Here is a 72089-nt window from a genome sequence, read left to right on the forward strand (position 1 = left end):
TTTAAACAAGCCAGCACAACTCGAGATAATGATTAGCACCTGTGATGCAACTGCCGAGAGCATTTTTGTTTTCCGTTTTAGGGTCCAGCTGCCTTTGCCTGCATGTCAGGGTGGCCAGGGAGCACTGGTCAGGTAAGGTGGCTCCAAGTCCTCTGCTGGGTGCTGCGGATCCAAGTTCGTCCCAGCGAGGTGAACTCGGCCTCTCAACCTCCCAGTCCCCCAAGGGCCTCAGGCAGGACTGGCCATGAAACAAGAGAGCAGGAAGGTGGCTGTTCCCAAGGATTTTGGGAAAGGTAGAAGCCAAGAGAGCCAAGGAGGCACTCACCATTCCCATGACCCAGTACAACCTTGTTCTCCACTGCCCACAAGTTTGGATCTATCTACCTGTGGGCACCGCTTCAATGAAGTGTTTGTTTCTGCCTTGTAGGGGAAAATAAATAAAATTCAGAGTAAGTTGGTTCTGTGTGGTTTGTCACATCAGGTGGTAGAGGGGCCATCCTCCTGGGTTACTGTAGCTGGGAGAGCCAGCCTCTAGCTCCTCACATACTGGTGTTGGGGTATTAGTCTCTCTGGCCACTGCCTAGTTGGGGACTGTCCCCTGCCTACACAGGCCCTAGTGACCCTGAACTCCCATATGCCTGAGAATGGCCCTTATTCCAAAGTCTCTAGATTCCAGCTTGTACACACAGGCTGCCTTCATCTGGAAAGGACTCATTTGTTACCATTGTGTTACCATTTTTTCTCCCTTCCTTTGGGAGGACACACAGAGGTGTGCTTTTCCTCAGCTTTGTGCTGTTTGCTTTGTTCTCCACCTTGGCAGCAGCAACTACCGTGAGTTTTCCAAATTGAGGAACATCTGTACCAAGGCAATGTAACTTCTGATTTTTGATCAATTTGTTGTACACTCTTTTGTCAGTAATAATATGATAAACATACAAAAAAAAAGAGCTACTTACAACAATGACAATGTTTAGGTGACAGTGACAAAGTAGAACAACCAAAGTTCTTATACATTGCTAGTGGGTGTACAAAAATATGAAATCATTTTGGAAAAAGATCTGACCATTTCTTATAAAATTAAATAATACATTTTCTCTATGATCCAGCACTCCTAAATATGTAGCTAAGAGAAATAGACATCGGGGCAAAAAAATGACTTGTATAAAGAAATTCATAGCAACTTTGTCCTAGAGCTCAAAACCGGAATGTGTTCAGTTATCCAGCAACATAATAGATTAAAAATAAAATGAAATATTCATACAATAAAATATTACTCAGTATAAAAGGGGATAAACTACTGTTGTGGGTTGAATTGTAGCCCCCCCCAGAAAAATATATATTGAAGTCCTAACCCCCCAGTACCTCAGAATGTGACCTTATTGTAAGTGGTTTTTTTTTTTTTTTTTTTTTTAGAAGTAATTAAAAATGAGGTCTTTGAGGCAGGTCTTAATCCAATATGACTGGTGTCCTTATGAGAAGGAGAACTTTGGATACAGAGACAGATACACAGAGGGAAGATGACCTAAAGATACACAGGGAGAGGACAGTCATGTGACTGTAGTGAATTCTTTACAAGTGAAGGAATGCCAAAGGTGGCTAGCAAAGAGCAAAAGCCTGAAGAAGCAAGGTAGGATTCTCCCCTGGAGTCATCAGAGAGAACATGGCTCTGATAATTCCTTGATTTCATATTTCCAGTCTCCAAAACTATGGGACAATGCATTTCTTATGCTTTAAGACACTCAATTTTGGGGAGTTTTTTATGGCCATCCTAGGAAATTACTACAACTACCAATGTAGTTAATAACATGGATGAATCTCAAAAGCCTTAAATCATATAAAAAAGCCTTACACGAAAGATACATACTGTATGATTAACTTTTTATTAAGTTCTAATCTATGGTGGAAAAAATAAGAACAATGTTTGTTTATGGGTGTGGAAGTTGGGAGTGACAGGGAAAAGGCATAAGGAAACTGGGTTGATGATAATGTTCTATATCTTCATAGGGGGTTTGATTATAGAATTATTTGCATTTGTCAAAACTCAGCAAATGAATATGATTTGTACATTTCATTGTATATAAATTTTACCTCAAACAAAATAAAAACTATATACAAATACTGAACTTTAGCTAATGGTATATATGCTGAATTATTTAGAAGAAAGTGTGCTGTCTGCATTTTGATTTGAAAACTATTAAACAGTAAGATAGATTGATGAGTGGACGAAGAGATGGATAGGTAGATATGTGATGATGCAAATATAATGTAATATTAAAGATAGAATCTAGTTGGTGGTATATGGGTATTCAATGTAAAATCCTTTCAACTCTTTTGTATGTTTGAATATTTTCATAATAAAATAATATAGAGATTTACTAGCAAATTAAACATAGCTGAAGCATAGAATTTTAAAAAGAGTTGAAAATATAGAAAGGGGCATAAGTGACACTAGACAGTGATAAAGACTAACATAGGTATAATTGGAGTTCTAGAAGCAGAGGAGAAAGAGGATAGGCTAAAAGTAATGTTTTCTTAAATGATAAGTTTGAGACTTTTAAAGCAGATGAAAGACTTCAAGCCACATATTCAGTTAATGCAATGAATGCAAGAATTTCCTTTGAATACAAAAGAAAACACAAGTAGGTACATGTAGTTAAACTGTTGAAAAACAAAAGCCCCTTAAAGTATGCAAAGGAGCAACAATAATACTGAGAACTGACTTCTCAAGAGAATGACATCTTTAAAATGAGTATGTGGATAGCGCTAACATTTATTAGACTCCTATTATGTGTCAGGCTCTAGGCTAAACTCTTTACACACATTATTCCCTTTAATCCTTACACTCTCCCAATGAGGTAGAATTAATATCCCATATTAATAAAAAGAAATGGAGGCATTGAAAAGTTAATTATTTGCATAAAGTCAGATAGCTGACCAATGATAAAGATTTCAATTTATTTGTGACAGACTCCAAGTATATTCATCTTACATATTATGCTTTCTCTTGTATTATAAATGTTCCTTTTTTTTTCCCCTCTCTCCAATCCCTTATATCTGCCTAGGCTCTAGGTCTCAGCATTCCCTCATTTGGCAAATCCCCCTGCCAAGTCTTATAGTAATTTTGACAGTATGCTTGTGGTTAATATTTAACAAGTGGGGGTGAGGGGTGAGAGAGAGACTAAAAGTGGTGGAACACTAGTATCTAATATTGGATAACAATGATATAGATCACATTATAGTATGGTACTGGAGCACTAACTATAGAGAGAGTACATTTAATAGGCATCTCTTCTTTGAATGCAGTATTTCTAGCCTCCATTCTGACACTATAGAGGATGACTGAAATGCTGCCTTGTGTCTTGTTAGCATTACCTTGTAAAGTGTATATTATTATAGAAAATTGACAAGGTGATGAGCTGCCACTTTAGCTAAGAGAATGTCCTATTTTTAATGAATATTATTTCATAGGGAAATGTGCTGATGACAGCTTATTTCAGTGAAAATCATTGATGCATAACCTTTTTGCTAGGCAACATTTTATCAGTAGTGACTATACCTAAAAAGACTATACTAGAAATGTTTGCAAGAAAATAATTTGAGAAATGAAAATATGAGAGTAAGCAAAAATATTTTTAATATATTGTGTTAGCATATTTATTAGGAGAGATTTTATGGGGGTATATTTTTATGATAAGATAGTAATTTATACCCCAATAATATTTTGTTTTTATATATATTTTTAAGTCTATGCTAAGATATAAGAATATGTCTTTAGAATAAATGTACATATGTGAATAAATGAACAAATGTATATAGGTATATTCTTATATTTATATAGATAAAAATTCTGAAGTCAAAGCATATATATATATATATATATATATATGCACACACACACACACACACATCCAATATTCTACTGGTGACTGGAATTAGGAGAGCTAAGTTCAAGTCCTGATTCTATCACTTTTATTTTGTAATCTTGGGAAAGTCCTTAAACTCTTATTTAAGATGATTTTACTTCTCAGTTAAAATGAAGAAAATAATAATGCCCTACATACTTCACAGAGTGGTCAGGAGACCATTCAAAGAAATAATGTGCTCTGGCCAGGTTGATCAGTTGGTTGGAGCATCTTCCCATAAACCAAAAGGTCATGGGTTTGATTCCCAGTCAGGGTATATAGCCAGGTTGCGGGTTTGATTACTGGTTGGAGCATGTACGGGAGGCAACCAATCAATGTTTTTCTCTCACATTGATGTTTCTCTATCTCTCTCCCTTACCCTCTTTGTAAAATCAATAAACATATTCTCAGGTGAGGATTAAAAAAAGAAAAAAAGAAATAATGTGGATGAAAGAAGTTTGATATTGCAAAAAATAATACAACTAGTTATATAATTGTATGCTATATTATAAATATATTATGTAAATTAAATATAAACACACACACACATATGGTCTGTCTAGACGATATCCAGCCATGTAATATGAAAAACAGAGACATTTATTGAAGAAGATACAAGATACAAGAAACATTGTACACAGGACAATGATGCCTCAGTCCCCTTCAAAGCAGGCACCTTGGAACATTACACAGTGCTCCCAGTCACCATCAGCTGCACCATTGCATTTTCCTGAATCACATCAATGGTCTGAAATTGCTTCCCTTTCACAGCTGATTTTAAGTTTTGAGGGAAGCCAGAAGTAGCAGGACACCAAATCTGGCTGTAGGGGGGCTGAGTCACCTGGGTGATTTGATGTTTTACCAAAAAACTCTGTCTGAGACATGATGCATGAGCCAGTGCATTGTCACACACACACACACACACACACACACACACACACACACACACACACACGTACTATTATGACATGGCCTGAACTTTTCTAGAAATCACTAAGCTGTGGGTTAAAATAAGGTCATGTTGCTAATAAACATATTTCACCATTCCATTGCCCACATGCTAATGAAATCACCTCAAAATCTGGCCCAGCTTGTTTTAGGATGATAAGGGGGAGTGGAATTTGGGGAGTTCATGGAGGAACTTCTCATGCTTTTACTCTAATACTTCCATGAAGTTAGTCATGGAACTCATACCACCACTTCACAGCCCACCTGCTCAAGGCAGGAATGACTTATGTATTCGGGTGCTATCCTCCAACACCCACAGAGTGGTCAAAGTCCAGGGAGCCAGAGTGCTGTTCTGATCCTGTTCTACACTCAAAGTGAGGGAATGCCTAACTGGCACAATTTCCAAGTTACTCATTGTAACACTGGCAACAGGCTGTACTTCTAAGTGCCCTCTGTTTCCTCCTGTAACCCTCTCTGACCTCAGGACCCTGTCAGAAGTCCAAGTTTATAGCCCAACATCTGGGGCAGACAGTGCTCTTTATTTATGTATTTTTATGATTTTTCCAGCCTCTCCCTTTGCTTTCTTCCTATATTGCAAACCCCTTGTCTCATTTTCCTTTAACCAGAATGTATTTTTAAATGGTATTATGTTATGTGTATTTCACAGTCTCCCAAACTTGACTAAACATGTCTGAAATCTGGTTAGGAACACTTAGTGTTCCAGTCACTCATTGCTGTGTAACCTACTCCTCCAAAATTTAGTGACCTAAAACAAGAATAATGTTTTGCTTTTCACAGTTCTGGCTGGGTGGTTCTTTAACTGGTCTTTCTGAGCTTATTCACATAGCTGAATTCAGCTGACTTGGCTTGGGGCTGGGCTCAGTTAGGACACTGGCATGGCTGGGTCTCTCTTTCCACACAGTCTCATCATTCAGTAGACTAGGCTAGGACCCCTATAAAAGCAGCAAGAATATACCAGAAACAAAACAAAACAAAACAAAAACAAAAACAACAACAACAACAAAGACAGAAGCTGTCAGGCCTCTTAAAGCCCAGGTTCTCAAATACACAGCATCATTTCCATAGCATTCTGTTGATCAAAGTAAATAAAAGGGTCATCCCAGAGTCAATGAGAAATGGACTGTATTTCTGGATGGAGGAAGCATGTAAATAAAGAGATGATAGGAATTGTTGGAGGGTCATCTTTGAAGATAAGCAACTATAGTTCAGCCCCTGGTCATACCAATGCATATCGCTTCCACATACAAAATACACGATCCTCCACCTGAGATCCCATTTAATTACAATAAAGTCTATATACACATCATTAAATTATTCCACATGTGGAAAAGTCCCCACAGGTTCAGTTACTCAGATATAGCTCCTCAGGCACAGCTCTTCCTGGGTTGTGAACTAAAATGACAAGTCATCTCATCTCCCTACCTCCTCCCTACACATGCATCCAAAATCCAATAGGATAATTATAATAGACTCTCCTGTTCAAGAAAGGGAGAAATGGAAGGTGCATAGAGCCACTGATCTGTAGCAATTCTGAAATCTTTTTAGGTACATATTTCAGGGCTCCCTAATTTAGAATCAAGTATTGTTACCTGATTAGGAAGCAGCTCCTCCCACTGAGAATAATATTCTGATTCATTATTCTCTTGGCTCCCAGCTCTTTGCTCTGCTCTCTGAGCTATTACTTGCTCTCATCATTCATCACAAATAAAGAAATAGCCACAATTAGCATACCATTTTTTGTTTCGAACAATGCACTCTGCATGTCAACAATTGACCAGGACTTATTAAAAGTTAAAAATGAAGTGTGTAACGTTAATGGAGGAGGCATACAAATAGAGATGATAGGAATTGTTGGATATATTTTGGTAAATATACCCAACGGTGTATGTGGAAATGCTTAAGTCATTTTTATAAACTCATCAATGTAATTATATAATGAATATATAAATAATCTATATTATTTATATACTAAATTAAACTGTCTTCTAATGCAATTAAGCTATAAAGAAATATTTCCTATGGCCTAAAAATGAATTGTTATTTTAATCACTCTTAATTCTGTTCTTTTACTTAGTTCTAGGAAGGGAAGTAGGATATGGCTTTATCAAGAGGCCCAAGAGGAGCTGGGTGGTGTCACTGATTTCCAGCAGTGTATCAAAAAAAAAAAAAGAAGAAGAAAAAAAAAAGAAAGAAAGAAAGAAAGTATTTGTCAGAACTCTATTATCTCTTTTGGTATATGCAGTAGAGAGGAGTGAAAACGAATTGGACATGACCTAGTCCCCTCTGAGAATAATGCTAAACTACTTCAGTTCTCCAGCTCTCTACTACTTCTTGGGAGCTTTCGCATGAAAGTTCTCTCTGAAGAACCAGAATCTGAGGCACACTGGTGCATATCTAAAATGTTGCTATGTACCTTTGTAGTGGACCTGCAGTGACTATCAAGTGCTGAATAGGGTTCCAATTTCCCTCTCTCCGGTTATTTATTTATTATTTAGACATTTGTTTTATGTAAATTGGGGTCATTATCAGAGACAATGTTTTAATAAAAGCATGATAAAGGTTGAGTTCTTCCTTTACTACAGGGTTTCTTCTATTATATTTTTTAAAATTTCCCCCAGTTTCCTAAGATTTCCAGTTGTGCATTTGTTGGCTTTTCTTTATCTGTCTTTTGTGCATTAATTTTCTAATTATTAATCTTTTTCTTTGCCATTTTATTTTGCTATACTTTTCAATCACTTTCTATATGTCTGAAATTGTGTCTGTAATATATCCATTTCACATTTCATTGTTTCTACTTAGTTTTTACCCTGTGGTAGTGTTATGTCTCTTTCACTTTTTTCTACCCCATTCCATCTCTTTCTTTTGAATACAATATAATGTGTCTATTTTTAATTGTTGTTTATAAAGGTTTATATTTTAACATATTATAATAAAAAATGCTTGATTCATGTGTTCAGCTTTTTACCATAAATTTTCTTCTGATGTGTAGTTTCATTTGTCATTTTCTGTTGCATTTCTTACCTCCTTTTTTTCTGTTATTATTACTCATTTTTAACAGGATCTTTTTCTTCCAGGTGAGCTACCACTTATGGAACAGAATAGCAAGGTGTTGGGGAAATGACCTGGGCTATGTAGAATGCCAGTTGAGATACCTTGCCCAATATTTCTGGTCAGCAAGTCTTTTGTATACTCTATCATGAGAGTGCATTTCACAAGGACTCTGGTCATGCTATGTCCCCTTTTTGTCTGCTCGGCAAAGCCTCAGTTCTGACACACACAAGTGTTTTATATAATCATTTGGCATTTATTTCTTTCTCTTCAGCCATCATGATCAGCTGCTGCAAAGCTGATGCACACACATTACTCCACGCTTGCTAAAAAAAAAGGGCCTTCCTTCCATTTGTCCTCCCTTCCCTCCCATCTCCCTCTCTGTCTTCCTTCCTTCTTTTCTTTCTTCGAAATTACATGATCTGATTTGCTTTAATGTATCACATCAACTTCTTAAATATTACTCAAACCTCTGCTCAAGTTTTCTACCTGTCTGCTTTGATTACCCTCTTTCTAGAGAACTTCGTTTCTCTACTGTGATCTGCCAAATTCTCCATATCTTTCAAAACCACTTCAAGTTCCACTGTTTAGTGAAACTTTTTAAAATCATACTGGCTTCTCATATGAAAAAAAAATTTTTAAACTTTCTTACAACTCCTTTGGCAATTAGATTGTCTTGCCATCTTAACTCTACGTGGTTATTTATTTCTACATGGTTAACTTTCCCTACACCTAGATTTTAAGATCCTTGAGGTCAGAGGCTGTGAATAATTTTCAGTTTCCTACAACTTCTGGTCCAGTGATTTTTACACAGAAGCTTAATAAATTTTGGGTGATTGTGTGTAATAGGAACCAAAATGAGATGTGCAGAAGGTGAAAAGCTTTTCAAGCTGTTTTATATAAAGAATATAAAAGAAATTATTATTTAGTTATATTAAACATGACAAATGTAGAAATAAAAGAAAACCTTTAAATATATGTCAGCTCTGACACATGCTTTTATTACTGTAGACATAAAATTTCTAGGGCAAACAGTTGTTCATTATGAAGTTATTGAACAAAAGGGTAAAACTAGAAAAATTTCCAAAACATGTAAAGAAAAAACTTTTATTTTTCCTGAGAAAACCAGTTTCACTACTTAAAATTTCTTTACCCAATTTCTCCAAATCAGGAATAATTTAACTTTATTTTCTTCATAATTCAAACTGAAGTAAATGTAATTTAAGTTCCTAAATTAAAGCATCAGCAATACAATGACATTATTAGTTTTTTTGCAATCTTGACCAAGACCAAGAGATGAAAACCAACTGAAAAAAAAGTTACCTCAGAAAGAGTAGTGTAGGAGGGTGGCAAGGGGAAGTGAGCATATACAACACATGGAAATGTATCAAAGTTAAAACAATAGTTCAATACTTGTACCCTCTGAGACAACAAATGTTTAAATGAAGATACATTTCCATCAGAGAGAGAGAGAGAGAGAGAGGGAATCTGAAAATAATCTAAGTGATAGATGTGATTATACTTATAATATTATGTATTCATTATGTAAGTATCTTTTTTATCTATATTTTAAAGTGTGTTTTATTGAGAATTTTTAAAAACTTCCAAGGTTATAAGTGTATATAAAATTCATGCACTTATTTTTTAATTTAATCTTTATTGTATTTTTCCCATTACTATTCAGTCCCCTTATGCCCCTGTCCCCCCAGCAATCACCATGCTTTTGTCCATGTCCATGAGTCCTTTTTCTTTTTTGCTCAATCCCTGAACCCCCTAACCCCCGCTAGCTGTCATCTGCATGTGGAATCTAATGAACTAACTGAACGAACAAGCAAAACAGAAGCAGACTCAGAGATGGAGAAGAGATGTAATTTTCTAAACATGGAAAGATATTCATCATATATTGTTAATATTTTAAAAAGCAGCTAAAATAATGCTTACTTTATAATTTTACTACATAGATAGTATAATGTGAGTCTGTTTAATTCAGAAAGGAGAGTGTAGGGAATGCTGTAGGTGTCCCTTCTATAGCAAACACCTTCGCTGAGCCAGTGCATCCACTTCGGGGCTGCTGTGAGCATAGAGTACTGACATCTCACCGCCAACAACTTCCTCTGAAGAACTGCCCTTCACCAAGCAGGAAGAGCTTTACCCAGAGTTACAACTCTTTCCTCTGACGGCATCCTGCCACCACTGACTGAATTATACACAGTACAACTACCTGTCCCCATTGTCTCAATTCGTGATCAAAACGGGTGTAGTCCATGCTCTGAGTTCCCCTCTGAGACTTGAACTGGTTCCACAAACTTGCCCTGCCTTATCCTATTACTTCTCTGGCCCTGAGAGCACGCTCTCAATCACGTGCACTTGATTCTATTGCGGGCATAGTTTCTGAGGACCCAGACCTCAGAAACATAAAACACACTGTTAGAAATAGTTCACAGGTAATGGGATTAAATATCATTTAGTTTATTGTCATGCTTTTTTTTCTAATTCAAATATATTGTGTTGTAAAAAATTAATTATAAAAAGCTTCAAAATGCTAATATTTCTAAACTGTGTTTTATAGGCTTTTGTTTGGTAGCACCTGAAAGTTAAATTTAAAAACATACAAAAGAGAAAGTAAAAGAAAAAAAACATTTAATATATTTTGTTTTAATAAAATAATATATATTTATTTAAAGAACACTAAAATTATTATTTGGTATGCTTCAAGTGACATAATTTTGAATATGGCTCCTTGTGACTTTCCAAATTATTTATAATAAATTATTTCCTAACATTAGTTCAGGCGTTTTATTATAACTAATTTTATCTTTTTATATTAGATGAAATATATATATTAATTGGAATATTATTGATCCTTTTCACCAATGTTCCTATAATTGCTTAAACATATTCACTTCTAGATAGACTTGAAAGGGCATACAATAATATAACATAAGGATTTCATTTTCTTTGTTATTTTTTTCTATTTCGTCATATCTAAAACACACAAGTCTACACAAAGAAAGGTTTGAAAATTTGTGGAAATTTGTAGTATTATATATGCAACACTTAAAAATTAGTTGTTACACTAACTTTTCACTTAATCCTCACAGCACTCCTTCAACATTATTTTTCTCCATAATTGAGGTCAGAGATACTAGGTACCTGTGTAAGATCTTATACCCAAGGGTACTGATCTCTGGCCCATGGTACAGCTAGCACCTGGACCACCCCTTCCTTACCTGACAGAGTTTAGTAGTCAGTTTGCCTACTTTCTCCTACCATATACTGTTTATCTTTCTTTGCTATGTCTAATAACAAAAAATGATTGCAAAACTGATTGTTTTCCCTAAATAAAATGGCAAGTTCTTATCTGAAGTAACCAAGATTCAAAGAACTTGTCAGGGATAACAATGAAGGATAACTTATTATTTTAAGGGCATCCCTCAGAGGTATAATGATAAATGAAATTATATTACATTTCTCAATAAAGAGAGAACTGTGCTACCCAAAGTGCATAAAATTAGTCCTGGAATTAAAAATTCAGAAGTTAGACTTAAATGAATGCCATCAATTAATTTTTATAAAAGAACTAAAACCATTTTGGGAAAGTTCAGTTGTCTTCTAAATGAAAATTAGATAAATAAGTTCATTTTATTGAGAAAAATTATGACCTGACAGATAGAAGTAGCTGGATTTTTAGCCTTCAGTTAAAAACATCAGTCCTCCAGTGTAGTTCCCCAAATCATTCAGCCACAAATGAGAACTCAAAGAGGATTTCACCTAGAGAGCAAAAAGGAGCAGCAATTGCCAGAGACACTTCTTTTTATTTGTGATGCCATTATTTTCAATGATAATAAGATTTTTTTAATGCCCTATCATGATCAAATAAATTCTTACATTCTTAAAAGCTCCAGGTACTGTCTTGTAAGCTGTACCCTACAATCTAATAGAACATTCAAACAATACACTTATTTTTTGGTGTATTTTAGGCTCTTTTTAGATCTCAGTGCAATTTTATAGGTGCTTGAAAAGTTTATGTTTGTCTAATTCTTCAAAAAGTGAATAGAAAATGGAAAGAATTTATCTCTTTGTTTCTAGCAAGAGATCTATAAAGATACTGTGTGGGTTCTTAGTCACTCAGTAAGAATCTAACCAGTAATTTGGAAAGACCCAGAATTTCAGTCTTTTTATAGTGTTCCACATTTTCATTGTCACTATTTTTCTTTGAAGTACATTTTTAAAATAAAACAATATTTCTGTGTCTCTGGTCATTCTGTTTGTTGACCCTGTTTTTTCACTACCAAAAAAGTATCTGTCAGTGGGTTGAACTAACATGAGGAACTAGAAACATCTATGAATTCTATAAAATTTTATGGTAGATTTAAAAGTGACCGACCTATTTGTTACCATCTGCTCAATGGTACAAAAGTCCTAAATGCTAAATATAATCTAACTGAAACAAAATAGACCATTTTCCGTGCAGTATAACTCTTTTTCCCCCCTCCCTTCCTCCGTTTCTTCCTTCCTTCCTTCCTTCCTTCCTTTTTTTCTTTTTCTTCCTTTCTTTGTCTTTTCTTTCTTTCTTTCTTTTTTTAGGCATGGAAGCATTTGCTGAAATGTGAAATCTGTAATAACAAGCTAAAGGGGAGGGAGAAAGAAAAGCAAAACCTCCTTGCACAGTGATGATATACTCTTACATTTAGCCTACCCACACAAATTGGTCCCAGCAGTTTTCTCTTTAATTCAGGATTTATGGCAACATCTGAGATTATAAAATTAACCAAACAAAAAAAGATGCTATAATTGTGAGGGGTCCAATTCTTGGATGTATACCAGAGCTAAACATTAGTATATGGAGTGGAAACATTTTAACTTAAGTTCTTATATATGAGTTTACAGGCTGATGTGGCTATTCCACATGAAAATAACCATCTTAGACAGCTTGGAGAAATGAAATTATGTTCACATAAGTGGCTCATTTTTCTCCTTTTCAAAAGGAAGACAAGGATTATTAAAATGATAATTTCCTCAAATTTCTTAATTAATAATATAAAATCTCCCACCTATATTTACAATTCCTAGGGAGGAATGGGGGATAGCCATGTCTTAGATATTGCTTCCACATTGCACTTTCACATTACTCTGGGGTGATACATAATAACTCCATTGTCATCTAGTTTGCATATTTATTGTGCAAGACCAATTTTGAGCACTACTTCGCATTTGGTCAGAGGTAGCTTCAACCAAAAGGGAGAAGAACATTACTTTGTATTTGAGGTAAGAGTAACTATTTAAAGGTAGTAGAAAATACTCTTCTAGACTAGGCTACACTTAGACCTTGTAAAAGACATGTAAATTATCATTTGGAAAAAGAGACATAAAAAATTGAACTTTGCCAGTCATATTTCCATTTAAGGACTGAATGTGGTTGTGAAGCAACTGACTCTTTGTGGCTCTGTCTTTGCCCAGACTGTTTTTAAGGTAAAAATACAAAGGAAATTAGAGACTTAAAGTCAGTCAAAAATGTCTCTTTTTAGGAATGAAGGGCGTTTAAGTGATCTAAGATTTTGTTTTTTGTTTTTTTTTTTTTTTGGTAAAGTAGTGGGTTTCAAGAACACATGGCAAAGGCTAGGGTTGGAAGCCTGGGTAAAAGGGTTTTGTTTACACACTTAGAGAAATGTCAGGAAAATACCTCCAAGGGACCTTGGCCAAGACTTGTTTATTGGACTTACACAATTGAACCAATCATGATTAAATTGCCTCAGGGCAATAGTTCAAAGGCATAACAATCAGAATGCATAAAAAGTAGAGCAACAACTGGCATATATTAAAATAAATAAGATGTCAATGTAAAGAGACAAAAAGACATGTATTTTAGTTCCTTACGATTCTGCTAACAGACGGTCATTAGACAAGGGTTGAACCAAACTATGGTGAACAAAGAATCCCACAACCAAAGACCTGAAATCTAATTTCTTCTTGAGTTCTTTACAGATGGAATGTGGTAACTGTTAGCTGGAGCGCTCCAACTGATTTATAGTTCTATGAGGTTGAATAGGCAGTTTTCCCACAGTTATTCCAGGGAACACAAAACTCATGGAATGTTAATAAGTGTTAGCCAAATGCTCTACTTTCTCACCAAAGTGAATCATCTAGGAAGTATGGATGGAAATGTGATGTACCAAATTGTCCATTTTCCTATAATCCAAATTTCCCCAACATGTTTAACTTCAGAGTTCCTTTTCCTGAGGGAAATCTTGTAGGAACAGTGTTCCCTTGGAATACACTTTGGAAAACCCAAATTCAAGTTAACTAATGTACAAGCTCTACACATAGGCCTATGCTCAAAGATGAAGAAATCTTCTTGGTTGGTCTATGCTGGCTCCTAAGTCCCAGTCATTCTCATTTTTCTTACATAATAGGCAGCCTTCCTTCCCACTTAAGGACTTAGTCCCTTCCTATTCTTCTCTATCAAATATTCATTGGACTCTGCTTAAAATAAGGTAAAAATGGTTGATACTAGCTAGAATATTTTCCTCCATATATACATTTGCATGCAACAGATAGAACTTTGGTGTGAAAGAATATAATTTTCACCCAGACATTTTAGGCAAGTGAGAGCAATGTTCGGAGAACTAATGAAGGTATTTACAAGGTTCTTGAGTTTATATGACAATAGATAAATAGTCATACCTGAAAGTGACCCAGCCCAACCTATTGAGGGTTTGGAAACCTGCAATTAGCATTTTTAACTGGACCAAGGTATGTCTGAAGAATAGCCTTACCATTTACATATTTAATCATTCTAAGTATCCAACCCAGGAGAGAGCACCATGCCTGATCATGAATAATCCTCCTTTACACAGAGTAAACCTTAACAATCACTTGATAGTAATTTCTCCAGAATAGTTTTCTGATAAGGTCCCGGTATTTCTGACTTATCAGCTGTAGTTCAAAAGTTATTCTGCCCACAGAATAATTACAAAAAGGAGAGATCATCTCTCATTTTATCTTTTCCTCTCCAAGCACGTATCTCAATTCTTTGTATAACAAAGCATCAGGCCCCTCACAATTCTGTATATCCTATTTCAGATGTTACCTTGATTGTCAGTATAACTCAAGTTTGGCACCCAAAAGAATAAATGTGATACTCAGCATAGAATAGAGGAGCTGTGCTTTATTGAGTTGACTATTCTGTAGATTCTTTACTCACTTTTAAAAATATTTTTAATCAGGTTTTCACATGTCTCCTTTTTATTTTCTGGCAACTCTTCAATTCTGCATGGCTCAAAAAAAGTTGTTTGGTTCTGAGTTTACATCAACATGATTCTTCCATATCCTTGACTCAGGTTCATCTGATCCAGAATGATTTAATTCAATTAGTAATTATCTCAGCTAACCTGAACTGAATTCCTTTCTTAAAATGTTTTTTATATCCTTTCACTAAAGAACAAACTTTTACAGAGCACTGCCCATGTCCCAGATGTTGTGGTAGGCATCGGATAATGAGGTCACATGTACCACTGAAGAGCTACAGTCCATAGGAGAGAGAAGCATGTACATAACTAATTATAACACCATGATGTGAGCTTCATAATAAAGTTATGAGGAGAGGAAGAAAAGAGTAATTAAGGGGCAGGTCACTTTGTATCTCAGTTTCTTTATCAGTAAAATGGTAGTAGCGTACTTGCTCTGGGAATAAAATACCTTACAGTACTTATAACAATGTCTGTCATATAATAAGGACTTAATAAATATCAGCTCCCATTATAAAAGACTCTTGATATTAAAAAGCATCAAAAAACATTAATAAATTAGGAATTCTATTCTTGCTCATCAAAAAGGCAAAACTAGGAATTCATGTATGGATGGACAGATTAGGGGTCCATTTTAGGAGATCTTCCTAAAACTTAGTATTCTTCTAAATGCTATGAGTAAAAGTGATGTGCTCCTTATATAAATATTACTCAAGTAGGTACTGAATAATTGTATCACTTTCTGCCTTCAGTTTGAGGTTGGATTAGCTCTGGAATGACAACATTCCTCTTCAGATCAGTTGGTATTGGTTAACTGAAGTACTGTGAATGTGAAGCTATGTGCTTGGTTCAATGGGAACAAGTACTGAACAATTAGCCATGTCATTCTTGAGAACAGGAAGGGAAGTGATGGCATCAATGTCATTTAAGTGTTTACTCTGAACTAGATGTTCCTACTAGAAAGGCACCTGGCACAAGAGCCACCAGTTGGCTGAGGCTCAGCTGACAGTGGATACTTTGAGGTTTGTCTTGGCATCCAAGGGTACTGCACTCTCCAGGCAGTGTTCACACAAGCTGTTAGCACCACAAGTCCATGAAGTTACAGTTCCCCAAGGTATCCAGAAAGTCAATACCCAAAAGCCCAAGCAGAAAGCCAGTGAATATCCTAACTATTTTCCCATTACAGGATTTATTCATTCTCTAAAGTTACTGAGCCATGTTGTTGTAGGTACTGGAAATTGTATAAAGAACAAGACAAATAAAGCCCAAACATTCACGGTAGTTATGCTTTAGTTAAGAAAAGACAGTCAAGAAACAAATAAACAAGGGATGATCAAGCAATGCTTAAGTAAAACAAATAAAATATAACCAATTGACATCGAATCTAGTGGTGGGGCTATAGTGTCAATGTTCAATGAGAGGACTCTAGTATCTACAGATAAAAGTGATAGATACAAGACAAGAACTTAGAAGGAAGATAAGACATCTGGTGAGAGAGTGGGACAGAGGTAGGAATATAGGTAGGATCTTAGATATATGACCACAAGTGACCAAAAGTGGGTGAGGGATTCAGAAAGTTAGGCACTTAAGAGAATGGGGATGAGAAAGGGCACAATATGGCTGCTCCTCTGCGATCATCACTGAGCATGTGATGAATGCAATTGCAAATGAAAATTTTACAGGTCAATATAGGGCAGCAAATACCATTGAAAGAGCATGCAAAGTAAATCCCTATGCCAAGTAAAATCCCTACGCCAAAGGGTTGCTATTTGATTTTCTGCCCCATTTAAGAGATCTGGGATCAGGGGTAAAGAAATTGCTACGGCTTGGGAAGATAAGTGAAGAGCAGTAGACAGAAGCTGGCATTTTATTATCAGATCAAGTGATTATTCAGCTATGAAAGCCATATCTCATTTGCTTATGGTGATGGCAGCCAGAACTCAGCTGGGTTTTCTAATGCAAATCAAATCCTGGCTTCACATACTTGATTTATTTCCTGGGCTGGTGTGGTGGTTAATTTTATATGTCAACTCGACTGGGCTAAGGGATTTCCAGATAGCTGGTAAAGCGTTATTTCTGGGTATGTCTGTGAGAATATTTCTGAAAGAGATGAGCATTTGAATTGGTAGACTGAATAAAGATGATCCAGCCTCACCAAAATGGATGGGCATCGTCCAATCCTTTCAGGACCCAGATATAACAAAAACGCTGAATGAGAGAGGGAAATTTTGCTCTCTGCTCATCTCCTACTCTCTGACATTGGCCATCAGCACTGCTGGATCCCAGACCTTTGGACTCAGACTGGCACTTACACCATTGGCTCCCCTGGTTCTTAGGCCTTTGGGTTTAAACTAGAATCACACCACCAGTTTTTCTGGTTCTCCAGTTTGCAGACAGCAGATTGTCTCAGCTTCCATAATCATGTGAGCCAATGTCTCATAATTAATTTTACACACACACACACACACACACACACACACATTTTATATATATATTCTAATGGTTCTTTTTTCTCTAGAAAATCCTGATTAATACAGCTGGTATAAGAAATGGCAATTCCTTGGCTTCAGTGAGAATACCACATATGACAAGTTGGCTAAGCAGGTTATTTGACAGAACATGCATTTTGATGCAAAAACACTTATCATATAATCTCATTAAGTTAGCAGTTATTTATATATAGGCTTGAGACTTTGTATCTCCTGTGAAAAATAGATACTAAAAAATAAATATTCTACATATAAAGGTTCTGAGAAATTTTTAATTTTCAAATGGGTAAAAGATAATATTTCTAGACTTTCGGCCAAGATGGAGGCGTACGCAGACACGCTGCATCTCCCTCCACAACTAAGAAGGAATACAACTACTTCAAAACTAGAGACAACTAGAAGTTCCAGAAAATTGAACTGCTTGGAAGTCCAACAAACAAAGATGTAAAGAAGAAATGCTCATCCAGACAGGTAGGACAAGCGGAGCCAGGGCAGAGAGGATTCAGTGTGGTGGCAGCACCAGATGCAGTAGCAGCGACAATGCCAGTGGCAGGCTAGCAGAAAACACAGTCACACATTTTAAAAAGTCAGGAGGGACACGTGGGGAAAATTCCCAGCACCAGACCAGGCCACGCAGCTCATGGCCCCAGTGCTGGGGAAAATAGAGCCTCGTTGCTTCTGACTGTGCAAACCAGTGGGGGTTGGGATGGAGGAAGAAACTGCAGGTCTCTCAAGAGAGTCCACCTGTTTAAAGAGCCCCCATGGTCCTAGAATGTCTGCAGACCCACCCACTCTGGGAATGACAGCCAGGGCAATGGTTAGAGAGGCGCCAGTCCCACACAAAGTGGGAGAAGTGCCTGGAAAAGGGGCAAGTGCTGATCGAGCAGCATTGTTCCCTCTCTGACCCCTCCCCAATATACAGCACCATAACGTGGTGATGAATACCTAAGGGTCTGCCTCTTACAATGTAACAGGAGTGACAGCTCTACCTAAGACACAGAGGCAAACAAACACAGGAGCCTGTCCAAATGAGGAGACAGAGAAGTATATGGCCCAAAAGAGGGAACAGATTAAGGTTCCAGTGGGAGAACTAAGCAACAAGGAGATAGGCAACCTAACAGATGAGGAGATAGCCAACTTAAGAGATGCAGAGTTCAAAACACTGGTGATAAAGATGCTCACAGGCTTGACAGTATGTTTAAGTATGACAAATGCATAAGGGAAGAAGTGAAGGCTATGCTAAATGAAACAAAGGAAAATCCACACAAAACCAATGGTGAAGGGAAGGAACCCGGGGTTCAAATTAATGATTTGGAATATAAGGAAGAAAAAAACAGTCAACCAGTATAGAATGAGGAAACATAATTTAAAAAAATGAGGAGAGGGTTAGGAACCTCTGGGACAACTTTAAACATGCCAACATCTGAACCATAGGGATGCCAGAAGGAGAAGAGGAAGAGCAAAAAATTGAAAACTTATGTGAATAAATAATGAAGGAAAATTCTCCAAATCTGCTGAAGGAAATAGACATACAAGTCCAGGAAGCATAGAGTGTCCCAAACAAGCTAGACCCGAAAAGGACCACACCAAGACACGTCATAATTAAAAAGCCAAAAGTTCAAGATAAAGAGAGAATCTTAAAAGCAGCAAAAGAAAAACAGAGAGTTTCCTACAAAGCGGTGCCTATAAGACTATCAGCTGATTTCTCAAAAGAAACTTTGCAGGCAAGAAGGAATTGGCAAGAAGTATTCAAGGTGATGAAAAGCAAGGACTTACAACCAAGATTACTCTAACCAGTATAGCTATCAACTAGAACGGAAGGGCAGATAAAGTGCTTCCCAGACAAGGTAAAGCTAAAGGAGTTCATCATCACCAAACTATTATTATATAAAATGTCAAAATGACTTACTTAAGAAAAAGAAGATCAAAACTATGAACATTAAAATGACAACAAACTCACAACTATCAACAATTGAATCTAAAAAGTAAAAACAAAATCCAACTAAGCAAACCAGAATAGGAACAGAATCATAGGTATGGGGATCATTTGGAGGGTTATCAGCTGGGAGGGGGAAGGGGAGAAATGGGGAAATCATGCAGGGATTAAGAAGCATAATTATTTGGTACAAAATAGACAGAGGGATGTTAAGAATAATATAGGAAAGGGTGAAGCCAAAGAACTTATATGCGTGACCCATGGACATGATCTAAGCGGGATGGGATTGTTAAGGGAAGGGGAATACTGGGCAGAGCAGAGAGAAGGGAATAAAAAATTGGGATTACTGTAACAATGTAATCAATAAAGTACACTTTTTTAAAAAGATAATATTTCTAGAGATTATATTTATGAATATTTAAATGGAAGTATATAATATTAAGTACTGACTTGGGGATATTATTTGAACCCAAAAACTCAGCCTAGAGATTGAGGCAGGAAGATAAATGAACTTCTGAGGGATTTTCTATTACGATCCCTTGGGCTCATCTATAAATAGCCCAAGAAAACAATAGCAAAGTTAAATGAAACAACTGATTAAACCTGATTTAAAATCTCCACTCATCTTTACTTTGGAGTGACTAAAAATGGAAAAAATTTTTTTACCATCTATTTCTTTCTCTGTCCATGTAATAAAATGTGGATCTGAAAACTTCAGAAGTCCTGCCTAGCAATTATCTTAAGGGTCGTCTTTTATCAGACTTATGTCCTAAAATGAGAGAGAAGAGAGAGGGAAACAGAGGGAGAGAGAAGGAGGACAAAAAATGGAGGAAGGGCAGGAAGAAACATGGAAGGGCGGAAAAGAAAGAGAGGACAGAGACTGAGAGGGAGAGAGAGAAAGAGACAGTTATTTGGAGTTAAAGTGTAGAATAAAATAGGAAACAGATATAAAATTCACTTGACCAAAAACTTGTTTGAGCTTAATGCTTTATACCAAATGTTAAAGTTTAGAACATTAGTGTTTTCAACATTTGCTCAAAGTTTACTTTCTATTTTCAGCAAGTACTTACTACATGAAAGGCATTAATTCTGTGAAAAACAAAAAAGATAAAACTCATCCCAGTTCTGAACAGATCCTTCATATATGTTTTATAGGGTATAAACCCAATAGTATAAAAAACATGCTTGATGCTACCAAAGGGGGCCTTGGGACAGCTTAACCTCTACATAATTTCCACCAATTCCAAAACCTGGCCTGAAAACTCACAATGTAAGTAAAAGTAGTGCACTTTCTCTGCACATACAATTTTTTTTTTTTTTGGTTGGCACCAGTGTTTATTTCAGTGAGAAGGGGTTGAAGGCCTACATCTATGCTGTGGGGTCCTGGGGCCTCCAGCATCTTACTTAGCCTTTGGGTTACGGAACTTGCGTCCAGCAAAGATGGCCTTGTCCCCAAGAGCCTCCTCAATCCTCATGAGCTGGTTGTATTTGGCCAGACGCTCTGAGCGGCAGGGGGCACCAGTCTTGATCTGTCCAGTGCAGAGCCCCACCACGAGGTCAGCAATGAATGTGTCCTCAGTCTCCCCAGTGCAGTGGCTTACCATCACTCCCCAGCCATTAGACTGAGCCAGTTTGCAGGCCTGGATGAACTCGGTCACTGAGCCAATCTGGTTGACCTTTAGAAGCAAGCAGTTGTAGGCCTTCTTCTCAATGGCCTGGGCAATTCTCTTAGGGTTGGTGACTGAGGTCATCTCCCACGATCTGGATGTCCACCCCCGAGAGGAACGAGGTCCAAGTGGCCCAATCATCCTGGTCAAAGGGGTCTTCAATGGAGACCACAGGATAGTTCTTAATGAAGCTCTTGTACAGCTCCCCCAGCTTTTCCCCAGTGATGTACCGTGAGGGGTCCTCAAGTGACTTGAAGTCAAGATCATACTTCCCATTGCGGTAGAACTCAGACGCTGCCACATCCATACCAATCACCACCTTGTCTGGGTAGCCAGCTGCCTGGGTGGCCATCTTCAGCAGCTCCAGGGCCTCATTGTTCTCCAGGATGTTGGGTGCAAAGCTGCCCTCATCACCCGCATTGGTGGCATCCTTCCGATACTTGGCCTTGATGACCCCCTTGAGGTGGTGGTAGACCTCGGCACCGCTGCGCATGGCTTCCTTGAAGGAGCTGGCTCCCAGAGGCAGAATCATAAACTCTTGCATGGCTAGCTTGTTTCCAGCATGGGAGCCCCCATTGATCACATTGAAGGCAGGAACTGGGAGGACCAGGTCTGGGTTCCCAGCAAGATCTGCAATGTGTTGGTAGAGCGGGACCCCCTTCTCAGCTGCTCCAGCCTTGCACACATCCAGGGACACTGCCAGGATAGCACTGGCCCCAAACTTGGATTTATTCTCAGTCCCATCCAGCTCAATCATAAATTTGTCAACTTTTTTTTGATGTACAACGCTTAGTTTCTTTTCCAGCAGAGAGGGACCCAGAGTCTTGTTAATGTGTTCCACAGCCTTCAGGACACCTTTGCCCAGGTATCGAGATTTGTCCCCATCTCTTAGTTCCAGAGCTTCATAGATACCTGTAGAAACTCCACTGGGAACAGCTGCTCGGAATCAGCCCTTGGCTCTGTACAGGTCCACCTCCACCGTGGTGTTGCTCCTGGAGTCCAGGATTTCCCGGGCAATGATTTTCTGCAAGGCCATGGCTGGATATCTTGGCTGGGGGCTTTGGGTGAGCTCGGAGTCTAGGTGGCAGCTGGGACAGTGTCAATGCACATACAATTTTAATACACTGCCTTGCTCTCTCTACCAGTTTGCTACCTTTAAGCTCCTCCCTGTAGAAATCCTAGACCCTCCAATGAATCCTTTGTTGTACAGCAGAGGAAGGAAATCAGTCCAATTTTGGAAGAAAGGGCATAAATAGAATGTGAGAGATCTTCAGAGAGGAGATATGACCTGAGTGTTAGTCTATGGCTCTGTTAAGAGTTCCACAAGCAGGGAAGAGTATGTTACGTAATATGGAATGAGGGGGGACTGTGAGGAAGACCAGCCAAGACATACACAGAGTTAATTTTTTCTCAATAATGTTAATAACAACCTCAACTAGAACATTTGTGGTGAGAGCAGAAAACAATGAAAAAATATCATGGCTGCACAGAGTAGAATCAATGAGATGCTGCAACTAAATGAATATGGAAGAGAATATGATCTGAGGTTTTTCTTAACCTTGGAGACCATTAGCCAATACAGAACATACATAAAGGAGACTTGTTTTGGTAAAATCATTGGATGCCGATGAGAGAGTGGAGATTATTTATTAGGTTTTGGATTTGTTAAGGTTTAAGTAACAGGTGGTGTGCAAGTAAATTTAACACTCAGGGAAAAGCAGATGAGATTAGCAAAGCAAGAAAGATTTGAATCCAATCTCTTATCTCTTAATGACTTCTAGCAATTCCCAGGCAGGTAAATACATTGCATAAATGAGCTGATGTTAGTCTTGGAAAGAACTCCACTGAGGTTTGTCTTGGAAGCTGTACTTGTTGGGCTACTCCTAGATGTAAACCTCATTTCCAGAATTCATAGCCATGTCTTCAGCACTAGGGGCTGCTTCTCAAAGCTGAGTGGTCCAGAAGAATCCATCCCACACACTCATTGTGTCAGAGTTAAACTGAATGCAAACCAACCTGGCATCAAATCTCAACATGGCATAAGCAGAATGGTTCCTGAATCAAGCTTGCAGGGCCCTCCTGATGGTCACCCAAGCCACTACGAGTCTCAGAGTAAATAAGCAGCAATGTTAGCAAAACAGAGTATGTAAGGAACCCAAACTGAGGAGGAAGAAAAGATGCATGGATGTCTTATGGTGCTTATGAACTTCTCGAGGGGAAATGTGATTAATACAGAACAATTTAATACTTGACTAACCACTGAATTTCCACCATAAAAAAAAAGAAAAAGAAAAAAAGAGTGATTGCATAGACAGTCACTGACTTTGACATTGGGTTTCTAATTCTTGCTTTAGGGTAACTCACTTTCTACTGTGTCTCAAATTCCTCAAATGTGGATAATAATATTGATTGCTCCGCGTGGGTTTACATTTGAGAAAAATAAAATAACAGCTCTTTCCAAATAGAAAGTACTCTGGAAAGACTAAATAATGATAATGTCCACTCCAGCTTATATGTATTGGTGAATGCTTTTTGACTTTGCTATTCTTCTTGGGGGGCTATTCACAGAGACTTGTATATATGTGCCGCTTCCTATTGCTTCATTTGTCTTTCTCTTTCTGCTGTAACAGGCCTGTCTCCAGTTCTCACTTCCACGGATATCAGAAAAATGTCTCCCCATTGCTGGGTCTGCAGCTTCCTTTCTGCAGATCTCTCCATCTCTGTTAGTCCATCTTATTTAATTTCATGCTCTCTGCAGACCTTCCCTTACTCTGTCATAGATCTTACTTTGAAAAATCTATTGTGCTTTTCAGGTTCTCTCCTTGGCTCTGACTTGTCCACCTCTCTGACATCTCATTTTCTTTCACTGCTCTCCATGTACCTCGCTATGCCTTTGTTTAATACTCCCGAAAGGGTATAAAGTGGAAAAGGTTGAGCTTATAAATTAAAGAAAGAACCAATCTCTCTACTACTAAAACACTGTTCTACTGATCTAATTTGTCAATATATTGTTTAGTACCTCACAAAATCAGACATGCACAATTGGTAGTAAAAATTGACCAAATTGGAAGACATAAATTCCCTGATCTCAGGACCAAGAAATGTAAATCCATATGCTAGAGTAGAGGAATATTGATGAAGGCACATTTATTAAGGGTTTAAAATCATATTACTGGCATTTCATGGAAGTATGGGGTTCCAATTCCCTAGGTGCATTTTGGGTGACCTAGCAGTGTGACTGTAATAAATGAAACCTTTAACTACTCCTCCATATATGCTTATCCTCATGAGTGTCTACTGTGTATATGTGAGTGTAAAAGAGACACACATACACACTCACAAAGACAATATAAACCAAGTGTATCACAACTTAACAAGACATAGAACTTCCTACTGAAAATAAGTGTTTACCAAAAAGACATAGGTGTTTACTACAGGAGTTGCTATGTGTGTGCTGATACCCCTTATTTATGCACCTTCTTAAAATGCAGATATAGGGTGGGGTTAAAGTAGGTTTACAGTTGTGCATATGGAAAATAATATAATAAATAATACAAGAATAAACTCTGTGTTTTGTGTACCCACAATGGTAAACCTACTTTTGCCCCATCCTTATGGTCCTTTTTCATAAATTATATTTTAGCTAGCTTTTTGAGACAGTGAATGTCTTTGACATTAAAACAAGAAGATATCAATGAGGACTTCTAAAATGTTATGATCAGGAAAATTCCTACCACTGTAACTTTAAAATAGTTGAATATTCTTTTTTTTTTAGACTGTGATTACCCACACAAACTGATTTCACCATTTAAAAAGACTTTGTATGCTATAGATTATTTAAAATGTACACAATGACAACAAAAAATAAACAATTTTGCATAGCTTACAAGTCCAGATGTAACCTGGATTTTTTTTTCCAGTCTTTACTTTTCTCATTATTGCTTCCTGATTACGTCCTTTCCTCTTCCCACTATTTTATTTTCAGTGCTTTGTAAACTTTATCTACATTGACTCATGTTATTTGTGATCCAAATTTATAATTCTTAAATCTTTCCTGAAAGATATTTCAGGGAATTGTATAAAACAATGGCTTGTTTCTATAAAACACATTAACAGTATCTTTAAACTCTATGCTTATACAGCTTTCCTCTCAGCCATTACAACTAATCAATGACTTATCAGATTAAGCATGCATGTAACGTAAGCTTTCCTCTTTCCACCGCATACTAAAATGTGTCCTTTAAAATTATATCATTTTGTCTGTCCTGAGGCAATCAAATTGCTGAGAATCATGGAAGTTCTTACTTTAAAAAAATGTAGATAAGGAAAAAGGAAGAGAGGCAAAAATATCATTTAATAAATTATTCTTCCAAGTGCTTACTTTCTTTTGTGTAACTTCCCTGAGCTTCTTGGGTATTGAAGACTGAAAATACAAGAAAAAACGGGACTACAGTAGAAAAAAGATTAAGTGAGGGCACTGTACATTCATGACTCCTATATATAATAAAAGCATTTTCTGGGCAAGATTAGGACTGTTCTCAGATAGAGATGCACATGTACATATATATATCTCATAAGGTAATTTTTATACACCCTGACTTTTCTACTGCTTGATTAAAAGACTAGACATTTCCCCTTGAGATTTGTTCTTCTGCCTAATGTACAATAATTGCAACAAAGTGCTTGGTACAGCAGCAATGAGTACTGTTCTGTAATAAATCTGGATCACTGCAGAGTTCATCATGCAGTCCTTGGCAACAGGAGATAAAGCGAGGGTTAGTTCATCTTTAGCTTTTGGCTGCAGAGTCACTGGTTCTTCTGCCTAATGAAATTAATAGAGCTAAATGTATGCAAATTGTCCATGTCCTAGGTCTTGCCCATCCCACTGTCTACACAACATTCCCTCTCTAGAAAACATTTTCTTATAACAGTAATGCAAATCAGAAGTGTGGAAGTGTGAGTTGCCAAGAGAAAGACAATCCCCCTTTTTTCCAGCTCATTCTCTTTATTACCCTATATTTCTTCAAATCAATATTTTAAGAATCTTTCAGCTATTATACATTCTCTCATCTATTTTTCTGGTGGAAAAACAAATAGAGCTCAGCATAGGATTTCCTAAAGTGCTGACGGCAATAGCAAAGTGGTGGAATAAGCTTAGTGAGTGCTTTTCTATGGAGAAATGTTTTTTCACTTGCTTCATTACCCCTACATTTCAGAGTTTCTTATTTACAGATGGCTATTCACAGGAATTAGTTTTTGCCACCTTTAAATGATTTTACAGGGCTACTGGCAAGACTTAACCCTATGCTTTAAAGTCTGCACAACTTTCCACTCATCTCTTTCCAGATCCTTCTAAGACCACACCTGCATCACACTCTCTTCCCCCTACCCCACACCACACACTGAAAATCAACACCCTTTAATTCCCAAAATTTTCTCTGTAAATTTTTAGAAATCATTGCTTTAATAGTACTGAGGGTGGGAATTCAATAAAAAGGATGAAAGCAATGGAGCAGAAATCAGAACTAGAAAAATTAAGAGATCAAATGGCTTCCTTTCAGCCCCAGCACACATATTTCAATCAGTGAACTGTGTGCAGTAGGCTTCAGACCCATGGCTGAGACATGCACTTTGCTTTTGAAGATCTTTGCCTTAAAACACTTTTGAAGCATTTAATAAGTGAGTTAGGACTGTGTAAATCTTGTTAAAGCAAGTGAACATGAAGTGCACAGCCAAAAAGACAAGCTGGTTCACGCTTGGAGGAAAACAAGTGTCCTTATTCAGCTCTTACATCAACATCATGGGTAAAGCAAGAATGCCCACTTACCTTGCTCCATGAGGGTGAAAATTCTCCACCTTTTAAAGAGAAAAGATGCTACCATCAATGAACATCCCTGTCTGCCATTTATTTATTTATTTTTATTAGAATCTTTTTTCTTTCCACAGGGCATTGCAAGATTTCTTTAATCCTGTATAAATGTGGAGTATAACCTCTCCTGGCTGTGACCAGTTACAGGAAAATCCTCATGAGTCACACTTGTCATTTTGAGTAAATCCCTCAAAATGAAGGGAGAGGCTCAAAAGAGTGAAGGACCACCCCCAAGTGCTCTGTCATCTAGGGTAAGCACAGGAAAATGTCCCAAGGATGTGAGTGCCCAAATCAATCAAGGACCAAATGCTTGAGACATATGGAAGTTTATCAAGGTACCAGAGAACCAAGTTCCCAAAGTCATATGGATCACCACACAAAAATATTCACTTGCTCCTAATTCTGGTTGGTACTGAATATTCTGAAATGAGAACAAATCAGTAATAATTTTCTATAAGCATACAGCCATGATTACTGATGACTAACCATAGGTTTTGAAAACAAAAAACTTACTTACAGTTGACCTTGGACAGGTATCCACTTAACACATTTCAACTCCCTACTGTCCCCATTCTGAAATGCAAAAACTGTCTTCTTATATAGAGAAAATACATTTTAATAATATTGGCAATGGACTTGAAATGTTATCAAAACATAGTCCACTTTCAACCCACTGTAGACTCTTAGACTGTTTATTGCAGTGTCTTCTTTCTTTTTTTCACCAAAGGGATGCTGGAGTCATTTATTTCCTTGCGGGAGGACTGTGGATGTCTTTGTAAGTCTGATAGCATTATCTGACAAATAATCAATGTTTGGCTGTAACCCGAAGGCCTCCAAAGCTTGAGGACATTACTCAGCATAGTATCATGAGGAAGGAGACAAAGTCAGTATCAATTGTTTTCTACACAGAAATTATCATGTGATTTTTGCCCAGGACTCTCCATCATAACACTTCCTATAGGATTACATTTAAAGCTCAGAGTTATTTTGATTATTCATCATGTCATCCTTTGTATCTCGACAGCTTTTCTTTCACAAGCCTACTGCAGCGCAAGTAAGGCTGAACGTTTTCTGATGGGTATCGGCAAAGTGACATAAAAGCCATATGTCTTTATGCTCTTCATTTTGCAGAGAGGTTAAAGTGACCTTTTAACAGACCCACAATAAAATTGGAATCTGAAAAAGAGTGTAGGGCCCAGGTATAAAACACTCTCCAACCTAGCTGACATAAATACTAATAGGATAGGATAATTTGAGTGGACACAGGAAAATAAATCAAATTCACTCACACTTAAATATATAAAACTATTGTAGAGACACAGACCATGACTAAAGATGTGATTTATGTCTTCCAAAGCCTAATACAATTAAAATACCATATTCCAAGCCACCTTCAGAAAAGCACATCTGTTTACAAATTTTTTCCTTGCTTCTAAAATGTTTTTCCTCTATTATCTGTTAATGGGGAAGCATAAAACATATGGACTGATAAGAAAAATTCGCTGGTATGTCCTTTTGAGTCAGTATATGATTTACATATAACATAAGGTCTTGTGTTATAAATACATGATCCTCTTTGTCTTAACTACCTGACTTTATATAATGTACTGTAAATAGAGAGCTGGAGTTAGGCAGAAGAGTCTTTAACCTTGACTATGAATTGGCATAAGTAAATGCTGCCTAATGAGCTCTTTTATAACTTGTATATATAAGCAGATAATTATAAAAATCTAGGGTATCTCAGTGACTGCAGCTATTTTTGTGATTATTTTGAGGGATCTGCAAAATTGGAGCCATTGCTGAAATGAGAATTGAAAAATACAGTAAGACACCCCTGCTGAATGCAATAGTTAGGGAACAGCAGAAGAGTGGGAAAAGGAAACTTCAGGGCAATACTGAGATCATAAGAGACCCCCCAGAGATCGGTCATTATTAAAAATAACCACACCAGGAATGATGGGTTGCACTTACAAGTGTATCCTAGACAACAGACCTAAGAATTTAAGACCCTGACCTAGGGCATAGAGGTCTGTAAAGTGAGCTACACTTGAAATATTAACTTGATAAATTAGGTTCTGAATTCCTACTCTCTCATTGCTGCAAACCGTACAAGAAAGAATGAAGTGCTAAGAATCTCAAAAGCAGACTCCAATCTATGAACTTTCATTTGCAATTCAAAACAAAGACTGTTCTCAGAGCAGCCCACTTTCAGCAAATAATCTTGGCATTTTAAGAAGTGTTTAAAATGTTTTGTTCCATTAAAACCCTTACTGTTTGAACCTAAAAGAGCATTCTGAAGAATATAGTAGGAATGAACCCAGGCTGTGTAGCAAAGTCTAGGTAACATAAGAGGCTCTTGGAAAGTCTTAAATTCAAAAATCCGGGGTTCTCTGCTCCTCCAGCTCAACGGACTGCTGCGTTTTCCTGTGCAGTGCCAGCCTCAACCTTGAGACACGATGGTGAAGGTCGGAGTGAACGGATTTGGCCGTATTGGGCGCCTGGTCACCAGGGCCGCTTTTCACTCTGGCAAAGTGGATATTGTCGCCATCAATGACCCCTTCATTGACCTCAACTACATGGTCTACATGTTCCAGTATGATTCTACTCATGGCAAGTTCAAAGGCACAGTCAAGGCTGAAAACGGGAAGCTTGTTGTCAATGGAAAGTCCATCACCATCTTCCAGGAGCGAGATCCCACCAACATCAAATGGGGTGATGCTGGTGCTGAATATGATGTGGAGTCCACTGGGGTCTTCACTACCATGGAGAAGGCTGGGGCTCACTTGAAGGGTGGAGCCAAGAGGGTCATCATCTCTGCCCCTTCTGCTGATGACCCCATGTTTGTGATGGGTGTGAACCAAGACAAGTATGACAACTCCATGAAGATTGTCAGCAATGCCTCCTGCACCACCAACTGCTTGGTCCCCCTGGCCAAGGTCATCCATGACAACTTTGGTATCGTGGAGGAGCTCATGACCACAGTCCATGCCATCACTGCCACCCAGAAGACCGTGGATGGCCCCTCTGGGAAGCTGTGGCATGATGGCCGAGGGGCTGCCCAGAACATCATCCCTGCTTCTACTGGTGCTGCCAAGGCTGTGAACAAGGTCATCCCTGAGCTGAATGGGAAGCTCACTGGTATGGCTTTCCGTGTCCCCACCTCCAATGTGTCGGTTGTGGATCTGACCTGTCGCCTGGAGAAAGCTGCCAAATATGATGACATCAAGAAGGTAGTGAAGCAGGCATCAGAGGGCCCCCTCAAGGGTATCCTGGGCTATACTGAGGACCAGGTTGTCTCCTGCGACTTTAACAGTGACACCCACTCCTCCACCTTTGATGCTGGGGCTGGCATTGCCCTCAATGACCACTTTGTCAAGCTCATTTCCTGGTATGACAATGAATTTGGCTACAGCAACAGGGTGGTGGACCTTATGGTCCACATGGCCACCAAGGAGTAAGAGCTCCCAGGACCACCAGCCCCAGCGACAGGAAGAGAGGCCCTCAGCTGCTGGGGAATCCTTGCCCCAAACTGATCCCCCAACATACTGAGAATCTCCTGACCTCTAGTTGCCATCCTAGACCCCCTAAAGAGGGGAGGGGCTTAGGGAGCCCTACCTTGTCATGCACCATCAATAAAGTCACTGTACCAAAAAAAAAAAAAAAAAAAAATTCAAAAATCCAGCATGGAGTGCCCAGTAGAAACTACAGAAAATGAAAAACTTAAAATTTTTGTTTACATTTTGAAAACAACAAAATTTATAGAAGAAAATACATAATCTCTCTTAACTCTGGGAGCAAATTAAAAAAAGATAATTATTCAACAAAGAAGATGTAGTTGTAGATGACTTATCTCAAAAAGCCATCTACCCTGACTCATTCAAGCAAAAAGCATTTATAAAGTGGCCACTATAAATGTTTATTGAGCATCTAACATTATACATGAAGCAAAACTATGTAACATTGCTCTTGTTAGAAACAGCTCATGCCAAACGAATGACTGCATTCAAGAGTTTCTCCCTTCTGGCTCTTGATTTAAGGCTCATTATTTAAACTCATATTTGGTCTCTGTCCACAGCATCTTAACACGTATTTCATGTGCTCCCTAAGGCAGCCACACAGGTGCACTTCAGTTCAGCCACTCTGAAAATGTGCCAATCTAGTTGAGATTCTCCCAGAGACTCCTGAAATAAATTGTGTGCATACCACAGAGCCTATACTTTAATCGACCATCCTGAATATACCCTTCAAATTTGGTAAAAATTCTCATGTCATAGTCCCAAGTGTGATATTGTATGAGACTAAGAGACAGAAGATAATATTTTATTATACAGATATCTCCCATAAGAGTGATAATTTTTGACATCTATTCACTGCTATGACATTCTTCCAAATGCAGAACCAAGGAAGGTCAGGACATCTATAAAAGTGATTACTGCATCAGTTGACCAGTTGGGAGAGTGTGGAGGTTACTGACTTAAATATTAGCATTTCTTGGACAACTTTGTAAAAAGCACAAATACCCAGTTGCCTTCTCTGAAAATCTGAACCTAATAGGTTTAGAAGTGAGGCCAGGATATTTTATGTTTTTTGCTACTCTTGTAATATTGGTGTTCAGCCAGTGTTGAGAAACATTAAGCTAAGAGAATTCGTAAGTTCCTCTGAAACTCATCATGCATAGTTTCATGCTATGTGTATCAGATATCAGAACCACCTGGGCAGAGAAGCTTTTATGGAGGGCAGAGAAGAAGGGAAGTGAAAGACACAAAAGATGGAGTTCAACCTCAGAGCAGTTGGGGGTCCTTATGGAACTCTACAGGAGGGTTCCCTGGGTTTCCAGAGGGGTAAAAGGAAGTCTTCAGCTGCCCTGGATGAGGCTAAAAGCACACCAAAATAAACTGGTCTAGAGGTAGGACAGTCATCTGCAGATTAATTCTAAACACTCTATTATTTTGGTTAGTGCCTGTTTTGCCCATCTAACACTAAAACGATAGCAGAGGAGTGTTAAAGTGTATGATATAGTTGTCACCAACTGAATCAGCTCTAAGCAAATATGATTCTCATTTGAACTTCTGGAAATTTTCAGGTTCTTACAGAGAAGACTGAGAACTCTGGAAACGTCTCTGTAATTACCATGCTCTTTGTTAGTTGGAACAAGGGCCACCTCAGTTCTGTAGAGTTTAACATATACACTCAAAGAATATGCCCCATCTTTCAGTGACAAAGTTAATGTCCAGGGGTGATTATTTTCTATCAGCACACATGGACTTGGTGGCAGTGGCTGAAATGGGTTGCTGACGTCCAATCTCCGCCCACTGTGACCCAGAGCCAACTTCTCCATTAGGCACAGTAGGGCAGAGTTCAGGGCCCACAATAGTTTTAGGGCCCATGAAAACAATTAATTTTTTTTAATATGGAAAAAAAATAAGTCAAAGAAGGTTTCTAATGCTTTTAGGAAGGAAGGGACCCATGAAGGCAAAAGTGTACAGAACCTGTGAAGGTCACAGGCAGAACTGGCTATCCTTGATCATGACCAGCTACCTAATTTGAGGGCTCTCTGCAAAATGAAAAGACTTGGAGTCCCTTGTTCAAAATATTATCAATTTCAAGGGGTTGACATCAGAGCATTAAATCCTCAGAACATGGGCCCTGTGTCTCTGCCCTGGTTAGCTGGGTGAGGGCACCGTTGTATTGCTAGGAACTGGTACTTCACAAGCTAAGACCAGGGTCTTCTTTATTTTTTTACCCTGTCTTTCTATATTTCCAATTCCTTTTCTTCTCCATGCAACTCCTTCAGCCAGAGCTAGCCATGAAGATAAGAATCCTGAAGAAGAATATGCCTGTTCTAGGCACTGGGTTGAAAAATTTCACTCCCTTCATGATTACCATTATTTTGTTGATATTTTAAATTCCAACCTGTCATTGGGCAGAGGATATTTTTTCTTCTTCTTCACCCACACATATAATCTTTAGTGACCTTGAAATACAAGCATGAAAGCCACCATACCTTGTCTTAGCACACATCACTGCCATTAGGCAAGCCACCTCACCCTTACTATTGCTTTGAAACATACTATGGTTGGTAAAAGAACCTCCACTGTTAAACCTACCTCGACACAAAGTTGGCGTTATTTATTTATGATGTTACATGAATCATCTGCACTTTCCCTGATAAGCCCTGGGCGGTGTGTCTTTCATTTCAGCTGACATTTTGCTGCCATTTTCCAGGCTAAGTAACTACTGTGCAATCACTCTGAGCTGATGCATGGTCATTGTTTTGCACAAAATGGATTTTTAAGTCAGCTGAAAGGCTTTCTGAAGAATATAATTTGACAAAGTAAATTTTTGTCCGTATAACAGAAATCAGCCAGGGCTGCACCAAATGTATTTTTTAAGATAGCTAAAAGGATTTCTGCAGAGAGTTTGACAAAGTATTTTACTTTTGTGCACAAAACAAAAATTGATTAGTTTTGAGCAAAAAGGATTTCTCAGGGTGCTGAAAGGCTTTTCTCTAGAATTAAATATATTCCTCGGCTTGTGGGATAAGATATTTGAAAGCAGTGTCTCTGAGAAGACAAATAGTTGTCAGTGACTTTTTTTCCAGGAACAAGTGAAAAGAATCTACTTAAATGACATTTTCAACCACCTAAACCTGGTTTTGCTGCAGATGTCTTACTGCTCACAGAAAGATGACCCATTTTCCCATGTATAAGGCTTATTTGTGTGATTCATTCGTTTGTTTGATCTTGCTCCTAAAGTGATGGAATCACTGACTAGACATTTCACTGAACACTTTCTCCCCTCAGTTTAACTATAGAAGACAAGAAATCAGAACAAATTGGAAGGCACAGACTTTTAACTTAAATTGTTTAGATTCAGGGAAATTTTGCTGACAATTTTCCTGGTACCCACAGTGTTTCTATCTGAGGGAAGGAAAGGATTTGAAAACATGCAACTTATTCAAAAACTGAATCAGTTTTTTCAAAAGCACCAGTCTGCTGCCATGGAAAAGTTTTTAAGTTGGAAGATGAAAACTGTGACCTACTTATCCAAAGTGCTATAAGAGTTCGATACACATGTTGAGGATGTGAGGGGAAGTACAAGCAAGCGTGAGTGTGGCTATGACACCAAGGAATTTTTGAGTAGTGATCTATTCTTAAATAAAAATAATTTTTGGAGTACACATAAAAGTAATAATTTACAACAACTGTATTTTTTGGTATATATCTTGAATCTATTTTTTGAGCTTTTATAATTCACTGGTATAAATTTGGATTTTTTTTTTCGAGCTTGGTTTGTCTCTGCATAAGATCATGACAGGGCAGAGTAAAATTATCCCTGTCCTTCATTCTGTCATTATGCCATTAAATTCAATATAAAGCCCATTTATAAATGTTATTTTTTAAGAATATATTGCTGAAGCTTAGGAATTAGGTATATTATTACCTATTTAATATCTAGAAATTAAGGGCAGCTTGTTTCTTAATAGTGTCATTATTTAACAAGACTGTATTCATATTTATGAAACAAGTCTGTGATTTGTGTACATTAATTGACACAGAAAATTGCAATTCATTATCTTATTTTTGTCCTCTTTTTTGGGAGGAGGTGCTGAAATCAAGGTAATTTAAAGTAAATACAATCCTCTTATCTACAAGATGTTCCTTATCATGTTTTTTTTTTAAACAAAGATATTTAAATAAAGGAAATGGAAATCAGTGAGTCAACTCCTTTTCATTTCATCATTCACCAACAGGAAGATCACACACCTACCCATATGTTCTCATACATATCATTATTACAACACTACCTCCCTGAAGCTTGGCAATGAACAGCAAAAACAATTTCTTGGTTGATCAAGTTCTCTAGCTTACTATCAAATTTTTAAAAAAAGAAGTATTACAAACCTGCGGGACTTTGATCACTAACCTATTTTTATAAGGAGGCTAACACCCCACACTATTGCATCTAGTGTCTTGACTAATTTCACACAATGTCTTAGCCACGCTGTAGCACAAGCAAGCTGAGAGGAGGAGTGCTTGCTGTCTCTGGCTAATTCAGGTAAGGCCATTCCCAGAGGACCACAGGTGAGTAAATCACTCTGGAGCGTAACCCTTGGCATGGGGTTTTCCTGGTGTGTGTGGTACTTCACCCTGGACACAAACACAGAATGATAATGATACACAACAGGCACCACCAGTCCCCTGAACTATCTGAGAAGTATTGGGATGGAGTCTTGCAAAGCAACACCGGGCTGTTAGGTTTAAATGAATATACGATGCTGTGCTAATTGTGAGTCTGAGTCGTAAAGACCAACCCTTCACAGTGAAAAGGTAGAAAAGGAGGCCTATATCTTTAAATGTGTTAGAAACTGAACAACTTAACAGCAACATGAAAGCAAGATGAGTGTACAAGAGCCAGAAAGGAGCTGAACACTGACAGAAACATACGAAAATGTAACTGTCCTTGAGGGACTACTTCATGATGACAAATCATAGCATTTTCTCGGGAAATGGGAGAATATAAAATGTGTGAGCTGCTGAAGAATAAATAGGCATGGAAATGCTAGATCATAACCATTGCTCCCTCAGAAGCTGTGACTAATGTCAGGACTTTCTCCACTCTGATTCACAATTGTAAATGTATTTAAAAGCAGTAGCTACTTTTAGAAGTACTAGTAGTAACTTAGTTTTTTAAAAAATAATTTGAATGGCGTCTTTTCAGTGATGGTTCATTGCCACTTTTCAAAAAAAAGTGACATTAACTCACATTCACTCAAATATTCTCTTGATATCTCTACAAGTCTGAGACAAAGCAGAAGACAATCTCAGTAATGATTGATAGTGAACTTTCTGCAGTCTTAAAAATATGAACTAGAATCAGATTTAGACTGATATTGGAAAAAATAACTAATTGGATATTTCTGCACCTGAGCATGGTTTTTGCAAATTCATACTCATTATACTTACATCATTGTGTGCAAGTACCTCCTAGGCCCCATGGTGAAAAAACTAAGACTCAGAGAAGTTAAGTATTATAATTTGGCAAAGCCAGGTATCAGACCCAGTTCTGTCTGAAGCCAAAGCCTCTGCTTCTCATTTAGACACTGTCACACAACAATCTCACTACTGGCACACATTGGCTGTGTGCCTTTAGAGGAGTTATTCATTTCTTCTCCATTACATATCCACCTTAGTTTACTCATTTAGATAGTGGTAATAGCAATCCTTGCCCATGGGATCATTATTCCGAGGATTAAATAAGGAAATGCATATAACATACTTAGCATGATACCTAGCACATTGGAATGATGGCCAGCTCCCATTTGCTCAATTATTGTTTTGGGTCAGGCCAGGGGTTCCTGACCCAGCTGTTCATGGATGAGCTCCAGGATGACAAAACAAATAAACAAAACAAAACATACACACACACACAACCCTGTGTTTAAAAGGTTAAGCTGTGTAGATGCACACACTTGCATATTTATAGTACACAACTGAATAGCTAGGACATGGGGGACAAGGAGCTGAATGAGATAATAAGGACCCCACCCTCTAGAAAAGTATGTACCAAGATTTCACTAAGGGGAGAAAGCATTTACCTTTCAGGGAGGCCATAACAGTTCAGAGACACTTAGGTTGCTTGTGTGTCTTTCTTTCTTTCTTTCTTTCTTTCTTTCTTTCTTTCTTTCTTTCTTTCTTTCTTCCTTCCTTCCTTCCTTCCTTCCTTCCTTCCTTCCTTCCTTCCTTCCTTCCTTCCTTCCTTCCTTCCTTCTCTTTCTTTCTTTCTTTCTTTCTTTCTTTCTTTCTTTCTTTCTTTTTAGAGAGAGGGGAAAGGAGAAAGAGAGGGAGAGAAACATCACTGTGTGGTTGCCTCTCACTCGCACCCCCAACAGGGGACCTGAGGTGCAACCTAGTAATATGCCCTGACTGGGAATCGAAGCAGTGACACTTGGTTTGCAGGATGATGCTCAGTCCACTGAGCCACAGCAGCCAGGGATGACACTAAGATTACTTTAAAACTCTTTTTACACCAAGGAAAACCTTAGAGCAACCATTAGTCAATTTCAATTACTGAGAATCAGACTTTTCAAAAATTATAGAAAAATGACCTTCAGAAATAATTTGTCAAATTTCCTAGATTTGATATTGAGGCGCAATTTATAAGAATGTATTGCCCATTAAACTTCATTTTCTAGCTTCTTTCCAAATGGCTATTCTAAAAACCCCAATTTTGAAAGGGGAATGAATGTTACAGGAGAAGTTCCAAGTCAGGTTTGAAAAATCTCCCATGCTTTTTCAAAGTTCTAAGAATACTAAATAAGACTGAGGTAAGTTATTGGCAGTTTAGCACACTGATTTTTATTTGGAAGTAGCAAAATAGTCATCTACTCTACTTTCCATCTATATTGTGTATTTATTTATTTATTTTAATCCTCATATGTTTATCAATTTAGAAAGAGAAGAAAAGAGAGACAGGGAAACATCAATGTGAGAGAGAAACATCTATTGGTTGCCTACCATAAATGCCATGACCAGGGGTCAAACTCACAACCTAGGTATGTGCCCTGATGGGAATCAAACCCACAAACTTCTGGTGTCCAGGATGACACTCCAACCAATTGAACTATCCAACCAGGATGACGTTGTACTTTTAAAATTTGAAAATAGCACAGAAAAATTCAAATTTTTGTTTTCCCTTGAAACACTTAAACGTCTGCTAACATGCCACCACTAGCCCCACATTTTCAAGTGGCAACAACTGGCTGGAGCTGAGGGGCAGTGGCGGCTGCCCCTATTAGTGCATTCACTCTCCAATTTGCCACAGTCCCCACCATTCCCTTATGTATAACATCATCTCACTTTACACATTTATGCTACCTGCATTTGAGTTTGTGACCCAGGTAGAGAAACTAAGAAGAATATTTAAAAATAGCTGTGGCTTTTCAAAACATGGTGGTTTGGTTCATATATCTACCTAATACTGCTTTATGAAGTGGACTGTCATAAACCTCAGTTTAGGTGATATTCTTGCTTGACTGACAGTCAGGAAATAAGTATAGGCAAATGAATTGGTTTTTCCTAGCATTCTACACATTTGCCTGACACTATTGTGAATGATTATTAGCTAAAATGATTTCATTATTGACAGTAGAAGATAAATCTTGGACTAAGGTTTTATGTGCTTCTTTCAATAAAACTGGATTCTGGTAGCACTGAACACTGAATATACATTTTCTTCCCAGGTCATTCATTTATTGAGTAAATTACCTAAATTACCCTTGGTAATAGATACTGGGGACAGAGCAGCAAGAGGAAGGATAACTAAGACATGGTTTCTGTTCTCATGGAACTTTCAAACTAGTGGAGAAGACTGACATGAAAACAATTTAATCGACTCCAGGGCAAGTGGACGTAATATGACTGATGCGAAAGAAAGATCAACGGGGTAGGGAAGACAGACTGCATACCAGAGGTGGAATACAGTAGAATACTTCAGAGTAGAAATTGAGAAGCTAAATTAGACCAGAACAAGGCAGTAGGAATGGAAGGAAGTTTCAAAATATTTTAAAATAGTCACTCAGAAGCTCATATTTCAGAAGAAAGGCCAGTATATCCAATTTTCCACAGGGGAGTGCTGGTCAAATTTGAATACAAGGTTGAAAGTGTGGTCTTTTTGGCCTTTAGACTTAAATCATGCCCCCAGTTACTGCCCTTGATCTTCAGGTAACCCCAGTCCTCACCATTCCCTAATGTTCAATGCTAGTTTATTGCACTCACTTAAACCTTGTTTAAAATAACTATATTTAAAATTAAACATGCTTTTTTTAAAGTACTTTATCAAGGCCCAGAATGAATCATTCTATTTTGGCCTGAAATGTAATTTTCTATGAGGCTTCCTAGGCATCTACATCCCATCACCCCAATTTTCCTCTCCTCCTCTGGGTTCCAACATTTCACCAGCGATTTTGCCATGCCTGTTTTCTAGCATTTACATGCTATAGTATGTTATAATTACTTCAACATCTTTTATACCAGCTTATGTTTAAAGTATCTGTAAAATTCAACTGTGGAGGGTTGAATGATGTTCAACAGTAATCCACTCCACCCCTAAAAAATACTATGTCCACCCAGAACTTGATGTGAATGTGATCTTATTTGGAAAGGGGGTCTTTGTAGATATAATTAAGGACATCTGCATGAAATCATCCTGGATTATCAAGTGAGCCCTAAATCCAATGATGTGTTCTATGAGAGACAGAAGACGAGAAGACAAACAGAGGAGAGGGCCAGGTGAAGACAGAGGCAGAGATTGGAGGGCTGAGAGTCACCAGAAGCTGGAAGTGGCAAGAAAAGATTCTCCCTAGAGCCTTCAGAGGGAATGAAGCTCTGCCAGCATCTTGATTTCTTAAGTCTGGCCTTCAGAGCTGTGAGTGAAGAAATTTCTATCATTGTAAACTACCCAGTTTGTGATAATTTGTTATGGCGGCCCTAGGACACACAAGGTAGTACTCAATATAGTCATTTGATTGATTAAGTGATCAAGGCTCAAACTCCTCCTCAGGCCAGGGATTGTAAACTAAGAGAAGAAATTGTCTGCTACTCAAAAAAATAAGGATGGTAAAATCCAATGTCATAATCAGGTAAATATGGGCCCTCTCTGTAGTAATTAAACTCTGAAATTTTTCTACCTTCCTCTAAGACTTTACAGACATATGGAAGTGAAAAACTGAGCACCGTCAAAGAGAAATTCCTGAGCTGGCTTTTACAGCTCCTACAATAATAGTGCAATAGTTGGTGGCCCAGTGCTGGTGTCCAAACTGGCAGCTACCTCCTGTTCCTACAGGGGCCAGGGAAGTTTCTCTCCCCTAGCAGATGCCCAAGTAAAGCCACTCCCACAGAAACAATAGTTATGGGTTTTGTAGCATCTTTTTGTTCCCTGGGAAGAATTCTTATTCTACTACACCCACTCTGATATGAATCTACATTTGGCTTTCAAACACATTTTTCAGAAACATGTCACGTAGAAAAGTCTGGAACTACTTGCACATTGTTAAGCGAAGGGTGAAAAGTAAGTTTAAAATAGGGTGTTCAGTTCAGTACACACACAAAAAAATTTTAATAGAAATTAGATAGACAGTTGTGAGAATTAGAGAATAAAGAAACCAAAATAGTAATGGTGAGATTTCTGGTTATATACATTTTGAACTGTTTTACATATTTTTAAATTGACCATATTTTCTCTATTAGATAAAAACTACAATCATTTTAAAATACATAAAAATATAATGGGTATAATATATGAGTATTCAGAAGCTGAGATGAGCATTGATCTGGGAGGTTCATCATGTTTGCATGCAGGTTACCTAGATTATGAATATGCATAGATTTACTACATTGTGTAATGCAGCATCAAGCCCCTGAGGGAGTGAAAAGAAAATGCAAGGCTCTGGTTAGAAGTTCAAGTTGTGGAGTCAAAGAAACCAGATTTGGAATCTCAGTCCTTTAATAACCTAAGCTTGGGCAAATATTTTAACCATTCAGATTAAATAACATAGTCTACAAAAAGCACCTGGTATAATACCTAATACATGAATGAGCTTCAAATAACTCTCAGTAATCTATTAATTATTAATAGTAGGTTATCCATAGTTTAGGTTGTTATAAAAATAATTTCCTGTTAATATTCCCTCATAGAATATGAATTAATTTCATATTAAGATAAGCAGAACAAAATTGGTAAGGTAAATAAACTAAAGCTAAATATTACCCTAGTATTTAAGAGTAACTCATACTTTGACTAACTTCTATTTTTACTCTGGTCCATGAGAGTAGATATTTTCTAGATAAACTATGTAATTACATATTATAATCAAATAATGAAACTTCAAGAAAGTCTCTGGTTAGGCCTTTCATTTTTTTTTAAATTTTTTATTGTTTATTCTATTACAGTTGTCCCAATTTTTTTCCTTTTTAGCCCCCTTCAGCCACAGTCAATCCCCTCTCTATTGCCCATGTCCATGAGTCATTCATACATGTTCTTTGACTAACCCGTTCCTCTTCCTTCAACCATTTCCCTCCTTCCCTCCTATAGCTATCAGCCTGTTCCATGTTTCCATGTCTCTGGTTCTATTTTGCTCATTGGTTTATTGGTTCATTTTGTTCATTAGATTCTTGTTATAAGTGAGGTCATAGGGTATTTGCCTTTCACCAACTAGCTTATTTCACCTATTTCACTTAGCATAATAGTCTCCATTTCCATCCATGCTGTAGCAAAAGGTAAGAGTTCTTTTTTTTTTCTACTGTGTAAATAAATATACCACAGTATTTTTATCCACTCATTTACTAATGGGCACTTGGTCTGTTTCCAAAATTTAGCTATTGTAAATAGCACTGCTATGAACATAGGGGTACATATATTCTTTTGAACTGATGTTCCAGGATCCTTAGGGTAGATTCCTAGCAGTAGAAATTCTGGGTCATAAAGCAGTTTCATTTTTAACTTTTTTAGAAAATTCCATATTGTTTTCCATAGTGGCTACACCAGTCTGCATTCCCACCAACAGTGCACTAAGGTTCCCTTTTTCCCGCATTCTCATTAGCGCTTGTTGTTTGTTGATTTATTAATGATGGCCATTCTGGCCTGTGTGAGGTGGTATCTCTTTGTGGTTTTTATTTGCATCTCTCTGATGGCTAGTGACGTTGAGCACTATGGGCCTTTTGTATGTCCTCCTTGGAGAAGTATCTATTCAGGTCCTTTGCCCACTTTTTAATTGGATTGTTTGTCTTCCTGGTGTTGATTCATATGAGTTCTTTATATATTTGGATATCAAACTCTTGTCTGAGGTATCACTGGCAAAGATGTTTTCTTATATTGTTGGTTCCCTTTTAATTTTGCTGATGTTTTCTTTAGTTGTGCAGAAGTTTTTTAATTTGAGGTAGTACCATTTGTTTATTTTTTCCTTTATTGCCCAAGGAGATATATCAGCAAAAATATCACTACTCAGATATCTGAAATTTTCCTGCCTATGTTTTCCTCTAGGACTTCTGTGGTGTCACTGCTTACATTTAAGTCTTTGATCCATCTTGAGTTTATTCTGGTGTATGGTGTAAGATGATGTTCTAGTTTCATTTTTTTGTATGTACCAGTCCAGTTCTCCCAACACCATTTATTAAAGAGGCTATTTTTACTCCATTTTGTGCTCCTGCCCCCTTTGTCAAGTATTAGTTGACCACAGAGACATGGTTCTATTTTTTGGCTCTCTATTCTGTTCCATTGACCTATATGTCTGTTCTTATAGCCAGTACTAGACTGTTTTGATTACAGTGGCCTTGTAGTATAGTTTGATATCAGATATTGTGATTCCTCCTACTTTGTTCTTCTTTCTCAAGATTGCTAAGGTTATCTGGGGTCATTTGGTTCCATATAAAGTTTTGGAATATTTTTTCTAGACCTGTGAAATATGCCATCGGTATTCTAGTTTTTATTAAGTATTCAGAAAGAAAATTATATAAAGAGCCTAAAGTGTTTATAGAAATAAAAACCTGCACCTTAAAGTTGATTCCTCACCTCTTCCATTGTCATTTATGAGTAGTCTATGTAGCACAGAGACTCCCTGCCCTTAAGCCACTTCTGTGATGGGTCAAGGACATTCTTTTCAATGTTATTTCTTGTCTAATGTCCCCTCCATGTCTCTCCACATTTCATTGTAATAATAATTATGTATAGGAAACCCCACCCCCATCCTTCAAATGAATAGGCATGTGAAATAATCTAGCATGAAGTAGATACTACTTATGCCTAGTATGCCTAGTGACTAAATCTGACTAGATTACTCAAATACTCCCTCTCAGGATGTTAAAACACAAGATATGAGAGAGGGTCACTGACAAGAGAGAGATGGAAAAGACAAGAGCCACTTAAATCAGGAAGCAGAAACCATGAGGAGGCTGTAGAAGCCATAAATCAAAAAGAAACCATGATGTAAAATAGTGAGTAAAAAGAGATGGAAAGGATAGAAGGAAGGGAAAACATAATACTGTTATATTAGAATAAGAAAGAGGGACTTAGTAATTAGTAAAACAGATTAGCTAAAGTAGAAATAGATGTTCCCTGAGAAGTCAAGAGTTTATTTCTCTGCATAGTATGAGTGAAGTTATGCTTTTCTGGGGTCTGCCTTTCCAGCTGTAAGAATATGATCTTGTGTTTTTCAGATATCCTTTACAATAACTACTATTGAGATACCCCAAGATGTTTCCTCATTTTGTAACCTGAAAGATCTTCACTAAAACAATTTCTTGGTATCATTGAAAACAGTGCCATTCTAATTTAATAATATATTTTCTGAATATGAGATGAGCCTGTTGAGCATTTCTATTCCATAGCCCTACTTTCTCTCCCACTGAATGTGCCAAATAATTGATGACTTCTTTACTCCAGGACTGTTAACATCCCTTGCAATCATCAGTATAAATGCTTTATTAATAATTTGTATTTATACAACATCTGCCTCCCAAAGAGCTCAAAGCTGTTTATAAACATTGTCTCATTAATCCTGATAGCAAATCTTTTTTTATAAGGTAGAAATGTGTACCAACAAATGAGTACTGTCATCTCCACATGACTCATGGGAAACTGAAATCCAGAAAAGAGTTTTTTCAAGGTCAAACAATAATCTGAGGAATAGCACAAAAATATAATCCAAAACTTCTACATTCTTGTACTATATGTTTTCCCTAGAAAAACTCTCATTTCAGGCCATGCACATATTCATTGGAAGCCACCAGTATAAATTTTTTAATGCAGCTTCTTTTATAAAGAGTAAAAAAATCCCATCAACTCATGTACGAAAACTTAGTATACTTCCATTTAACTTTTCAAGACGTTATCATGACAGTCAGAGCCATGAAGAATGATTAAATGCTGGAGCTAGACAGCATTTTTTCCTGTCATTTTTAAGCCAGTAAAGAGGTGTCTGCGTGGCATGTGAATGTGTTCCTCTCCATATTGGGAACAGAAGAAACAACTTTAAGATCACAAAAGTGAGAGCAATAAACATATTTAAGATTACATATTGAAAAATCATTATATACTAGACATACAAACGCATTACGTCATTGCAACCCTATAAAGCTGACATGTTATCTTTATTTTGTTGGTGAGAAAATCGAGACCCAATGCAGTTAAATAAATGGGGGAAACTGACTCCTTAGCCCCTGTCTCTGCTTTTCTTATCTGTGCTCTTAACTAACACTACACAACTACTACAAATACTAGTAATAATTGCTACTGCTGCTATTGTTGTTTTGAATAGCGTAACCCTAGGATCTGAGGGAGAGCTGACTATAACATGGTGCAGCTACCATAATTTATGCTTTATGTCAGTGACAGAAAAATCTAAGGAAGGCCATTAAACAATAGCCTTTGCTGTTAAAAATTCTTTAACACTATTTGCAATCCTAGACCCTGAAGTGTAATTTAGCTGCCCACCATCAAGACAAATCTACACCAAGGTGGTATGATTAGTAAAATTTTTAAGAAAATGGGAACTTCACAAACTGATTATTTACCACTAATAAAGTAAGTCAGGGTCCCAAGTTTACTGTGAGCACTCAAATCCATGTGAAAATTTCACAAGACACCTAGAATATATTAAGAGAGTGCATTTGTAAATATTTATAGTTCTTTTCAACTCCATAAGCTATACACATAGTGAAAAGCATCAGGAGAGTCTTCAAAAAATTTTTAAAGCAGGAAACTTCTATTTTAACCATAGTTTGCTATGGGCAGAGTAAATCTAAAGACTAAAATAATAATGGCTAACATTTACCAAGTACTTACAATTTGGCAATCATGATGTGTTATACACACATTCACTTAATCTTCACTATGAAATAGGTGCTGCCGTTATTCCCATATTCGTCGGCAGCCATCCGTCTCGAGAGACGATGGTGTAGCTTCTTAAGAGTCTATCTGCACCGCCGAGAATGGCTGTGCAGTCCGACTCGGGAGTGACACGGTATCTGTCTCCTCCCGTGCTGAATCGACATCTTGCGATGACGCTGGAGTGTCCTCTCCAGTAAAGCTGAAGCTACAGAGCCTGGGCAGGGTGATATGGAGGGTCTGCTGTTGCCCATGCAGCAGACCCCCCCTCTCTTCGCAGCTGAAGGGTCCAAGGGAAAGACGGAGTCAATACAGCTTGGCTTCAAGTGCGCCGCAGGAGTTGCCGGTGTTGACTACAACGTCAAACCGCCTTAGGGACTCCGGCTCCGGATTTTCTGTCAGGGTTTACTCCCTTAGCCTTTCCCCTGAAGAGGTATGCCGCAAGGCAGCGGAGGTTTTTTGGAGTCAGAGTTTTCCTTCTCTGATGTGCCCTGACTGGAAGATCGAACCAGCGACACTTAGCTCGCAGGCCGACGCTCAATCCACTGAGCCAAACCAGCCAGGGTCTATTCCCATATTACAGATAAGGAAACTGAAGAGTACAGAAGTTGAGTATTGTGGATAATAAACCTGGGATAATAAATCCAGCAATTTCACTCAAGAGCCAGACTCTTATATATTAGCTTCCTTATCTTTGGGAAGCCCACAGTATTTCAATGAAAATGCTCTTTACCTAATAGGCATTAATATTATATAAACAAATTCCTGAATAGTGGCTAAGGCTTAATATTATCATCAGAAATGCAGAACTAATCATTACACTGTCCAGTCCTATACAGGAAGCACAATAGTTGATGATACACTAATCAACAAAAATTAACCAAGGCAAAATGGCCCTTGGGACACATGGACCTCAGGTGCCAGTGAGAAAAGCTGTGTCATATAATCATTCTTCTTCTTGTGATCTCTGTAGCACTGACTACTTACTGTTCCTGGTCTCAGCAAGAAGACCTTGAAGTCCAGAACACAGGTTGTCTTTCCAGCACCAAAGACAAAAGAAACCCAGCTCTTTTGATTTTGAGGCCCCCTATCCATCTAACACCCACCTAGAGATCTGACCTGAAGGAGGTCCTGTGAGATGATGGGGTAGTCAAAAAAAAAACCATTGTTGACTACAATTATTTTGTTTTCACTTTCAATAATGACATATTTTAAATATACATTATAGTATAATACAATATTCCCTCACTTATTGCAAGTATTACATTCCAGACGCCCCCACGATAGGTGAAAATCCGCGAAGTAGGAACCTTACATTTATTTTAGTATTTATATATATTTTAAGGCTTTATGAATCCTTCCCACACACTTATAAACCATTCCCAGTCCCTTATTAACCTTTTCCACACTTTTATAAACACTACTTATGTTCTTAAACATATTTTACACTCTTAAACCTACGTAACTTTAACAACATATGTATACAGTACCACAAAATCCCACGATATAGCAAAAATTCCACGATAAATAATTAAATATTTTTTAAAATTCTACAATACAGTGAGGCTGCGATAAGTGAACCGCAATATAGAGAGAGACTACTGTACATTAAAGTACTACATCTATGCCATGTAACCACCATTCTGATTTAACAAGGGGCTTTATTTTGCCATACATTACTTTAATCTTTTCTCTCAGAAATTAAGTGTTACTAATAATAGAAGTCCTTTTCCATGATCACCCCCATTCCCTCTCTTCCTGTCCCAAAAGAACCACTATCCTGGAAGAGGCATGTGTTCGTCACAATAATATTTTCATGTTTTGTTACATGAACTATAGGTTGTATTGTCATATATATATATACATAGCTTACATAAATTCTATAACCTGCAATTTTACTCAGCCTTTCTCTTATTATAGCTAAGTATATATATATTACCATTTTAACCATTTTTAAGTGTATGTTTCAGTGGCATTAAGTACATTCTCACTGGTATTCAACAGTCATCACCATCCATCTCCAGACCTTTTTCATCTTCCCAAACTGATTCTCTGTACTAAACAATAATTCTCCATTTCTGCCTTTTCCATAGCCCCTGGCAACTATGTCCTATTTCTGTCTCTATGAATTTTATTATTCTAGGAACCTCATATAAATGGAATCATACAGTAGTATTTTGTCCTTTTATGACTAACTTATTTCACTTAGCAAGGTTCATCCACACTGTAGCGTGTGTCAGGATACCTTCCTCTTTATGGATGAGTAATAGTCCTTATATGTGCACACCATATTTTGCTTATCCATTCAATGCTGATGGACACTTGGGTTGCTTTCACCTTTTGGCTATGGATGCATATCTGTTTAAGGCCCTGCTTTCGTTTCCCTTAGTTATATAAGCAGAGTTGAATTGATGAATGATTTGGTAATTCTGTGTTTAATGTATTAGGGTTTTCCAGAGAAAACAAACCAATAAGATATATGTAAGTAGATGTATAAGAAGATTATTATAGAAATTGGCTTACATGACTGTGGAGACCAAGAGGTCCCATAGTCTTTCATCTACAACCTGCAGAACCAGGAAAGTTGGTGCTGTAATTCATTGTAAATCCAATGTTCTGAGAGCCAGAAAAGCTGATGGTGTGAGTCCCAGTCTGAGCCCAAAGGCCCTAGAACCAGGAGCACAAATATTCAAGGAAAGAAAATGGATGTCCCAGCTCAATCAAGGAAAGCACACTTGCTTTTACTCAATCTTTTTCTTCCCTTCAGCCTTTAACAGATTGGATACTGCCCTCCTGGCACATCAGTGAAAGTGATCTTCTTTACTCAGTCTACCATTCAGATGCTGATCTCTTCCATAACATCCTCAGACACACCCAGAGAAAAGGTTTTACCAGCTAACTGGGTATCTCAGCCTAGTTGAGCTGACACATCAAATTAACCATCACTCTTAATTTTTTGAGGAACCATCACACTGTTTTCCACAGCAGCTGTACCATCTTACATTCCTGCCAGCAATGCATAAGGGCTCCAATTTCTCCACATGCTCACCAGTGTTTTTCAGCTTTGTTTTTGAGATTCAACCATATCAATACAGGTAAATCTAATTCATTCGTTCAACCTCGTTCATTGTATGAATATACCATAATTCATTATCCACCCCTGATGTAACACTTAGGTTGTTCCCTGCCCCGTTATTACCATCAATGCTACATTGAGCATTTCTATCTATATATCTCTCGGTCCACGGACATCAGCATTAGTCTGAGCTGCACACCTATGAGTGGGATTTCTGAATCACAGGGTCTCTGTAATGCAAACCTTAATGAATTGTGCCAAAATTTTCATCAAAGTGCTTTTTCCCTATTTACACTCCCACCAGCAGAATACGAGGGTTCCTGTCACTCCATGCCCTTGACAATAATTGCTTCTTACCATTTACACAGCATTTCTCAGCATTTAGAGCAGGAAGGAATTCTTTGTTGGCTCAGTCAAGAACTTTACAAGAATTTTCTTTGTTAGTGCTTTTTTGTTTTTGTTTTATCTCTTCTTTGCCCCACCTACATCCTATCCCTAGCGATTCCCTTTTACCCTTTTTGATGCCAACTTTACTATGACACTAATCTTAGGTTTCTTTCCACTTATGAAACTGTCAGAAGCTCAGCCAATAATCTCCATCTTTTCAGGAACTATAAAGTGAAATGACTTAAAGACCTGTTGTGATTTTCTAGGCAGTGAGCTAACATCCACACATTTCCCAATTAGCAGAGTCAGCCTCTAAACCATTCTTTGGAAAAATTATGGCAGAAAGTCTGGGAAATGGACCTATGGGCTGTGGAAGCAGAAAAGGATGGCCTGGTACAACTGGAAATATCCTTTTGTCTACACCTTCAGGACTAGCACTAGAACGAGGCAAGGGAGGCACTCAGTAATAAAACTTAAGGGACACAAAAAACTCAGAAATCAAGACAAATTATACTTTAGAAAAGCATTTTTAAAAGCAAATTTAGTGTATAAAATATCCACAATAAACAAATATCAGAATTATCAATAAAGACAGAATCAGTATTATTATCACATTTCTATTGATTATAGTCATTTCAGTTTAATCTGTTAAATCCTTTCTTTATATTAGGAGTGCTTTTGACTTTTTTAAACAGGAGTCAATTAAGAAAAAATAAAATTCACATACAAGCCTCATTTTAAAAATTCAAAATGAAATAGCTTTATGAGAATCCTCTTGAATATAAGACTTCCAAGGAGAAAACTAGACTACACTTTTAGCCAATAAAATAAGGACACATTTGAAAATTAGCAACACAGAAGTGGTTTTCTCATCTATCAACTTGAAATTAACACTGACAGTCATGTGTAAACTTAGTGAACTGTATGATTACTCATCACTGTTCTGTCAAGATTATAACTGTAATGGAGATTTTCTACAACCAAGCAAAAGGTAGCCAATACCATCCAAGCTAGGCATATTCATTTGCTAGTGGTATTATAATGAAATACCACAGACTGGGCAGCTTAAACATAAAAAACTTATCTTTCTTAGAGTTCTAGAGGCTGGAAGCCCAAGATCAAGGTACTGGCAGGGTTGCATTCTTCTGAGGCCTCTCACTTTGTCTTGCAAATAAATGTCCACCCTCTTACCACCTCTTCACAGCATCTTTCCCCTGTTGGGTACGTCCTTAATGTTTCTCTATGTGTCCAAATTCCTCCTTCTTATAAGGATTCAGGTCAACCCTAAAGGACTTATTTTAACTGAATTACCTCTTCATAGGTTCTATCTCCAAATACAAGCATATTGTTAGAAACTAGGGTGCTTAGGACTTTAATATATGAATGGGGGGCATGATTTATCCCATAGCAAGAGAGAGATGAGAAGTTTACCAGGGCTGATATGAAATTTTATCCTTCAACACTGAATCAGGGTCTGAGAGAGGAAGACCAGCCTTGCTCTAAAGTAGATTTTTCCTCAACTGTGCAACAAATCAGGATGAAACTAACACAGCAGCACACTGCTTCAACATGAACAGATATTAGCTTTGAAACCTTCAAAGTCCTCTGGAGCTACAACTATGACCTTATCCAGTTTCTTGAGTAATCTATGGACTCTACCAAATAGCATCAAGTAGCAGGACAGATAACTGAAGTCAATTCATGCAATCCACCCAGTCTACCAAAAAGTGCTTTGTCACTTACAACATAACAACTCTGCTATAAAGATACAGGCTCAGCAGGACACCCCAGCAGCTCTGGTGAAGTAATCCCAGCATGAACGTAGATCCATAGTTTCTCATTACACACATTTGTAAATGGCTGGGGAATTCCAACGCATAAAAGTTCAACTTTTTTTTCATACAATATACAAAAACACTCCTTTTAAACAATAGTTTGATACTTTTTATGAACCTAAGAGGTAACATCAGAAATATCAAGGAAACTTCCGGTCAAGATGGAGGCGTAGGCAGACATGCTGTATCTCCCTCCACAACTAAGAAGGAATACAAGTACCTCAAAACTAGAAACAAACAGAAGTTCCAGAAAATCAAACTGCATGGAAGTCCATCAACCAAAGATATAAAGAAGAAATACTCATCCAGACAGGAGGGGCAGAGCCGGGGCAGAGAGGACTCAGTGTAGTGGCGGCAGCAGCGGCAGACTGGTAGAAAGCACAGTCACATGTCTTAAAAAGTCAGGAGGGATACCCAAGGAGCGTTTCCAGCTCCTCACTAAACTTCGCAGCTCACGGTCCCAGCACCGGGGAAAATAAAGCCTCATTGCTTCTGACTGTGCAGACCAGTAGGGGTTGGAGTGGAAACAGAAACTGCCAGTCTCAGCAGAGTCCACTTGTTTAAAGGGCCCCCACAGTCCTAGAGCATCCACAGACCCTCCAACTCTGGGAACAATGGCCAGGGCAGCAGCTAGAGGGGTGCCAGTTCAGTGCAAAACTGGGAGAGGTGCCTGGAAAAGGGGCGAGTGCTGGGCAGGCAGCATTACTCCCTCTCAGATCCCTCCCCACATACAGCACCACAACGTGGTGAAACAGGTCCCCTGTACTGATGAAGCCCTAAGGTTCTGCCCCTTACAATGTAACAGGAGCAACAGCTTTACCTGGGATGAGGAGGCAAACAAACACAGGAGCCTGTCAGAATAAGGAGACAGAGAAGCATGGCCCAAAGGGAAAATGGATCAAGGTTCCAGTGGGAAAACTAAGTGACAAGGAGATAGCCAAAATAACAGATGAGGAGATCGACAACCTAACAGATGCAGAATTCAAAACACTGGTGATAAAGATGCTCACAGGCTTGACAGATATGCTTGAGTATGGCAAACGCATAAGAGAAGAAATGAAGGCTATGCTAAGTGAAACAAAGAAAAGTCCACACAAAACCAAGGGTGAAGGGAAGAAAATCAGGGTTCAAATCAATGATTTGGAACATAAGGAAGAAAAAAAAACAGTCAACCAATGCAAAATGAAGAAGCAAAAACTGAGAAAAATGAAGAAAACTTTCCAACTTATGCAAAGGAGATGGATAAACAGGTCTGGAAAGCACAGAGGGTCCCAGGTGAGCCGGACCCAGAGGGGACCACACCAGGATACATCATGAGTGAGATGCCAAAGGTGAAAGATAAAGACAGAGTCCTGGGGGCAGCAAGAAAGAGACAAAGAGCTGCCTACAGGGGGTTGCCTATAGGACTATCAGCTGATTTCTCAGAGGACACTTTGCAGGCAGGAAGGGACTGGCAAGCAGTATTCAGTGTGATGAAAGGCAACCTGCAACCAGGATTACTCTATCCAGCAAAGCTATCATTTGGAATGGAAGGGCAGATGAAGTGCTTCCCAGACAAGGTAAAGCTAAAGGAGTTCATCATCACCAAGCCATTATTATATGAAATGTCAAAAGGATTTACTTAAGAAAAAGAAGATCAAAACTATGAACACTAAAATGACAACAAACTCAAAACTATCAACAACTGAATCTAAAAAATAAAAACAAATCCAACTAAGCTACCAGAACAGGAACAGAATCATAGGTATGGGGATCATTTGGAGGGTTATCAGCTGGGAGGGAGAAGGGGGAGAAATGGGGAAATGGTGCAGGGATTAAGAAGCATAATTCGTTGGTACAAAATAGACAGGGGAAAGTTAAGAATAATATAGGAAAGGGTGAAGCCAAAGAACTTATATGCACAACCCATGGACATAAACTAAGGAGGGTGGGATTGCTGGAGGGAATGGGGGTATTAGGCAGAGGGGAGCAAAGGGGGAAAAATTGGAACTACTAAAACAACATAATCAATAAAATATACTTTAAAAAAAAAAAGAAATATCAAGGGACCTTTCATCTAGCAAGACAAATTACCACCCAAAGTAGCTTGTACATCTATTTAAGCAGCATTACCTGAGACAAACAAAAAGTCAAGAACAATATTTAATTGCTTCTTCCCAAGTCCCTTAAATCTAAACAAACAAATAGTTATCTGAGGATTCTTATTGCTCCATTCTTCTTGAAGAATCTCTAAACTACATTCTTGAGCAATCACACTTGGACGATAAGGATCCCAACATCAGTGAGAAAAACAAAGTCTGAGGGTGGACTGCTCATTTATAAACTTCTTAGATGCTTCAGAAGACAAGGATTGTATAAATCTGAAATAATAGTTACAACAGCTTCCTTTGAATGTGGTGTTTCAGAAAGCCAATTGCAGAGGTCATTGTTAACAAAAACAATTGTCCATTTTGTTATGTTTGCCTCCTGTGAAATGCTGTAATCTCAAAGTCCAAGTTTATGGGGTTTGCATTTGGATTTTGTCTGGGGAGGGTATGGTTGATTGTTGTTTTTAAAAACAATAGTATTTCTTAGTTACGCAGCATCTGGCATCTTAATAAATGTAAACATAACTTAAGAGTCAGGCTGCAAGACCCTTCTAAGCAGTTCTGTATAGAAAACTGCTTTTTTTTTTTTTAATTATCATTTCTTCTTAATACTTTAAAAGAAAACCTTAAAAAGGACTCCCTACTCATCTCACCTACTTGTTAATTTGGAGTTGGTTAAAGGAAGCACAGTGTGGAAAGCACATTGTAATGGATGATTAGATGTTTAAAAAAAAAACAATGGGAAGGGGAGGGGCGTGACATTAAACAGTACAAATGATTCAGGCTTTTGCTCTACCAAACCTGGGGCAATGTCTTTTCAATGTCATTCTTTAGAAAAAGTCTTTGAGACCCTGTGTGTCTTTTTAAACAAGACAGACTGGGGGGAAGAAACAAAAAGGGAGCAAAAAAAGGAAAAATGGGGGTAGGAAAAAAAAAACACACTTTTTATTTTAAAAGCAAACAGCTAAGTGATTTGTTGCACACTTGCCATGAATAATAACGAGCAGATTGGAACTGTGATCCCCTTTTTAATTAGCACGTTGCTTCTGCAGCAGCACCCTGTCTTATTACAGGGCCTGAGAGAGCCCCACTTGAAGTGGTGTGCAAAGCAAGGTGGGCAAAGTAGCCCCAGCGAGTCGCCGTGCAGTAGATTTAGCAAACTTCATTTTTTTCTTCCCACATTTACTCTCTTTTCTTTTTTTCCCTGAGATGAAGTACACTCACCAGTGTCTAAAAGAGTTCTGGCTAGATTTTGTTTTGTTTTGCGTGGAAAACACCATAGAAATCCTCTACGAAGCTACTTTCATTCAATAATCTCTTGCGTTATTGCTTTGCTGTTTAAACTAAAGAGCTTTTAAAACCCAAAAGCACTTTTAAAGGCTGGGACAGTGCATGACCAGAGATGGAATGTGCTTTATCAACATCAGAGGTGGCGGACAGAGCCATCCATGCAATCTGCTCTCAAAAAAATGGTGTTAAAATGTGAAAAAACACTTCCCTCACCAAAACAACAACAGTGCATGTTAAACACCTCTCTTCTGGAATCCTTATATTTGCCAGAGATTCAGTGATCTAATGTGTCAATGCAGCAGAGGCAAGAAAGTCATTCAGCTAACTTCGGACAACTTTAGAATCTCTTGGAAGGAGAACCTCAAGTGCAATGTGTCAGAAAAAAAGAAAAAAGAAAGAAAGAAAAGAAAGCAGTTTGAAAAATGAAAACCAGTCTTGCAAATTATACCCCTGTCTGTAATTAAAAAGCATTAGCAACAACCCCTTCAGCAAGCCCTGAAATGCAAGTTCAAATATCAACCAGCTCCTGCACTGCTATACGATTCTGTTGCATGCACACGCATCTAGTGCAGAATGCTAATTTGTTTTCCATCACCAGGAACGTTGAGCATGCTGACACAGCTAGGTGAGGCAATCTAAAATTGTGCCAGGATTTGATTTTCATGTGAATGCAGCCTCCAGCTGCATTTGATAGTGTACCACATTGATATGACACCTTTTCTACAAGGTCTTTGGTGGAATACATCTGCTGAACAGAACAGAAACAAAATATGTGCCTTGACTCAAACTTATGGCAGGGAGCTATCAAAGTGGAAACCTGCTCAAATTCATTTGCATAACATGCAGATGAAAATCTAATGAGAAAGGTATATTGACAGACATTGCTTAGTTATCTGGCAATGCTGTGCCTAACAGTATGTGGTACCCAGACATAATCTCCTGTAATGGTATTTTGCAATTTAAATGTTCTTTTTCCCCTCCTCCAAAAGAAGACACACATCAATAAGTGCCAGGCATCAATAACTGACATTTGAGATAAAATAAACTGCATCAGCTCATTCAGACAGAACCAGCCCAGTTTATTTTCGGACACAGTTCTTCATGTTTTGTGCTATTTATTGGTTGAAGAAGAGGGAAGGGCAGTAGTCTCCAGTGCTCACTGATGCCTCATTTTTAACTTGTGTTCCAATGGCTGCTCTTTCAGCTCGGGTGACAGTTCTGAGTATATTTCAAGGAACATTACTGAGAACAAAATCGAAGGCCATCAATATTAATGATCTGAACCAGGAAGATAGCTTTTAGTGTGCAAATTAATTACCCTAATCACAGGGTTTTTTGTATCCATTTTAATGAAATAACTATTTATTTCATTGAATCTGTGCTTTTCTTTTGCAAATAAGGCACATTTACATGATAAATACATGAAATTTAAAAGGATGACTAAATTAAATTGAGGAAAAAGGACCTTTTTAAATACAATTTTCTTAGGAAAAACAGCTAGATTAATGGGTTGGTTAGCTGACTGGCATCTGTGATTAAATCTTCTTAAATGTATGTCAAATAGAATTTAATGGACCTTGAGAAATGTCTACACAGCCAGTAGTATTCAGGGACTGGGGAAGATTCCAGTTGTCTCACGTCATTTGTTGCTGGGCCCCTGAAGCCTGAGCCTTGGGACGCTGCTTGACACCTGGGACACACTTTCCAGTCCTTGCTTTCTCACTGGCTTCTCTCTTCCTTGCCCTCCTGTTCTCTTCTTCAGACCACGGTGTCTTTCTTCTTTTACAATGTAGCCAACACATACACTTTTTAGAAGTGTTGGCAAAACAACAACAACAACAAAAAAAACTGTACTATCAATAAAAGCAATAAAGTAGTTTAAATATGCCTCCTATTTAATCATCTAATTCATACTTGTTTCCAATTGCGCTGGCCTTGGTAATGAGAGAGTGAGAGAGATGGAGAGGGAGAGAGGGAAGAAAGGAGAGAAAGGAGCTGCTTAACTCAGAGGAATTCTCAATGAATCTTTTAGCGTCTATGGGTTTTGAAAACTTTATTTATTGTGGGTATGCTTTGAAGGGCTGCAAATTCAACAGAAGAGAGATTTGAAACACATTCCAGCTTTTTTTTTTTTTTTTTGATAACAGACCCAAAGAACAGAGCATCTTTCTCTGATGGCTCCCCCCTGGTTGTGCCACCAGAGATGTCTCCCTTCCCTTTGATTTGCCATGATCAATCGCAGCTGTGGCAGCCAGGCAGGCGGCCCCAGGCACCAAGAACGCCAGCTCTCTCCTCAACGCTAGGATTTACATTTCAATGGCTGCCACCATTTTACACATAATTATAACCTTTTTAGATTTATAATTTTTCTGGGGCTTTTCTAATATTTTAACAACATAACTATTAATTTATCTGGCTTAAAAGGAAACCTGTCCCTCCCACCCACTCACCCCCACTTCTCTCTCCACTTTGAAAAATGCAGAACAAAGGTGTCAACCCTACTCTGTTTGGAGCAGGGGTGTGTGAGAAGGTAGGATGTGGAACCAACAGATATTATTAAAATACCTGGACCCTACCCTGGCTCAGATCTTATCATTTTAAAGTAAACCATATATGGTGGACTGGGGGTGGGGTTTCTGGGGCAAAAGGCAATGAAGCTACTTTGGGCATGGGCAATCTTTCTAAAGCCAGAATTTTTTTTTAAGCAAATTGTTTTTAGTTTTATCTGACTTGGAAAGTTGAGCTGCAAAAGCTGGCAGACGGGATTCTCATTTCTTCAATCATATTCCAAACGTGAAAGGAGATCTCAGAAACACAAGGTTGTCTTGATGAACTCCAAATCTTGAAAACAGAAAAAGGGAAATTGCCCACAAAAGAGACTGAGACTATAAAGAGGCTTATATTTCACTGTTACTGCAGATTTCCTTTCTGCTTATTATCATTCTGACACTTTACTTCCCACCAGCTGATGCAGCTGGGAAAAACATCACATTGTACAAACAGATGTGGACTCACTCAGATTGCCTGACCATGCTCCATGGACCGTGGCCTATGTTTTGCTGCCCCACATCAACTGAGCATGTTGTAGGCATAAGGAGGTGACTCCTTTTTTTCTTTTAATATTCATTAGATTTTTAGAAGTATTCTCTTCAGGGTCGATCACCTGATATCACTCAGCATCATTCAAACAATTTATACTCGGCAAATAAAATCAGACAAGCATGTTTCCTATATCTACTGACAAATAATAGTTATGTATATTTTTAAAAATTGATATTAATGCTGGTCAGATGTTGCGAGCGAGTCATTCAGTTGCTCTCCTTGATAAAGTGCAGAGCTACAATAATTGCTCTGAGATCTCTTTGCGAACAAGACCTTTATTTCCTAGACACCAAAGCCATGGGATTGAGCATTGCTTGAAAGTGACTTGGGGAATAAAACTGCTCATGAAATATGCATGACTAACACATAAGCTGCCAGGGGAACTTAGTGTATTATGTATGACCCTTCTGTAATTGTAAGGAAATGCTATTCATTTAAGTGGATGTTTATCACAGTTAAAGGTGCACCTAATGAAACAAAGGTCATAAGCCTAAAAACATAAGGCGATAGCCCTTTTATTGCACCATTTCTCTCTCTGTTTGAAAAGACCTGGCCTTTATTCACAGCTGTTTTTCTAACACCTGTGTGCTCTGTTTATGCAGCCTTAAAGAGTTCCTGTCACCCATATTTAAATGCCAAAAGGACGATTACATTAAATGCTCCTCTAATATTATATCCGCACATCTGGGAAATACTAGACAACATGCTACAATATATATCAATTTGGGCTAGACTTTCAGCGACTGACATTTGGATAGAAAAAGAGTTTTATTTTATTTTTTTCCTCCATAGTATTTCTCTATGGGAAATGCCTAACTACACATGCAGATGAAAACTTGGCTTTTATCCTGAGATCAGCAATGATGAGATCCTTCTGGAGTAGACCCATCTCTCAGGCAAAACTAGGAGGCAACTTAGCAGAGTGGATAGACTCCAGGATTTGGGAGTCAAGCACCCCAGATAGGAATCCCAGCTCCAATTCTCAGGAGTCCTGTGACCTTGGGCAAGTGACTTAACTACTCAGTGCTTCTGAAACAAATTTTCATCAAAAAATGGGACCCATACATAGCTGTGACTTCACAAGGTTGTTATGAGGATAAATAACTTAATATTTGAAAAGCACTAGGATAGTTCCTGACACACAGTAAATGCTGTGTATTGTTGATTAAATAAAATGGACAATTTGCATGGTTGATGTGTTGTGCTGTTTCCTCCCTCAAACTGCTATTTTCTTTTGCACCTAATTAGCTTCCTCATGCCCATGTTCATCTTTAGGTTTCAGATTGCTGTACCACACCTCATCATCAGCCATCGCAGCTTCCAGCCAAGGCCAACTGTGTACAATAACAAGTCTTGGTAAGGCTGTCAGTGAGCCATTCAATGGGGGCTTACTCACCGAGAAATAGTAAGTACCTTTGGAGTTTCCCAGTATCACTGGCATTTACCCAGTAAGTCCACAGAGCGCTAGGAGGCAGGTGAAAAAAAAAAAATTACTCCAGAAAAACACACAATTGAGAAAAAAAACCAAGAATCTTCATGAGCTGAATCCAAATTAATAGTGACTTTCCAAATTACCTTAATGTCGTTTTGTTTTGCCTCAGGTTGTGAGGCAGAAACATAGAAGAGAAAGTAGAGATACCACCTTATATGGGGAATATATATTAACTCTAGAGAGCTTTAAAGGTTTTATGATGCTTTCTTTCGCTATTTCATTTGAATCTCAAAACTACCATTTGTGATGAACAGAGCAGTCTTTACCATCCCCAGAAGATTTTGGATAACTTGTAAATTCCTGACTTTCTCTTCCAAATTTAATTTTTTTTTACAATGTTCAAAATTGTCTGCTATTAGGTAAAATAAAAGCTGTGAGGTCAGTGAGGAACATAGGATTTTTATAAATACTAATAGATAGGTAGTTATAAAGTAATCTAATAAAACAAAATCACAAAGCTTGAATTCTTAGATTTTAAAATTACTTATACTTAAAAATTATTAAAATCTTATATTTTAAAATTATTAAAACTTTAGATTTAAAAATCATGTTACATATAGCAACAGGGTTCTGAAGCTGGCTTGCCTATGTTTGAATCCCAGCTCTAGCCCTTACTGTGTGACCTAAGGGGAGTTACTAAACCTCTCTGTGGCCTTTGTTTCATCTGCTAAACTGAGATAATAATAATACCAGCTCATAAGTTTGTTATGCTTTATAAGCAAGAGACTGCACATGAGGTGTTTAGAACAATGTCTGGAATGTAAAGAGTAGTCTATTGTTGTTAGCTACAACATTTCAGGAAGTTTTTGGCATCATCACACCACCACCTGTGTTTTATGCTCAGAGGAATTATTCATAACATCTTTGATGGTGTTAGAATCTGTCCACAAATTTTTTGACTCTCCTCCCTTCACAAAGTAGAACTCACTTCTCCTCCCCTTGAATGTGGGCTGCACCCAGTACCTCACTTCTAGCGGTTAGAACGGAGTGGAAGTGATGGTGTATGAATTCCAAAGCTAGGTCACAAAAGGCACTTCCACTCCTGCCATGTTCTCTCTTGGATGATTAGCTCTGGGGAGGGGCCAGAAGCTAGCTGCCATGTGTGAGGACATTCACACAGCTTTAGGGAGAGGCTGTGAGACTGAGCCATCTTAGTTAGAAGCCCACCTTCAGCCTCTGTCAAGTTTTCAGATGATTTCAGCCCTCCAGGCCTTGAGCCTTTCAGATGAGGCCCCAGACATGTGGAACCGATATAAGCTCTTCCTGCTGTGCCAAGTCTGAATTGTTGTTTTAAGCCACTAAATTTCAGAGTAATTTGTTATTCAGCAATAGGTAACCAACACACCACCCTTCACTACAGAGGAGGAAATTCCACATGCTGAGTGGCGGGGTTGTATGCATAGGGATGGGAAGAGAGAAAGGCTTTAGAGAAGCTCCACCTGAGCATAGGCTACAGTGCAAACGGGAAAACATTTTATGAACCTCAGAATAGCTTTCACCTTTATGTACTTATTAACATGTTTTTTTTCATAGCTAAGTAAAATAATTCTATCCAATATGTAGTTTTTATTTCTGGAATGATCAACCACCCTGGTTGGCCCAGACTCTCCCTGTTTAAGCAATGAAATTCCCACCCTGTCTTTTTCCTGCCTGGTCAATAACACAGGGGAACAATTTTTAACAAAATTCCTATTGAGTTCGATTTTTCAGCTGTTTTAGATTTAAATAGGCATGTTGATTTCAAAACTGCAGTTAGTTTTCTTCTGTGGCATAAAGTTTTTCTCCACAGCTTATCTTAATGCAGCCACTCTAGGCTGGATAGAGCCTGGATCTAGGGAAGCACAAGTGCGCTCCTATTGGCTGAGAGCAAACCTCCCTCGAGGGGGGAGGGGTGGGGGACGACCTTGGAGACCAGCACCAGGTTCATACTTGTCTAGGCTATTCAGTTACACATGAGACAGTGTGGTGAGAGCTTGTGTGCTGCTCTATATAGTGAATCATATTCTGAAGTGTAGTCCGAGTTCTTGTCTGTATACAGGGAGTTAGCCAAATTTATTTTTTAATTTACATACGTACTTATTTCCTTTCCTTCAGATCATGTTTGCCTCTGCTGTTTCTCGTCCTAAGTGCCTAAACAACCCTGATTCATTTTGTTATATCTGTGGCAGTTTCACCATTCCCAGTCAAAGGACGAACATCAGCGCATTTGTCAGGCAAGCCTATTTTGCATATTTTAAAATAAAACTTGGTGATAAAGATAAGTCTTGGGCCTCTCACAAGGTGTGCAAGTGGTGTGTCAAGAGTTTATGGACGTGGACTAAAGGAACACATGATAAATTGCCATTTGTTATACCTATGGTTTGACGAAAGCCCAGAGATCATTCAAGTGATTGTTACTTTTATATAGTGAAAACATCAAAACAAGAAAAATAAATGTAAAATAGAGTATCCTAGTCTACCATCAGCTATATGCCCAGTGCCTCATTCAGCTGAAATCCCAGTGTCAGTTTTCACTGAACTACCCTCTTTCGAAAAACAGGAGTATGGTGAAGAACTAAGTGACAGCAATGATGAAGATTTTGAAATTGAAGATGACTCAGTTCATAAGGGATTTGATCAGCATGAGTTGAATGATTTGGCATGAGATTTGGGACTATCCAAAGAGGCTTCAGAACTCCTAGCATCAAGACTGCAAGAGAAAAACTTGCTTGAAAAAGGAGCGAAGGCATCCTACTTTCGATCAAGAGAAAGTGCATTTCTGCAGTACTTTTGAAGTGATGGTGGCTTTGTGCATTGCCATAACATACATGGTTTAATGGAGGAACTGGGGATTCCAATCTATAACACAACTGAATGATAACTATTCATCGATAGCTCAAAGTGGAGCTTGAAGTGTGTCCTCCTCCACAATGGGAATTTATTTGGTACAGTCCCAATTGGCCACTCAGTTTGTTTTCATGAAGAATATGAAGACTTAAAGAGAGTCATTGATCTGTTGCAATATCACAAGCACAATTGTATCATCTGTGTTGACCTTCAAATGGTCTGCTTCCTTCTTGGTCAGCAACGTGGATACACCAAGTATCCCTGTTTTCTGTGTATGTGGAACAGCAGAGCTCATGAGAAGCATTGGATGGAGTCAAATTGGCCTCCAAGATCTGACCTCAAACCTGGTGATCCAAACATTCTACATGAGCCACTGTTGACAGAAAGAACATTCTATTCCCACCTCTGCACATAAAACTGGGTCTCATGAAGCAATTTCTTAAAGCTTTGCCAACTGAAGGAGACTGTTTCAAGTATCTCATTTTGGCATTTTCTAGCTTGTTGCTTGAAAAGATAAAATACCTTAATGTGTATGTTTGGTAGCAGAACTTTACTACTTGTACACAATTTGGCTTACAGTAACAACATATAGCTTTTATATGAATAAAATAACTCTAAACAGTATATTCAGGTAATTTTTTCTTTATTTTCCTTTGTATGTATGTTTTATATGACTTTTTGGACAAAGGGAGGGTATCCTGTACTTTAAAAAGCTGACGTGATAGAGAAAAACTGGTGTCACTTTTGGATTCAGATGACAAAAGTTAGTCAAAAACAAGTGTCAGATCTAACTCAACTAAATTGTGTTCCCAAGTGTAATCAACAGAGCACATAACCACGTGGATCTGCCATGCCAGCAACAGAGAACTAGATAGAGCGTTTATTATTGTACAAGGTTATATGATGCAGAGACCTGCCTCACCCAGATTAACAAATTTCAGTTGCTTAATTCCACTGCAGACACATGAGAATAGCTTTATTCTAAAAAGTCATTCAACTGGAAACTACCAGGGTTATGCACACAGAAATTTATAAGTAAATTAATAGTGTTAGCAAGGGAAATGTTAGCTTAGCAGTAAATTAGCATTGGCATCCAAATAATACATACATAACTAATAAATTGTTCTCTTTTACTTGTTAAAGCAACCTTTTCCTTCCCTTGTCAGGGGTTACTCACTAACCTTGAAAGTAGCAACAATACTTATATCTAATATTAAACAAGCAGTTACTGTGTGCCAAGTATAGTAGAACTAAGTGTACATTAACTTAATATTCACAAGTCTGCTGAGGCAAATGCTACAAGATCTCTACTTTACAAATGAGGAAACTGAGGCACAGGATGGCTAAATAATGTCTCCAAGGTCATACCACAGGTAGGTGGCCAACTCCAGTGTTCACACTCCACACATAGCCTCTTTTTGACTAACTCAGTCTCTGATAACTCAGTTTTCTTCATTCACATTGGCCCCTCTGCTCCCAGAATAAATTAACAAATTAAGCTGTCTACTGGAAGCCTCACTGAGAACGGGAATCTTGGACCAAGAAATTCAGATTAGGAAAAGTGGAAAGATGGCAATGAAGCAGATGAAGAATGGAATCATAATTAAAGCTTTTTAAATAAGAATTTGGCATTTTAAAAGTCTTGTTAAAGATAAATGGGGATAGTATGAAATTCATACATGAAAAATTTTTTTTCCCTGGTCCAAGATTTTGTCTGAGGACAGCCAAGCTCCTCACCTCAGAGTGAAGACCACTAGAATTAAGGAAAATCTAGGAAGTGTGAAGCAACTGGACATCCACATGCAAAAAAGTGAATCTAAACACAGACCTTAATCTTCTTACAAAAATTAACTCAAGATGAACCCTAGACCTCAATATAAAGCACAACATTTTAAAAATGCCGAACACAGGCAAAAACCTAGAAGATGTTAGGTATGGAGATGACTTTGTAGGTAAAACACCCAAGGCACTATCCATAAAAGAAATACTTGATAAGCTAGATTTGATTAAAATTCAAAACTTGTGCTCTGCAAAAGACAATGAGAAGACAAGTCACGGACGAAAACAACTTATCTGCAAAATAAGTAGCAGGAATGTAAGATCATGAGAAAGACGGGACTATTTTACAGTGAATTTCATTATAAATAAGATGCCTCCCACTCCCAAAGCTGAAATCTGTGTAGGATGGGGCAAGGATGGAGATGAGATAGGAATGTGTCTGTTCTTTCAAGATGGTGTTGTCATCACTAGTCATTCTGGCTTTCTTTTCTGACAGCGTCCACAAAGCCTCTTGATTCCTAACAAAACATAACATGGCACCCAGCACATGGGTGTTACACGGGCTCTCGAATTGTGGTTGCTTCTGATGTGGCTGTTATTTCCTTGCGCTTGATGTCTGCTTGGGTACTTTGGAACGTGCTTTTATTTTTCTCCAGGAAAGCCAGTTAGGTGAAGATTGCTAAAACCCCAGCATGTGCTCCTCCACAGAGCCTCCCTCTAAAGCTGCGCAGCAGAAGCTCAGCTCCTATAAAAAGCAAGTCAGCTTCAACCACCCTTGTCATTTCCATTTTTCATACGTCGACATTTGGTGTGCAGTATGCATGCTATTCCTCCGCGCACCTTTATCTCATTTGCCCACTGCCATGGGCTACAGTGTGGAACAAAGTTCACTTTCAAATTCAATCTCAAACAAATTGAAAAAGCAAGAAAATCATAAAAAGGAAAGCTGGCCACAGCCATTAATATGAATCTCACTGCCAGATTCTTCTGGTTTATCCATCAAAGGTTAGGCAGAGGAACCTGCGTCCTCACGCAGCTGCAGAAACCCTGACCCTGGTCACGGCATCCTGTCAATCACGGGAGCAGCTCCTCTGACAGTCCAGAGAGCGTGCTGGCTGCCAGCGGCACATGGCCAGACACACTATCAAATAATGCCCTGGACAGGGACTCCACTCTCTGATTCCAGTAGCAGTCTCTGGGACCTTTCAACAACACAGTGGAAACTACTTTAAAATTTATTCCCAACACCAAGTTTAGGATTAAGGGAAGCAGAGGAAATGGCAGGGTTTCCAGAGGGAAAGTGTGCATTTTCTTTAAAAAAAAAAAAAGAATGTTTCACAACCCACACAGTATTTACATCTCTGCTTTTAGAAAGGGGCCAGTTCAGTATTCTTTAAACGCATCAGTAGTCCTGTTGAATTATACATGTGGTTGGAATTAGAGGAGCCTGTGTCTTATGTCTGTGTTTACTCTGACTTGCTAGGTTATCTCAAAAAATTCAGTAAACCTTAGACAAAATGGAACCAGGGTCTGGTGACACACACACACAGCCCCAAGGTTAGAACTGTCCTGTGAGGAGCTGGGGTATAGGGGATATAGAAACTGTCCCATAATTTTATCCTAATTGTTCCTGGAATCAAGATGGCAGAAGTCCTTCATCATGGACCCAGAAATGACCTGTTACCACTTCTATGAAATCAGGCAACATTGTACTTTATTAGCTCAAAAACTTCTGAATGCTTTCTAGTTTTTTGCTTCTTCAGTTTGAAATAATATGTGTTGGATACACTCAGAGAGTAAGTGAGTTTTCCAAGCACTGAGGAGTTCTAGCCTCTTATTTGTTTCCTGCAGAAATGCTCTCTCCTACCTGGCTTGGTAAGAAGTTTAATTGTGAAAGAGAAGGAGAGGAAACACTGTGACTGCAGTTCAAGTTCTAGTTTGTTGGGATGCACAACCAGTGCCAGTGGGCTTCCTTTCTTCCAGGAATTAGATGTGATTGATCCTCTTCAAATAAATTGGGCCAGCTAACAAATAGCTTTCCCTTGCCAGCATTTTCTCAATATGGTCTCCAGACTCTTTATGGTTTTAAAAAATTACCAAATGGAATTCATGAAAAGGCAACAAGAAACATATCTTACAAAATTTCAGTACAGAATTCAAACATTGTTCTTGTGCCAGAAACACACAGCTGCGGGCCTGACGTGGCAGAACCATCTGCTATGAGCCCCTCACTGTAGCTGCTTGAAAGAGACAGAGTTGGGTAGGTGCGTCCTTTGTTGGAAACACACAGACACCATAGCTAAGGAGCATCCCCATTTTTTCCCTCATTGCCGTCTGTCCATTTGGACAGAATTGTCACAAGAGTGTTATATGCACAAAGTGGTGCAGACAATGTGGGCAAAATACTTAAAGCAAACTAGTGTTTGCACCTTCATGCTTGAGCTTTGCTCATTTCAGCTGGGTTTGGGGTCATTACACCTACAGAAAAGATGGAAACACTCAGAACATAAGCATCAAAATGTGTGTTTCTCAACTTGGTGAATAGTTAAGTCCTCCCAAACCAAAGCAGGTGTCCATAGTGTCATTTCTATTCATCTATGGCCTGTATGAACATAAATATAAATAAAATGGCATTTTATATTAATATGTTCTAATTGTCCAGAGGAACCTCATTAAATTGTGTTACCACCAGAACATACTAATAAAACTGAGGAAGGCACCTCGTTTGACAGGAACAGTGGAATTACTCCCCAACTACACTCCTGCGTGGCTTGCAGGATTTGGGCCTCAGGCTACCTGTGGAATGCTTGCCTCAGTCATATCAATAAGAAATGCAGGAAGTTTTATGTGTGTCTTTGACAAGGGAGGGTTCATATGTCCTCAGAACATGTGTCGCCTTAGATAGAAGGCTCTTTCTGAGTCTGAGGTAGGGGACCTTAGCTGGTAAAGTCCTTGAACCCCTTCTAAGAATAATGTGCTTACATGCATAAAATAAAATACAAAAGAATCAAAAGAAAACCAGTTAGTCCCAGCTGGTGTGGCTCAGTTGGTTGTGTATCACCCAGCAAACTGAAAGGTCACAGGTTCAATTCCCCTTGAGGGTACATGGTGGGTTGCCGGTCTGGTCCCCAGTCTGGGCACATTGTGAGAGGCAACTGATCAATGTTTCTCTGCCACATCAATGCCTCTCTGTCTCTCTTTCTCCCTCCCTTCTCCTTTCTCTAAAATCAAAAATAAAAATTAAAAAAAAAACAAACCAATTATATCAAAATGTTTATAGACAAAATCATTTGTGCTATAGTAATATATGTGCTTATTTATTAACTCATTAACAGAGTAGGACAGAGGGTCAAATATCTATCATAATTTTGAGGTAAGTGGTGGACATAAAAATCATTTCTGTAGAAACTCTAATATGATGCAAAAGTATATGAGTTCCATTGGTGACAAAGTCACAGGCACTTCTAATACAAGTGTGAGGTTTTGCCTGCACTCATAATTGACAGAAACACCAATTTTCAGTTAGACTTTAGCACAAATAAAGGTTTTTATTTCCCCCATCCAAGTTCATGAGCCCCTGAATTCTACCCACAAACCCTTTAGGACTCCCAGGTTATGATCCCTATTTTTGTTGTGTTTTTCCTTTTAGACAATCAAGTCTGCTGTCCAAGTAATAAGTGAACATGTTATATGAATATGAAAGGTAATGTGTTTCTGGATTCGTGCATCCTGAACTTTCTTTGTCAAAGAAAACCAGTGTGCTACTGTTCAAGTGTCACAGTGTTGGCCTTTTGAAAGCCATTTTTTCTTTTAGCTTCTTCTCCATCTAATGTTACCTTTACCCCATCTTCTCTTTTACTTGTCATTTCAACTCCCAGATGTATTTACCTTGGTGTGTTCTTCCTTATTCCATATATACTCCAACCTCTCCTGTCTGGCTGTTCCTTCCTCCCTGCTTCTAACATCAATTGTGTATTATTAATCACTGCTAAATGCATTAAATGCATTGGTCTCCATTATTTATATAATAGTCATATATATTTCTTACTTAAATGATGTTCTAAGTACCTGAAAACTCCCTTCTCCCTGCTTCCCACCAATGTCCCTGACTATATGGTTATGAGAATTCACCTAAAAACCCCGAGCCAATACCATTACCTGCTTTCAGAACCTATTCTGAGGGAGATTAAAAAGTCTTTTTTTTTTTTTTTCTTTTGAGAGCTCTGGTAAACTGTAACTTAGAGAAACTAACTTGTTTCTCATTAGACATAAGAGCTACATGCAGTAAGAGAGTTGTGCACTGGGTGGACGGTTGACCCAAATGAACTTACAGGTCTTACCTAAATTTGGAATTCTAAGATCCATGTGGCAAATATACCCAAACAACTCAAAATTTTATATCTACATCCTATACACATAAATCAGTTCTGAATGGTGTCTCTACGGACTTTAGAGTGAAACAGACAATAGAGATTAGTAAATTATTGACTACTCATGTTTGTGGCGTATATGAGTTTTGTTTTTACTGGGTTGCCATTCTGTCTTTTATGTTCCTGCTTCATTCTGCTATGGAAGAGTAGAGTTAAGTTTCACCTAAATAACTCTTTGGTATCTAGAAATGCTTCCATCACAAATATACACTTTGTAAATGTCTTCTGATACTGCTAAAGAGAATGCAATTGCAAAGTTCATCAATAAAAAAGCTAGTAGAATACATCTTTTCTCAAAACAGCTTTACCTTCTCCTAGTACTCTAGGAGTCTAATGAGACTCTAACTCTAAGACATTTTTAAATTACATGCATACACACACACTAGGAAAAAAGTGTTTTTCCAGATTTACTGAGATGTAATTGACATATAACATTGTGTAAGTTTAAGGTGCACAATGCAATGATTTGATATATGTATATATTGCAAAATAATTATCACGATAATGTTAGTTAACACATCCATCACCTCACATAGTTACAATAGGTTAAAAATTTTGTAAGTCCTATAGAAATCTATCACCCAGAGATGACTGTAGTTAATTTATAAACAACCCTCTAGCCATCTGCCACACATATAAATACATATGAATATTAACATCTGCAGTTTAACAGAAGTGGGATAATTTTATTCACGTTATTGTGTCATGAGCATCTTTCCAGGTCAATAAATATAGCACTACATCACCCTTGCTAATAAGCTATTAGTATTGTATTCCATCAAATAAAGGTACCGTAATTTATTTAGCCAACTTATCTGTTGTTATTGAAAGTATGCTTTCAGAAAAGTCAAACTTATAGATACAGAAAACAGATTGGTGGTTGCCAGAGGCATGGGGGTAGGGAGTGGGTGAAGGGGGTCAAAGGGACAGACTTCCAGTTATAAAAGAAGTAAGTCATGGGGATATAATATACAACATGTTGACTACAGGTAGCAATACTGTATTACATACTTGAAAGTTGCTGAGGGAGATCATAAAAGTCTTTATTTTAATAATTTATTTATTTGTTTATTTATTTATTTTTAGAGAGAGGGGAAAGGAGAAAGAGAGGGACAGAAACATCACTGTGTGGTTGCCTCTCACTTGTGCCCCCAACTGGCGTGAAACCTCGTTATGTGCCCTGACTGGGAATTGAAGCAGCGACACTTGGTTTGCAGGCAGACACTCAATCCACTGAGCCACACCAGCCAGGGTTTAAAAGTCTTTTTTACAAGAAAAAATATATTGTAGTTATATATATGGTGACAGAATTAACTAGACTTATTGTGGAGATCATTTTGCAACATATAGAAATATTGAATCATTACATTGTACACCTAAAACTAATATAATGTTATGTGTCAGTTATACCACAATTAAAAAACAAACACTTTCAGCAGCTGAATAATCTGGTGGTGTAGTATGACACTGTCTCAGCAGCCTCTGCAGAAATCCCAGCATGCTTCACACCAGACAATGTCAACATTAGCCCTGGAGTCACTTAATAAAAGAAGTAGAGAGTTACTGGGTCAGACTCTGAGACACCAGAGTCCACATAATAAAGGCCAAACCAAATGAGCAGAGTTTAAAAGAATCACAAAGGCATTCATCAAGAAATAACCTCCCCTGAGAACTGGAATAGACATTTTTCCAAGGAAGACATACAAATGGCCAACAGACACATGAAAAGATGCTCAACATCACTAATCATCAGGGAAATGCAAATCAAAACCTGTCAGAATGACTACTATCAAAAATATAACAAATAACTGCAGATGTGAAGAAAAGGGAACTCTTCTGCCCTGTTGGTAGGATTATAAATTGGTGCAGCCACTATGAAAAAAAAAAGTAAAAATAGAACTACTGTACATCCAGGAATTCCACTTCTGGTATTTGTCAAAGAAAACAAAAACATTATTCAAAAACATGTATGACTCATCTGCATATCTATGTTCACTGCGGCATTATTTACAATAGACAAGATATGGAAGCAACCTAAGTGTTCACCAATACGTGAATGGATAAAGAAGATGTGGGATATGTATATAAAACTTGGCCTTAAATAAAAGAAAATAAAGTCTTGCCATTTGTGACAACATGAATGGACCTAGAGGATACTATCCTAAATGAAATAGTAACACAAACAAAGAAAAATACCATATGATTCCATTCTAAAAAACAAAACAAACAAATAAAATAAAACAGAAACAGATTCATAGGTACAGAGAACAAACTGATGGTTGCCTAAGGAGAGGGGGTTGGAGGAATGGGCAAAACAGATGAGGGTGTTAACAGGTATACCTCCCAGTTATAAAATAAATAAGTCACAGGGATGTAATGTACAGCATAGGAAATATAACAATTATATGATTATATTACAACATAATTGCCCTAGTGCATAAGACTATTATGTAAATTACAAACTTGGAAAGGGTTAAACAGATATAAGAATGTACATTTTTCCTACTCCTATATGACAAACATTGAAGTGAATGTTCATATAACCATAACTTGGTATGGTTACGAATAGTTACTTGACTTATCATGATGATCACATTGAAAGGTATATAAATGTGAAGTCGCTATGTTGTATATCTGAAACTAATATAATATTGTATGTCAACTATACTTGATTTATTTTTAAAAACTAAAATGAAATAAGCTCCCCACTGCTACTCATTGCAATCAGGACACTTGTCTCCTCCTCTTGCTGGTGGGAAGAGGACCTTTGGCTGAACAACCAGGCTGTGGGCTGGAGGCTCTGCTTGGTGCCACAAAGGAGAGAGGAGTCTGTCCCCAGGCACACATGGTCAGTGGGTCCCTGGCCAGTCTGGCACATGGGAGAGAGCTGTCACTCTTCCCAGATGGCACTTTCTATCCGTAATCATAGCTAAAGTAGGAAACGGCTCTGCCAGCATTGGCAAGAACACCATGTGCTTGGCATGGAGAGTGACTCCCAAAATTGGAGGACTTACCATTTCTGTGTAATCAGTATCCCTTATGTGAAAAAAACAAAAACAAAAACAAAAAATTGAGACCAGGGTCCCAGTTTTACAGATAGAGAAAATTGGACATGTAGCTACAGAGAATGTGCTGTGGAAGTAAGACTAAATGAGAACACCAAATCTCCAGGAAGAAAATATCTAAAACTTGAATAGAGTCTGGGTATATAAGTAGACTGATACTAAAAAAATTTTTTAAAAATGAAAAAGATGACAACTCTCCACTCACTTTCAGGGCACACTGATGAGACATATGGTTTCTGATACCCCCAATAGCAATGCAATTTTATGCAAGGCCTCCGTTTGACTTCTTGATTCCACTAAAAATTAATTAGAGCTCTGGTGAAGGAAAAGCCCAGCTTAGCGGGGATGGTCCTGGTACTATTGACTAGGGGTGTAGCCTCTGAGCCATTAGTACTTCTACATGTAGAACAACATAATAACTGCCCTAGTGCATAAGACTACTGTGGAAGTTACTCAAACTTGGAAAAGGTTAACCAGATATAAAAATGTACATTTTTCCTACTCCTATATGACAAACATTAAAGTGAATGTTCATATTACCCAGGTGAGACATGTGGCAAATATGGTGGCCACTGCTGACTACCAGAGGCAACTTGCTCAAAATCACACACAGGTATACACTTCAGAAAAGGTCCAGGAGTCAGATACCTTCTTGAATATGCCTATCTGAGTGGAGGTAAACATGGAATCTTCTTTGAACTGTTTTACATGTCCCAGGAAATAAAAGATGCTGATTTAAGTGGTTGAGAAACCCTGAATCCTAAGGGCCAGGGATAGCACCTTTCCCTGACTATGAATTCAACTAAATAGCAAGAAAATAATGTTGAGAAAGGGTGGGGGAGGGGATTAATTCAGTCCTTCATGCAAATAATGTTAGTTTCAAAAAAGATAGATGTTTGGCCCTGGCCTGGTGGCTCAGTTGGTTGGAACATTATCCCATACACCAAAAGGCTGGGGATTTGATTCCTGCTCAGGGCACATACCTAGGTTGTGGGTTTGATCCCCAGCTGGAGCGCATACAAGAGGCAACAGATTGATGTTTCTCTCTCTTTCTGTCCCCTCTCCTTCCTCTCTCTCTCCCAAATCAATAAACATATCCTCGGGTAAGGATTTTTTAAAAAATAAAACATGTTGCATGTGTCTTTTTAAATATCCACATTTAGTAGAGAGGAATCTGATTTGTTTATACCATTCAAAGCAGACCCTGACATCCTGTTGCCAAAAATATCCTTGCCTCCCCCTCCTCCCTTCCCAGTATTGTCTGCAGGTGCCTTCCTCCTGAAAATGAAGTCCTCTGCATGAGGCTGGGACTGGATCCGTGGACTGTTTGGCAGTGAAGGCTGCTTGGCCCATTTCTCACATGCATTTGGGCGATTTCCAAACAGATGCATACGTATCTTCACTTTCTTGGCAGGAGGGCTGAGAATTTAAGGATTCTTGTGGGGAATTTATGCTGCTCTAAAAACTTAACCCATCATGAAAGGAATATAAAAGAGTTTGTATAAAAGACATGACCTTTTGCCTCCTTTTGGAGTTTGTTGCTTGGCCTCCTGTGTCTTTGTTGCCTTTCATTAAAGCTTCAGAGCCTTTCTTTGTGAAACTTTCTTTGTGAGCGGGTGATTTTCACTGTCCTGAGCTCTCTAGGGTCTATTTTATTTTCAACAATGATTTCCATTTCATCTGAATCTATTGTCCTGGCCAAAGATGTGCTTC

The 72089-nt window shown here is 38.2% G+C and overlaps 2 pseudogenes; one reads left to right on the forward strand and one right to left on the reverse strand.

Moving 5' to 3' along the window:
- Nucleotides 1–20906: 20906 nt before the first annotated feature.
- LOC150008908 (beta-enolase pseudogene) lies at nucleotides 20907–22309 on the reverse strand (annotated as a pseudogene).
- Nucleotides 22310–29568: 7259 nt separating this feature from the next.
- Nucleotides 29569–30768, forward strand: LOC150008909 (glyceraldehyde-3-phosphate dehydrogenase pseudogene; annotated as a pseudogene).
- Nucleotides 30769–72089: the final 41321 nt, after the last annotated feature.

This window comes from Furipterus horrens, unplaced genomic scaffold (genome assembly GCF_987537825.1).
Source record: "Furipterus horrens unplaced genomic scaffold, mFurHor1.1.pri manual_scaffold_5, whole genome shotgun sequence".
In the NCBI taxonomy this organism is placed as follows: domain Eukaryota; kingdom Metazoa; phylum Chordata; class Mammalia; order Chiroptera; family Furipteridae; genus Furipterus; species Furipterus horrens.